Source organism: Salvia splendens, chromosome 13 (assembly GCF_004379255.2).
Source record: "Salvia splendens isolate huo1 chromosome 13, SspV2, whole genome shotgun sequence".
Classification (NCBI taxonomy): Eukaryota; Viridiplantae; Streptophyta; class Magnoliopsida; order Lamiales; family Lamiaceae; genus Salvia; species Salvia splendens.
This window is the reverse complement of record NC_056044.1, coordinates 17,053,237-17,125,325: the sequence shown is the minus strand read 5'-3', so window position 1 is coordinate 17,125,325 and position 72,089 is coordinate 17,053,237. Positions and strand designations below refer to the sequence as shown.

The following is a 72,089-nucleotide window of genomic DNA, read 5'->3' as shown; positions in this document are numbered from 1 at the left end:
CAATGCTTGTGGCCGTGATGCTCCTTGGCAGGAAGGCCCCTCTGAAGAACTGTCTGATTGCTTCCACTACCTCCGGCCCCACAATGTGCCAGCAGGCTTGATAGAAAGTGGCCGAGAAGCCGTCGGGTCCGGGTGCACTATCTCCGGAAATGCAAAAGGTGGCACTCTTGACCTCATCCGCACTTGGGGCGTCTGCGATGCCAACGAACTGCTCGGCTGAGTGGACCTGCTGGATTAGGTCGAGGTCTGGATCTTCAAGTGTCGGATTGTTGGGGGCAAGGAGTTGTTGGTAAAACTCCACTGCGGACTTTTTAATCTCGGCTTCCTCGGTGAGCTCCTGCCCATTAGCACTAATTGAGTGGATGCGGAGACGGACCCTCTTTTGTTTCACCCAGCTTTGATAGAACCGGGTATTTTTATCTCCCTCGGCAAGCCACCTCAAGGCTGCCTTCTGTCGCCAAAAATCTTCTTCCATTCTCAACAAAAGGATGTACTCGGCAATGTGTTTGTTGATTGCTGTCCTGTGATTCGGTGTCGGCCTTGCCTCGAAACTAGCTTGAGCCACAGCAATTTCTTCCTCCTTTTCCTTTAGGTTAGCATGGATGTTCCCAAAAACCTCTTTGTTCCACTCCTTAAGAGCCTTTTTAACTCTGGCCTGCTTGATTTGAATGTTTAGGAGTCCACCCGCCCCCGTGGGCTCCTCCCATGTTTTTTGCACTACGGCCATGAATCCTTCATGCCGGATCCACATGTTCTGGAACCTGAATGCCTTGGCTCCAGCGGATGTGTTCAGCTTCGTGCACCTTGCAAGAACTGGTCCATGGTCCGAGGCAACCCGGGGGAGATTCGTTACCCGGGTAGCCTCGAAGGTCTTAGTCCATTCCTCACTGACAAGCACTCTATCCAACCTTTCAAAAAGGCCATTCTTGGCCCATGTGAATGCCGCTCCATCAAATCCAGGATCAAGCAGCCTACAGTCTTCTGTTGCCTCCGCAAAATCAACCATCTCGGCTTGCCGGTTGGTATCACTTCCGACTCTGTCTTGGTGTGATAGGATGGTGTTGAAATCACCACCGATGATCCAAGGTGTTCCCTCGAGGGGCCCGGCGATCTCCCTCATCTTGTCCCATAAGTGATGTCTTTCGACCCTTGTGCATTTGGCGTACACGGCTGAAATGGCCACCGGTCTAGCAAGGCGGTGGGACTTGAGGCGCCCGTGAAGAATTTGTTCCGAGTCATCCTCAATATCAAAGGTGGACCCCTCTTCCGCAAACAACCAAATCTTCCCGTTCGTGTTCGAACCAATGTAGGGTAGCCCCAAGGCTTTGGAGAATCGGTCCGGGTCCGGGGGAGTGAGCGGTTCCATTATTGCAAGAAATAAAACATTATGACAACTAATAAGTCTTTTTAAAACGTTTTGAGTGGGCGCGTTCGCGATCCCCCTCACGTTCCAAAACATGAAATTGTAAGACATCATTGACAAGAAGGGTGCGTACCCAAAGAGGATGAAGGCCCTCCTTGATAGTCAATGCGGTGTTGCGAAGGGTACCAACAGCCGACAAAAACATCTTAGCCGAGCCACTCCCATACCTCATTCTGTGGTTTATATGGTCGGAAGAAACAGGAGTCGCCACCAAGGCACACATTTAAACCACAAAACGTGGTATGGCAGGTCCACAGTTCATTCGAATGCTATGTCAATGGAAGCTGAAGCCGAACATGGAGGAGTTAAACTTGGAATCAAACATTCCTCAAGCGGCGGCAATCAGGGCGCTACCCCTAGCAATGGCAAATCAAATGGAACCCCCCGACCAGCCGTGATAAAGCTCACACAGATGGCTCCTTACAATGAAGAGAACGGTAGAACAGGGGATGGAGGCGATTATTCGAGACCACTTGGGTTAAGATGCTATCGCCTTCAGCCACACCCATAGTAAGCACACGCGGCGTTAGAGGCGGAGCTGTTGGCCAGGCTCAACGGGCTAAAATTAGCCAAGAACTCGCCTACCAAATCTGGATTGAGTCGATGAAGCACGCAATCAAAGTGGTCAATGGGACCAGGATGGGGCCCGGCACTCGCCCGGCAAGCGGTGGCGCAACTAACCCTTCATAAACGCCAACTCAAATTCCGAGCCACCTTCATACACAGGGAGGGGAACAAAGCGGCGGATTTCCTTGCGAAAATGGGGCTAGTCCAAGACAGTGGTCTACGAATGCACTACAACTCAGCACCGAGAGAACTGTTGGACTTGGTTAGATTGGACGAGATGGGAGTGTCGCACATCCGATACCTCGACGGGAACGGGCATTAAAGTTGATAATGAGACGATGGGAGACAATAGTGACTAGCTTTTTGGTTAATTGTATTTTGGAAAAGAGTATGATGAGGTCCGAACCTTGTGGGATTGGACCGCATTCTACTCTTGATTTGTTACGGCACACCACTTTTGGGTGTGGCCACGCCTTGTAATTACCGCCTTTGGAATTATAGGGATGAGGGACCCACGAACCCTCCACCGTAGAGGTGTTTGATAAAAAAAAAAAAAAAAAAAAAAAAAAAAAAAAAAAAAAAATGTCTCCATCCGCTAGCCACCGGAGAGCCGCTTTCTGTCGCCAGTAGTCTTCCTCCATTTTGAGGAGAAGGATGTAGTTAGCAATGAGCTTGTTCACCAGGACTCTGTTTTCGGCCGAAGGGTTTGATTCAAACTCGCACTGGGCCCCGGCCACCTTGTCTTCCATTTCCTTTAGATTGGCGTGTATATTCATTCCCAAAGACTTCTCTATTCCATTGTTTGAGAGTTCTCTTGGTGCGCGCAAGCTTAATTTGGAGATTGAGCAATCCCTCGGCCTCGGTGGGTTGGGACCAGGTATTGCGCACAAGATCCAAGAAACTTTCATGGCGGATCGACATGTTTTGGAATCTGAAAGCCTTTCCTCCTGGGTGCCGGTTGGGGCCTCTGCATTTAGCCAGCACTGGGCCATGATCCGATGAGACACGTGGGAGATTAGTGACTCTCGTCGCCTCAAACACCTTAGGCCAAGGATCCTACACCAAAATTCTATCGAGCCTCTCCAGGAGTCCATTCTTTGCCCACGTGTAGGCCGAGCCGTCGAACCCCGGGTCAAGTAATCTGCAGTCCTCAATTGTCTCGGCGAAGTCAACCATCTCAGCTTGTCGGTTGGTGTCGCTCCCGACTCTCTCATGTGGGGATAAAATAGTGTTGAAGTCCCCGCCGACGATCCAAGGGGTCCCCTCAGTGAGGGTCGAGATTTCTCTCATCTTATCCCAAAGGTGATATCTATCCGCCCGCGAACACTTAGCGTATATAGCCGAAGTTGAGATGAGATTCTCTAGGGGCGGAGATAGGAGACGGCAGTGTAGCACCTGATCCGAATCATCTTCCACAACAAAGTTTGCACCCTCCTCGACAAAAATCCAGATTTTTCCATTAGCATTTGAGCCTTTGAAAATTAGCCCCATAGCTCTAGAGAATTTCTCCGGGTTGGGGCTTGTAAGCGGCTCCATAATTGCAACAAAGTGCACATTGTAAGACTTAATTGTCAGCTCTAGAGACTTAGTTGTTCCGTGTCACTCTCAATCTCAAAGTTTTTTTTTTACAAGGAGAGCCAAGTTTTTTTGTACTTAATTAATAGAAAAGAATGTAAAAACTCAAAAGGTATATATAAATGAGCTAAATGAGACAAAAGAATATATCTAAATTACTTAAAATACTGGTCACCGAATTATCCAATCGAACTTGAAACTAATAATAGCCAACAAAATTCACTGAACACTTGTTCATGAACTCTTACATGTAACGAAATAGAAGTTTGACATAAACTTAAGAAAAAAAAAAAAGGAGAGAAAATCCAAGATTAAGCATTTCATCAAAAACATTAGCAGCAAAATCACTTTTTTTTTTTTAATCAAACACCTTTACGGTGGAGGGTTCGTGGGTCCCTCATCCCTATATTTCCAAAAGAGATAATTACAAGGCGTGGCCACACCCGAAAGTGGTGTGCCGTAACAAAGCCAAGAGTAGTATGCGGTCCGAGTAGTATGCAGTCCGATCCTTGGCTATGTTCAAACCGTGGAGCATGGCCAAGAGCTCCGCCTCTAACGCCGAGTGTGCTTCGAGGGGCGTGCTGAAGGCGACGAGCATCTTACCCAAGTGGTCTCGAATGATCCCTCCTGCCCCTGCTTTGTCGTTCGCTTCATTAAAGGAACCATCCGTGTTAGGCTTTATCCACGGCTGATCCGGGGGATTCCATTTGATTGCCATGGCTAGGGGTAGCACCCTTATTGCTAGCAGCAAAATCACTTAAGATCTAGGCTTCTCCTTCTTCTCCTTGAAAAGGGCAAGGAGGGAAATGCCAGATACTTTCACCACCTTAAATCTAACGCAGGGAATATCTCCCACAGCATGACCCTTCCGTCCGAATCCGGCAATCAATACTTCGTCCCACATTTTCTTCGATGTAGTTTAAGCAATCATCGTTATGTACGAAGGCAGCAATCTTCTTTCCGTTCTTAATAAGCTGAACTCTAGCACATTTACGAATGGCAAAGTTAGGCTGCTTAGCTTCAATGCCTATCTTCTCCAGCACAATGCCCTTAGCATGAGACGATCCAGAGAAAGGTTTTTTCCATTCGTTTCCAAGGTGAGACTTCTTGTATGACTTGTCAGCCCACCTCTGCGTTCTGCGGTGGGACTTGAGCTTGCGCCCGCCTCCCATTCCACGTGTCTTTCCCATTGTTGCTGATTTTTGAAAACGCAGGAACGGAGGGTAGCACCTGAAACTTTTACTCTCATTCTCAAAGTTGTCTCCCCCTCCGCAAAAATCCAGATTTTCCCATTCATGTTAGAGCCTTTGTATTCCAGCCCAAGAGCCCTTGAGAATCTATCCGGGTTCGGGGTGATAAGTGGCTCCATAATAGCAAGGAAATTGATATTATTAATTTTTATTATTCTCTTTAAAACGTTTTGGGTCGGCCCATTCGTGATTCCCCTAACGTTCCAAAACATGAGGGGACCCCTTGAAATTGGATGATCTGCCTATCATTGCATCTTTGGCTTGGAGCGACCTCCATGTGCCTCCCATGTCCAAGTGCACCCCTTGTGTTGGAGGCGCCCTCGGCTTCGGAACCCGCATTGGCATGTAGATCCATTTTCGTGTCACCTTCTACGGCCATAAGGGAGTAGTATTGATTGGTACTTAGAATGTTTCTCGGTGTACGTCCACTACGCCCCTTTGCCGCGGAAAGGTGCCCCGAGGCTTGTGAGTCGTTTCGTGTAGAGACAAGCGTGCCTCGGTATTCGGAGTGGCTTTCCCTCTCTGCACCGAGGGATGCATCATCTTGGTGCAGAGGTCCGGAGGCCGAACCCTTTGGGTGTTTCTTGCCCTCTCGGGCCGAATGGTTGCGTCGCTCTAGATGGTTTTTTATTTTATTTAAGGCGGACCCACACCTATGCATTACTAGGGACAACTGCAACGGACAACCAAGATCACCGAGCCGCCCAAAAGTGACGACTCGCCAGAACAAAATAGAGTACAATGAGGGCCTCCCTATCAATGTACTCTTCACTATTCTATTACAATTGACATGGTGCAGCCTTCACAACACAAAATCCAAGGGCCGTCACTTAATTGAGGCCCACAATAGGGATTCCCCCGCGATGAACGATCCCTCCCGGATCAAGTTCCTCAATGTAGCCTTCCTTCTCTCGGTTGGGGAGCCCACATGAGACATTCATTGCGCAAGTGCATGTCTCCCTTATGTGCCTTGCCTTTCCTCTTCCTTGATACCAATTGGAATCCGTCCTCGTTGATGCTTGGTTAACTCCCGATGGGCGCCCGAGGAGCCAACGGATTGACGTCCATTGCGCCCTCCTTGTTCTTCTCTTGGTTGCCACTATCTTTTTCCTTGTTTGTGTGATCAATGTTCGGTGAGGTGCCAACCCTAATCGCCGCCTTCGGACGCCATTCTCGACGGATGATCTTGTGGTCGTGGCTAGGATAGAACTTCTTGATTGGTGTTCGGTAATCCTTGCCTCCAACACGGCCCTTCCTTCCCAACGCATGACACTCATCAATGACATGCTGAACATGCTTACAATTCTCGCAAAACAATGGGATACGGTCCCAAGCTACTTTGTGTCTTGATTTTTTGCCTAGGATGTTTAGCATGATCTCCTCCGTCGGGGGGTTGGAGATATCAATCTCAACACATATCCTAGCAAAAGAGAGCCGGGTTTGATTGAATGTGGCATGGTCCGCTTGTAACGGCTTACCTAGTAGCTTGCCAATCGCCATGAGGGCCGATTCCTAAAAAAGGTGAGCCGGTAGTCCCATGATATTGTACCAAACGGCAACGATCGACGATTCGAAGAACGTGTCAAAGTCCGAAGACAACTTGAACACCCTCATCGGGTGAATGTCAATAAGCCACACTGGATTCCCATAAGGGCCGCTTAAGACCTTAGCATAATCAGCCATATCTTGGAATTGAAGTAAAATGTGCTTAGCATTCAAGTATTTCCAAGTAAATGAGCCCACTAGCCCCATACACCCTAAGCTTTTTTGAATTTGGAATGTAGACGAGAGTGAGTGGGAAAACTTCCCAACTATAGCTAGCCCTAGTTTCTCCGAGAGATATTCCGTTTCTAAATCGGTAAAGGAGAGACATGGGGTACCTTCAATGTTTTCGGCTGTCCCCAAAGGTGTGACCTTGCCGGCGTCAAGTGTTATTGGCTCGGCCTTTCCGAATATGAGCGAATTTGGGGTTCCCTCCACGGGTCCCGTTCCTCCATGTGGGAAGAGGTCTTTAGCCTCCTTCCAAGCATTCGCCGTTAGAATCAGGTTTTCCGGCGAGCACTTCGGCACTCCGGCGGCGGGGCCACGGTCTTGCCCATGCAAAGTGTCCTTTGTGTTTTCCTTCTTTCGTGGGTCACATGTATCCACATCCTCCCATGCCAATCCATCCTCAATCCTAGGCTTCACGTGGGGGGATGTACTCACCGGCGGCGACGCCTTTTCCGGCGAGGATTCCGGCGATCGAGCACCGGGAGGTCGGCCCCCTTTGCGTTCACCATTGACGAGAGGAAGGGGGGAGGGTTGTGTTGCACATGGGGCTGAATTTGAATTCAAGTTGTCATTTACCAAGAATGGACCAACATTTCCTTCCCCATGCAAAGTAGGTTTTGGCCTTTCCTTCTTTTGTGAGTCACATGTATCCACCTCCACACTTGTCACCCCATCACCTAGCTTAGAGATCACGTGAGGGCTTGTACCAGCCATGACCGGTTGGTTGACCAACTCCATCTCCATGCGTGGTTCAACATGATCCCGGCCAGCCGCCGCCGGCGAAATTCCAGCCACCTCCTCGCAATCGGGTTCAGCCATTTGTCACTCCGGGGCATTGCCCTTTTTAGCCATTTGAGCTAAAGAGCTCAGCATCTCCCCAACCAATGCTTGCTTGTTTTTCAGCGAACCCTTTCCCTCTCCATGGAGTTCGGCGTGAAGGTTGTCCACCAATTCGAAGACCTGCTCTTCTTGGCCTTACAAACCTCCGAACCACATTCGAGGCCGGCGCGTTTGAGGGCTCGTTGTGCTTTCTCCGGGTGCGGCGTGCCCACCCTCTTTGTTTTTGGCCGTGCAATGGACGAGAAGTTCCATTCCGGTGAGGAGAGGGGCTGCCTTGTTTGTACCAAGGTCGAGCCCTCCCCCCCCGACATCAATCCACCGGATTTCAACATGTTTCGGATGCAACAATCACATTTCACCTCCCTCAAAGGGGAGGGAGGGAGAGAGGGCGAATTCTAGAGAGAAGGGAGAGCTTCTCTCTCTGCTAGTTGCCCCACAGCCTTCGCGTCGCTCGAGATGGTTACCCGATCGGACCCCCTGGTCCTCTAGTAGCTCTCCCATAATATTCGGGCCGGACCAACCATCCTTTTCGACCTCCTTCTCGATGGGGGGTGATCGATGAATGATTAAACGTACTCTTAGCCTTTCCTTGGTATTTACATCCATTGGCGTGTGGGGTTTGTTTCGGTTGACCGTGCTTTCCTTTATCTCCGTGGGCATGTTGGTGAGGTTGTTTTGGAGTTGCGGTGTGGTAGTTTCTTTTCACGAGTCGCTCCCCTTTCCCTACCGCATAACACACTTCACTTGAATCGCCCACGTACTTACATTCCTGGCAATAAGATGGGATTTATCCCACCTCACTTGTTGGACCGTTTCTCGACCACAGATATCCAAAATGATTTCCTCCGGTGGGGGGCTTGTTATGTCGACCTCGATACAAATACGGGCAAAGGATAGTTGTATCTTGTTTGCGGTTGCACGATCGACTTGGATCGGAGTGCCTAGTAGCTTGCCGATTGCATAGAGGGCTGATTGATCAAAGAGATGCATAGGTAGGCCAATTAAATTGCACCAAATGGCCGCGATGGGGATTCGCAATAGGCGTCAAACTCCGGAGACCGTTTGAAGACTCGCATCGGGTGTCGATCAATAAACTACACGGGCGTTCCTTTGGGGCCGCTAAGTAGACGAGTATAGTCCGCAAGATCCTCAAATTGCATGAGTATATGTTTTGCATTAATATATTTCCAAGTGTAACCCTGGGCAAATTTGATATTTTCAAGAGATTTTTGAATTTGATGAGATGCCGGGATGGAATGAGAAAACTTACCGACGATGGCGTGTCCAAGGTTCGTTGCCAATTTCTCAGTCTCCGATCCATTGAAGTAGATAGCCGGGATGCTATTTGAGGAAGAAGCGAATCCAATGTTCCGGATGTTTTCCGGTATGAATACTTGTGGGCCTTCGGGATTAGGCTGGTCCCCTAACCATGTCCGCCATGGTCCTTGGATGACTATTGTGCAATCATACCGAGGTTCTTGGCTGATCATATAACCAGTCGAGGTTTTCCAAGCTCTGGAAGTGGATCAAACCAGATTATCAATCAAGGGAGTCCGCTGCCAAACCTTATACGTGGGGTTCTTGATTTGTTGTTACTTGTGTTATCTTTACAAAAGAGAAAGAGTGGTAAAAGGCTTGAGTGGTGAGATTATTTGAAGGGAGGTAAAAGCCAATGAGTGATATACACGAGTGTTTTGTGAGGTTTATTTTTGTGTGATACACGAGTGAGCTGTGAGGATGAATTCTACTTATGACAATCAAATTGATCCTACGTTGAAAGCCATGCAACAACATTTTAGAAGGGTTGGACGTGTTCTGGAAAGTGTTTCAGAGTTCTTGGAGAGGCTGGAATTTCAAGCAAATGCAAACAATAACGAGGAAGAAGAGAGTAGAGGAGAGGATAATGCTTCGAAATGAAGCATCGAAATGAGAGACAGGGAAACGGTAGAAAAGGGCGTACAAATGAAGTTGATGGTGATTTGAGAAGCATCAAACTGAAGATCCCAACATTCCAAGGAAGGAGTGACCCGAAGCTTATTTGGAGTGGGAGCGAAAGGTGGATCTCATCTTGAATTCACACAGTATGCTATAGTCTGGTGGGATCAATTGACAACCAGTACAAGGCGCGATATGGAGGAAGACCAGTTTCGACTTGGGAAGAAATGAAAGGCATAATGCGTAAGAGATTTGTATATTCTCATTATTTTCGTGAATTGTATCAAAAATTACAATCTATGAAACACGGTACTAAATCTGTTGATGAGTACTATAAAGAGATGGAGATTGCTATGATTATGGCAAATGTTGAAGAAGATAGAGAAGCAACCATGGCTCGATTCTTATGTGGGCTGAATAGGGAGATTGCAAGTATTGCGGAGCTTCAACACTATGTGGAGTTGGAGGACATGGTTCATATGGCCATGAAGGTGGAGGGACAATTGAAAAAGAAGGGAACAATCCAAAAGAATTTTTCAAGAAGTTCTCATTCTTCAAAGACAAAAGAGTGGACTTCATCCAAATCCAATTTTGGGGCAGCTTCTAAACCCCAAAATGAAGCGTCGACATCCAAGTCCAAAGAATTTGAGAAGGGTAAAGGTATTTCTACTTCTACTTCTACTTGAAATAGAGATATCAAATGTTTTATTTGTCAAGGTGTTGGACACATTGCATCTCAATGTCCAAACAAAAGGGTGATGATTTTGAAGCCAAATAGAGAGATAGAATCTGAAAGTAAACGTGAAGATGATGATGAGGAGGAGGAGGATAAACAATTGGAGGAGATTGGACCAGAACATGGAGAACTTTTGGTGGTTCGAAGGGCTCTAAACATGCTAAACAGAAACGATGATCAACAAAGGGATAACATCTTCCACACAAGGTGTTTGGTCCAAGGTAAACTTTGCATAATGATTATTGATGGTGGTAGTTGTTCAAATGTTGCAAGTTCTGAAATGGTGGAAAAGTTGAGCATAACAATGGAAAAACATCCTAATCCGTACAAGCTACAATGGCTTAATGAATGTGGAGGTATTCGAGTGACTAAGCGAGTTCTAATTTCGTTTTCAACTGGCAATTATAAAGATGATGATCTTTGTGATGTTGTGCGTTTGCATGGTGTTCCTAGATCAATTGTGAGTGATCGAGATGCTAAATTTGTTAGTCATTTTTGGCGTGTGTTGTGGAATAAGTTGGGAACTAAACTCTTGTTTTCTACTACTTGTCATCCACAAACTAATGGACAAACTGAAGTAGTTAATACGACTTTGTCTCAATTACTACGAGCTTTAGTTAAAAAGAACTTGAAAAGTTGGGAGGAATGCTTAACTTTTGCTGAATTTGCTTATAGTCGAAGTGTTCATTCTGCTACTAACTTTTCTCCATTTGAAGTTGTGTATGGTTTTAATCCATTGAGTCCACTAGATTTGATTCCAATACCTATTGAAGAACGTGCAAGTCTTGATGGAAAAGCTAAGGTTGAAATGGTGAAAAGATTGCATGAAAGGATTCGAGGACGAATCCTCTTGTAGAAGAAGGGAATGATGGAAACACACCCAAGCTGATCTACAAGGACAAGAAGATGGATCCATTGATCATTCAAAGTGGGCCAATTACAAGAGCTAGAGCTAAGAAGATAAAAGAGTCCATGTTGCTTTTAGTTGCTGAAATAAAAACCCAATTCCAAGACCATTCTACATTGGGTCAAGTGGTGAATATTATTCAAGTTAGTGGGAAGCCCAAGGCATGAAGTTTGGAGGCACTACATATCACATTTTGGAGGCCCAAATTGATGATACATGATGCATTTTCGTCCAAGTTGGAGTAGTCAAAATGAAGGGTCTTTTTTAGTTACATTTTATGTTAAATGACTTTAGATGTCCTAGAGTTACACCAAAGGTTTAGGAGTTACTTTTCTTTTATTATGAGTCATTTTAAGTGTCTAAAGTTGTACTAATGGATCAAATACGAAAATAGACTTTGTCTTGTGAGTTGAATTCTCTTTGTAGAGTTTTTCAGTTGTTTGGAACTTATTAAGATAGTTTGAGCATGTTCTTGTGGCGTTCAATCATACCGAGGTTCTTGGCTGATCATATAACCAGTCGAGGTTTTCCAAGCTCTGGAAGTGGATCAAACCAGATTATCAATCAAGGGAGTCCGCTGCCAAACCTTATACGTGGGGTTCTTGATTTGTTGTTACTTGTGTTATCTTTACAAAAGAGAAAGAGTGGTAAAAGGCTTGAGTGGTGAGATTATTTGAAGGGAGGTAAAAGCCAATGAGTGATATACACGAGTGTTTTGTGAGGTTTATCAGAGCCACGTTTAGTGGCAAGGTATGTACACAAAATGTAATTAGTATATGTTTATAAAGTTTTAAGTTTATAAGTTTGTGTTTTAAGTTCTGTTTTAGATTATTTCTTGTTTATCTTATCTTTTCAAGTCTTCTGCCTCGAAAATTTATCTCTTGAGAAAACGGCTTTGGCCATAAGTCGCGTAGCCTGAATAGCATCTGTTGCCGAGAGGGCGTGGTGGATGTTGGCGTAAAACGTTGACAGTTTATCAAGTTATGAATTCTTTAAGTAGAATACTTTCGAAGAGACCTGATAATATAAGAAGTAATACTTCTAGTTCAAATAATTCTAAAGAAATAATAATTTCTAAAAATTATGAAAAATCAGTTCAAAACTGGAATTTGCCAGTTGAATCTTCCGTTTATAAGCGGAAAGGAATTTTAGATACAAATCGCAGTGATTATGTAATAAAAACTGTTGAAGAATCCCTTAATTTAGGGATGGGTTTCAGTTCATTTAAGCTTCTTTCTAAGTCTTTAATTGAAGAACATAGAAAGAATTACAATTATTTACATATTGGATTAGTTCAAATTGGACTAAAGCCTGCAACAAGAATTGGTTTAAATACCTCTGCTTTAATTGCAGTTAGGGATAAAAGACATCTTAGATTTCATGATTCCCTTTTAGGAATTGTTGAATCTAGTCTTTGTGACGGACCAATTTACTTTAGTTGCTTTCCTAATTACGTTTTGGCTTTAGAAGACGAAACGTTAATTCATGCTTTAAGCCTAGATATTAGAACTGAAGGTTTTAATATGGCTAAGAAAGCAAAGAATGTTATTCTTATTTACAGAATACAATATAAAGTTATGAATACTGCTTTCCCAAGATGTAAGGAAATTCCTTACCAAGAGGAAAATCAAACTACTCTTTTCGTTACTAATTTGGAAAAGAGTAACGTTAGAATTCCTCAAACCATTAAATGGGATCAGGTTAAATTACCTGAAATATGGCTCCTGGATGAGGCTAATGAGCCAGAAAAGCCTGAGCAAAGAGAGCTTGAGGATATCATAGAACATCCAAATGGAGATGTTGTTATTCGGTTTGCCTCAAACAGGATAACTCGCCTTAATTTAGGTGAATCAAGTAGAAATTCTACTTCAAGTGTTCCTATGACTAATTTTGAAAAGTCAAATATACAAGGAACAAGTTTTGCACCTTCAGGGGTAAATTATCCCGAATACAAGGTAGAAATTCCTCCTTCTGAAAAAATCAGAAGAACGTCACCCTCTCCATCTGAAATGGGGTACAGTGATTTCTCTATAAACGTCTTAAGTTTAGATGGAGATAAAGATTTTGATTCTTTTTATTCAAAAGAAAATTCTTTAAAAAGAAAATGGTTTTCTTTAAAGAATGAGAAAAGTCAAAATAAATGGTTTTCTCAATATAAGAGATTTTTGAAGAAAATGGATTATAAGGATACTCTTGGATTTTTCGAGTTCCTTAAAGAAATGTATATTCTTCAGAAAATTGAATTTCCAGATTTTGAAGATAAAAGGTTTATTTCAACCATAGAATCTTCTTATGCAAATTTTAGAACAACCTCTGGAAGATCTGTTAAGAGCATTCACCCACCTGAAATGAATCTTTCAATTGAAACAAAAGACGGTAAAATAACCGCCTCCCATTATAAGGGGAATACAGAAAAGATAGGAGATGTAATTAGTCAGAACAATTACACAAATCTCTATCTTAAATCTCTTGGAGAACAAATGAATAGGATTGAAAGAATATCTCAAAATTCTGAGATACAATCCTTTGAAGGTACAAGAGATAGCAAGGTTTTATTTAAACCTATGCCCTCAGAAAAATTGGACATTAAATTCAGTCCAAATGTTTCTTCAGAAATGATAGAAGAAATAGCAAAAAGGTTAAATAACCTAGATATCAAAGAATGCGCTCCTTTAAATCAAGAAACAGATTCAGAAAGTTCTGATGAATCTGAGAATTCTGAACAAGAAGATCTTATAGATCTAGAAAAAGAATTTACTAACCTCAGGATTAATGACAATTTAAGTCAAGATCCTTTAGAGGTAAATAAATTATCTACTTCTTATCAGAAGAAGATGGTTTATAATGTTCCAGCAAAACCCTATTATCATAGGCCAACTCCTGTTGATCTTCAATTAGAACAACTAGGAGAATACACTCAGTGTTCTTATGATGGACGTTCCATTAATGAATGGAATATAGATGGGTTATCTGAATATCAAATTCAGACTGTCATAAATTACATGACAATGTATGCCTCGGCTCACAGAGTCAAAGGCACTACAGATTCGGTAATAGCCAAATCAATCATTAAAGGATTTACAGGCCAGCTAAAAGGTTGGTGGGATTTTTGCTTCAATGAAGAAGTAAAAAATCAAATCCTTAATTCTGTTAAGACAGAAATTAGGGAAAATGTTCCCATACAAATTCCAGATTGTGTTAATACGCTATTATACACAATAGCTAAACACTTTATTGGAGAAGCATCTTTGCATCTTGATAAAACTCAAGAGCAATTGATGAATTTAAAATGCCACAACTTATCTCAGTATAAGTGGTATAGAGATGTCTTCCTCTCTAAACTTTTCACAAGAGAAGATTGTCATCAACCATTCTGGAAAGACAAGTTCTTATCAGGACTTTCACAATTCTTTGCTGAAAGAGTCCGTAACAGGATCAAGCAAAAGCATAACGGAGAAATTCCGTACCATATATATACATATGGTGACATAAAAGAGTTCGTAAAGAAAAAATCTTAGGAAAAAAGATTGTTGGAGATTTTTGTGAGCAAATAGGCTTACCATCATTTTCTCAGAAAAATTCTGAAAAGAGGGAAAGAAAGAGAAAGGTTTATAAACCCTATTACTCAAAATCCCCATATAAGAAAAAGAAAAGAAAATCTTTTCAAAAATCATCTTTTAAAGATGAAGATAGACCTAAAAGGTCAAAATCAAATAGAAAGCCAGTCTGTTACAAATGCCACAGACCAGGACATTACGCTAATAAGTGTACATTAAAAAAGAAAATCAATAGTTTATCTATTGATGAAGGATTTAAGAAATCCTTAGAAAAGATTCTAATTTCAGAATCCAATTCTGAAGAAGATCTAAAAATCGCAGCTATTTCAGCTAATGATTATAGTTCTTCAGAAGAAACAGAAGACGAGAAGTCAGATTGTGATGGTAGTTGCGACTACGATAAAATTCTATGTAAAGTAAATGGATTATGTGTTTTATCCAAAGAAGAATCTTTTATTCTTGACATTATTGATCAAATTAATGATCAAGACAAGAAAAAAGAAGCTCTCCAAAATTATATGGAGAAATATAGATTTGAAAATACAGATCAAAGGTTTAAAGAACCTGAGCCAGAGGCTTATAGCCTAAAAGAAATTCTTGATAGAGTTAAAAACTCTAGAAGAGAAAAAGAAGTAAGTAAAGTTGATTTAATTTATGAAATCAACATATTGAAAAAAGAGATAATAAATCTCAAGCAAAGAATGTCTTTGCTAGAAATTAATAAAAAAGAAAATTCTGAAGATGAAAGTGAGCAACCTGAAACTTCAGAAAAGGGGGAAAATACCCTAGAATATGTTAATGTGATTAATAAAGTAATCACACATAAATGGTATATTCAAGTTACTATTATTGTTAAAAAAGAATTTTTTGTTAAAGCAAGAGCTATGGTTGATTCAGGTGCAGATCTTAACTGCATTAATGAGGGATTAATTCCATCCCGATACTTTTCCAAAACTTCGGAAATATTAAATACTGCAAATGGAGAAAAACTTTGGGTTAACTATAAACTCGAAGATGCTGCTGTTTGTAATCAAGGAATTTGCCTTGAAATGCCATTTATAATGGTAAAAAATCTTTCTCATGACATTATTTTAGGAAATCCTTTCCTTCATATGTTATACCCTATTAAGAGTATAGATGAAAAAGGAATTTCTAGTGTCATAAATTCTCAGGAAATTATTTTTCATTTCCTAACCCAACCTCGATATCATGAGATAGATCTTATTAAAAGAAAGGTCAAAAGAAAAGAAAATTTCTTAAATTCTCTTGCTCACGAGTTGAGTTTTAAGAAACTCAATGAAGCCTTGAAAGGTCAGACTATCCTAAAAAGGATAGAACAATTTAAAGGTTATATTGAAAAAACATGTTGTTCTGATATTCCGAATGCATTTTGGGATAGAAAAAAGCATGTTGTTCAACTTCCTTATGAGGAAGGGTTTAAAGAAGAATCAATTTCTACTAAAGCTAGGCCTATTGCTATGGGTCCTAGGCATTTAGAAATTTGTAAAAAAGAAATTGATGAACTTATGAATAAGGGACTTATTAGACCCTCATACAGTCCTTGGAGTTGTCCAGCATTTTATGTTGAAAATGCTGCAGAACTTGAAAGAGGAGTTCCTAGGCTTGTTATCAATTATAAACCGCTTAACAAGGCCTTGAGATGGATAAGATATCCAATTCCTAATAAAAGGGATCTTCTTAATAGGCTTTATTCAGCCAAAATCATGTCAAAATTTGACATGAAATCTGGATTCAGGCAAGTCCAGATTGCAGAGAAAGATAGGTATAAGACGGCGTTCACAGTACCTTTTGGGCACTATGAATGGAATGTTATGCCTTTTGGGCTTAAAAATGCTCCTTCTGAATTTCAACATATCATGAATGATATTGTTAAACCTTATACAGAATTTTGTATATGTTATATTGATGATGTGTTGGTCTATTCAAACTCGATTGATCAACATTTTAAACATCTTAAAGCATTTATTAATGCTATCATTTATAATGGTCTTGTTGTTTCTGCTAAGAAAGTTAAACTCTTTCAAACAGAAATAAGATTTCTTGGTCATAACATCAAGGAAGGAACTATCTTTCCAATAGATAGATCTATTTGTTTTGGGGAAAAATTTCCCAATGAAATTAAAAATAAAAATCAACTTCAGAGGTTTTTAGGAAGTCTCAATTATGTTGCTGATTTTTATAAAAATTTAGCCTTAGACGCTAAACCTGTATTTGAAAGGTTAAGAAAAAACCCTCCTGAATGGACTCAAATCCATACAGAAGCAGTTTTAAAAATTAAAGCTAAGATAAAAGAAATTCCTTGTCTAGCTATAGCCAACCCCGATGCTTTTAAAATTATTGAAACTGATGCATCTGAAATAGGGTATGGAGGAATCCTTAAACAAAGGATTAAAAATAAAGAAGTTCTTGTTAGATTTGCCTCTGGTGTTTGGCAAGGAGCAAGAAAAAATTATTCAACTGTGAAGAAAGAAATTCTTTCTTTAGTTCTTTGTATTCAAAAATTTGAAAGTGATTTAGTAAATCAAAAATTTCTTATTAGAATTGATTGCAAATCAGCTAAGGATATTCTTGAAAAAGATGTTAAAAACTTAGCTTCTAAGCAAATTTTTGCTAGATGGCAGGGAATTCTCTCTGTTTTTGATTTTGATATTGAATTTATTAAAGGGAGTAATAATTCTCTACCGGATTTTCTTACTCGTGAATTTTTGCAGGAAAATCATGCACAAGCAGATTGACAAAGGAAAGAAGAAGGCTTATAAGTCTTCTGAAAAAGAGCAACAAATGCAGTCTTATAAGGCAGCATTCGCAAAAACTCAAGAACAACTTAAAGCTGAAACTCTTGAAAAAACTCCCAAAGAAAGGAGACTCAGGGATGATGCTTATTCCCTTGCCGTTAAGTCTAATCAGACTAACGAGTATGTTTATCCTTACGTTCCTCTTTCGACGGAATGGATTTGCCCAGTTGAGGATAAATATTCTCATCTTTCTGCTGGAGAAATCTCTACTTTCTATCTCAGAGAGTATGCAGATCCTTTCCTTTATCCGAAGGCATTTCAGTATTATTTTTCCATACTGAGCTCCACTCATTCAGTGGATTTTGATTCTATTACCAGAACTAGAACAGATTGGGCTTATTCTAAGGCTTTCATTAAAAGGGTTATTACCCCAGCAGAATGGCAAGGTGACTTATATACTCACCGAGAAGTTGCAAAAGAAAAAAGAAGTGGCGATAAGCCATGGTTCAATTACTTTGATTATATCAAAGCCTGGAGAGGAGCTTTCTGTTATGAAAATAGGAAGTATAAACACAGTTGGTTCCTACAATTCAGAGACTGCGAAACCACTAATTTTCCACAGTGGTTTATTTATTGGTTTTCTGAATGGGGATTAAATCCCATTATCCTTCCTGACAATGTTAGGAAGGTTTTTGAAGACTTCTTAGAGACTAATCAGTCTATGAAGCATAAAGAACTTATGTTCTCAGTACTTTATCAAGTACCTTGGATTCTGAAATGGGATGTTATCATTAGAAGTGTTCCTATCAGAAAATTTGAAGTCCTTCAAGAGCATATCCCATATTTGGGAAGGAGAATTCTTATTAAATGGTGGGAGAAATACGAGTTTTTTGAAGATTCAATATTTTCCAAAAAAGGAATTATTAATCTTGAGCGAATTAATAAAAAATTCTCCCAAAAAGGATCTTAAAGATCTTAGAAAACTCCTTCAACAAAAACTTTCTGAGGAAGGAAGTGATGAAGAAGAACCAGAGAAAATCTCTGAAGACGAGTCTGCATCAGCCAGTCATCAAGATGTTGATGATATAATGCAGGATTCGCAGTTTCCATGATTATTATCATGACCTGGTTTGTTTCTCTTTAAATGGTTTTACCCTTTAAAAAAATAATTTTGGGAAGAAAATTTATCTTCTTGAAACAATTTTTAAATTCTGTGAAAAAGAGTTAACTCGTTTAGAGGAAACTCAACTTGAAAACAGAAAACATGGCTTATATCCAGCTGAGATCTACGAAATAGGAACTTATAAAGTTGTTATCTTTGAATGTCAAAAGAGGATTAGACGCCTCCATGCTATTATGATAGCATAATTTCAATTTGGTTTATGGATTTATTTCCTTTTGATAAAAGAAATAAATACGGGGATAAAATTCGTGTCCTAAAAAATACAATTGAAATTTATGAAACTGAGCTTAAAGCTCTTGATGAAGAAAGATACAGGGCTAAATGGAGTCGATCTTCTCTGCTTGAAATTTATGATAGAATTCATCATTTTCATGCTATCATTTGTGATTGCAGGAGAAGAATTAAAATTATAACACTTATTAGTGCTGCTTAAATTTGGGAGCCATGATTAGAAGACCAACCAAACCATGGCAATTCAATTTGGGAGAAAAAGTTCGTAATCTTGAACATACTATTTCCCAGTGGACAGAAGAGCTCAAATTTCATCAAAAGGAAGAAAGTCGTTTATTAATGACAGAAAAAATTCATTTACTTATGTCAGTACGTGAAGACATAAATTTTTGTCAACAAGTTATCAACGATGCCAAGTGGCGTAGAGCTGTGCTCATCCTTATCACTTCAGCATAATTATTGCAGGGATGTCATTTCAAAATTTGTGGCAGACAAAGTACTGTTCAACTTTTGAAAAGGAAGCACTCACCTTTTGACTTTTGAAGCAAAGTTGGTGACTCATCTTTCAGCCTTACGTATGCCATGACGATTTCTACCATTCAATCGAATTGAAGAAATCTTTGAAGTCCGGCAGATGTCTTATATATAGACATCATTTGTTTTTTGGATTCTCACGCTTGATTTCCGCCCTCAAATACATTCTCTCACCTTCACCCCATCTCATGTGTTGAGAATTCACTCTGTAAATTAAATCAGTTTATTAAATATTTATCAGTTGTATCTCCATCCCTCCTTGCTGTAAGATGTTCGAAGGGCTCTAAACACGCTAAACAGAAACGATGATCAACAAAGGGATAACATCTTCCACACAAGGTGTTTGGTCCAAGGTAAACTTTGCATAATGATTATTGATGGTGGTAGTTGTTCAAATGTTGCAAGTTCTGAAATGGTGGAAAAGTTGAGCATAACAATGGAAAAACATCCTAATCCGTACAAGCTACAATGGCTTAATGAATGTGGAGGTATTCGAGTGACTAAGCGAGTTCTAATTTCGTTTTCAACTGGCAATTATAAAGATGATGATCTTTGTGATGTTGTGCGTTTGCATGGTGTTCCTAGATCAATTGTGATTGATCGAGATGCTAAATTTGTTAGTCATTTTTGGCGTGTGTTGTGGAATAAGTTGGGAACTAAACTCTTGTTTTCTACTACTTGTCATCCACAAACTAATGGACAAACTGAAGTAGTTAATACGACTTTGTCTCAATTACTACGAGCTTTAGTTAAAAAGAACTTGAAAAGTTGGGAGGAATGCTTAACTTTTGCTGAATTTGCTTATAGTCGAAGTGTTCATTCTGCTACTAACTTTTCTCCATTTGAAGTAGTGTATGGTTTTAATCCATTGAGTCCACTAGATTTGATTCCAATACCTATTGAAGAACGTGCAAGTCTTGATGGAAAAGCTAAGGTTGAAATGGTGAAAAGATTGCATGAAAGGATTCGAGGACAAATCCTCTTGTAGAAGAAGGGAATGATGGAAACACACCCAAGCTGATCTACAAGGACAAGAAGATGGATCCATTGATCATTCAAAGTGGGCCAATTACAAGAGCTAGAGCTAAGAAGATAAAAGAGTCCATGTTGCTTTTAGTTGCTGAAATAAAAACCCAATTCCAAGACCATTCTACATTGGGTCAAGTGGTGAATATTATTCAAGTTAGTGGGAAGCCCAAGGCATGAAGTTTGGAGGCACTACATATCACATTTTGGAGGCCCAAATTGATGATACATGATGCATTTTCGTCCAAGTTGGAGTAGTCAAAATGAAGGGTCTTTTTTAGTTACATTTTATGTTAAATGACTTTAGATGTCCTAGAGTTACACCAAAGGTTTAGGAGTTACTTTTCTTTTATTATGAGTCATTTTAAGTGTCTAAAGTTGTACTAATGGATCAAATACGAAAATAGACTTTGTCTTGTGAGTTGAATTCTCTTTGTAGAGTTTTTCAGTTGTTTGGAACTTATTAAGATAGTTTGAGCATGTTCTTGTGGCGTTCAATCATACAGAGGTTCTTGGCTGATCATATAACCAGTCGAGGTTTTCCAAGCTCTGGAAGTGGATCAAACCAGATTATCAATCAAGGGAGTCCGCTGCCAAACCTTATACGTGGGGTTCTTGATTTGTTGTTACTTGTGTTATCTTTACAAAAGAGAAAGAGTGGTAAAAGGCTTGAGTGGTGAGATTATTTGAAGGGAGGTAAAAGCCAATGAGTGATATACACGAGTGTTTTGTGAGGTTTATTTTTGTGTGATACACGAGTGAGCTGTGAGGATGAATTCTACTTATGACAATCAAATTGATCCTACGTTGAAAGCCATGCAACAACATTTTAGAAGGGTTGGACGTGTTCTGGAAAGTGTTTCAGAGTTCTTGGAGAGGCTGGAATTTCAAGCAAATGCAAACAATAACGAGGAAGAAGAGAGTAGAGGAGAGGATAATGCTTCGAAATGAAGCATCGAAATGAGAGACAAGGAAATGGTAGAAAAGGGCGTACAAATGAAGTTGATGGTGATTTGAGAAGCATCAAACTGAAGATCCCAACATTCCAAGGAAGGAGTGACCCGAAGCTTATTTGGAGTGGGAGCGAAAGGTGGATCTCATCTTGAATTCACACAGTATGCTATAGTCTGGTGGGATCAATTGACAACCAGTACAAGGCGCGATATGGAGGAAGACCAGTTTCGACTTGGGAAGAAATGAAAGGCATAATGCGTAAGAGATTTGTATATTCTCATTATTTTCGTGAATGTATCACAAATTACAATCTATGAAACACGGTACTAAATCTGTTGATGAGTACTATAAAGAGATGGAGATTGCTATGATTATGGCAAATGTTGAAGAAGATAGAGAAGCAACCATGGCTCGATTCTTATGTGGGCTGAATAGGGAGATTGCAAGTATTGCGGAGCTTCAACACTATGTGGAGTTGGAGGACATGGTTCATATGGCCATGAAGGTGGAGGGACAATTGAAAAAGAAGGGAACAATCCAAAAGAATTTTTCAAGAAGTTCTCATTCTTCAAAGACAAAAGAGTGGACTTCATCCAAATCCAATTTTGGGGCAGCTTCTAAACCCCAAAATGAAGCGTCGACATCCAAGTCCAAAGAATTTGAGAAGGGTAAAGGTATTTCTACTTCTACTTCTACTTGAAATAGAGATATCAAATGTTTTATTTGTCAAGGTGTTGGACACATTGCATCTCAATGTCCAAACAAAAGGGTGATGATTTTGAAGCCAAATAGAGAGATAGAATCTGAAAGTAAACGTGAAGATGATGATGAGGAGGAGGAGGATAAACAATTGGAGGAGATTGGACCAGAACATGGAGAACTTTTGGTGGTTCGAAGGGCTCTAAACATGCTAAACAGAAACGATGATCAACAAAGGGATAACATCTTCCACACAAGGTGTTTGGTCCAAGGTAAACTTTGCATAATGATTATTGATGGTGGTAGTTGTTCAAATGTTGCAAGTTCTGAAATGGTGGAAAAGTTGAGCATAACAATGGAAAAACATCCTAATCCGTACAAGCTACAATGGCTTAATGAATGTGGAGGTATTCGAGTGACTAAGCGAGTTCTAATTTCGTTTTCAACTGGCAATTATAAAGATGATGATCTTTGTGATGTTGTGCGTTTGCATGGTGTTCCTAGATCAATTGTGAGTGATCGAGATGCTAAATTTGTTAGTCATTTTTGGCGTGTGTTGTGGAATAAGTTGGGAACTAAACTCTTGTTTTCTACTACTTGTCATCCACAAACTAATGGACAAACTGAAGTAGTTAATACGACTTTGTCTCAATTACTACGAGCTTTAGTTAAAAAGAACTTGAAAAGTTGGGAGGAATGCTTAACTTTTGCTGAATTTGCTTATAGTCGAAGTGTTCATTCTGCTACTAACTTTTCTCCATTTGAAGTTGTGTATGGTTTTAATCCATTGAGTCCACTAGATTTGATTCCAATACCTATTGAAGAACGTGCAAGTCTTGATGGAAAAGCTAAGGTTGAAATGGTGAAAAGATTGCATGAAAGGATTCGAGGACGAATCCTCTTGTAGAAGAAGGGAATGATGGAAACACACCCAAGCTGATCTACAAGGACAAGAAGATGGATCCATTGATCATTCAAAGTGGGCCAATTACAAGAGCTAGAGCTAAGAAGATAAAAGAGTCCATGTTGCTTTTAGTTGCTGAAATAAAAACCCAATTCCAAGACCATTCTACATTGGGTCAAGTGGTGAATATTATTCAAGTTAGTGGGAAGCCCAAGGCATGAAGTTTGGAGGCACTACATATCACATTTTGGAGGCCCAAATTGATGATACATGTTGCATTTTCGTCCAAGTTGGAGTAGTCAAAATGAAGGGTCTTTTTTAGTTACATTTTATGTTAAATGACTTTAGATGTCCTAGAGTTACACCAAAGGTTTAGGAGTTACTTTTCTTTTATTATGAGTCATTTTAAGTTGTACTAATAATGTGAGACTTTCAAGAGTCCATTCTAGCCTATAAATAGGCTTGTAAGCATGTCATTTGAAGACACCATTGATCAAATATGAAAATAGACTTTGTCTTGTGAGTTGAATTCTCTTTGTAGAGTTTTTCACTTGTTTGGAACTTATCAAGATACTTTGAGCAAGTTCTTGTGGCGTTGAATCATACCGAGATTCTTGGCTGATCATATAGCCAACGGGTCGAGGTTTTCCAAGCTCTGGAAGTGGATCAAACCAGATTATCAATCAAGGGAGTCCGCTGCCAAACCTTATACGTGGGGTTTTTGGATCAATATATCCAACGGGTCCTTCGTCGTATCCCAATCTATATCACAAGTCGTCCTTTTGCTTGAGCTTTCGGGAGTCAAAGGCCTGTGCTACACGTGACTCACCGGAGTGGGAAGGCGTCACCTTACTTTCCACAAGCATATTTGTCTCCGTAGCCATTTCTAGAAACATGACAATCCCATCACTTTTTGGCTGCATTGGAGGGGTTGTGGAACGTACATCACGTGAACCCTCTTTTTGGTAGGGGACAAAGGCACTTTCAAAAGTTGTTTTTGTTCCTTCATCCATTTGGGGAACGTTGACTCTCACAGAAGCCAAGGCATTTTGAACACCACATGGGTCAGCAAGATCCGTTGGGGAAGCGGACAAAGGTGGGTGTTGGTTCTTCCCAACGGCTCTCAAGTAGTCGCCGAAGTCCTGGTCGGCCGGCGGTGCCTCACCGGCGGTGCCACTACCCCTATGTTTGAAAACTCTCTTCTCCTCAACCGCCACTTCGACGGGGCCCTTATGTACAATCTCCTCCAGCCGGACGGTGTCCCATTTCCTGTGATTCGGTGTCGCCGGGAAGATGGAGCCCTTACACTTGGGGCTACCGGGCGAGCTGCCACCTTCCTCCCCGAAATCGATCCATTTTCTAAATTGCTAGTCTTCGGGGAGAGGGGAGGGGACAAATCTCTTCCGTCCATTTCCTTTAGTGGGTGGTGCAGGGGTCCCTCATCCCTATATTTCATACCAAAAAAGGAGAAGACAAGTGAGAGAAGCTCTTCCCTCTCTCTAAAAGTTCCACCCTAGTGTCTCACGGTTTACCATCCTACATCTGCCGACCAACCTCCCCCGCGATCTCCCCGGCGTTTATCCCAACCCTCCGGCCGCGACAACACCTCTTCGGCCATTGTTCACGGCGCGCCTTGCCCCACTTCCGCCTACCAAAGGATATAGACGGAAGAGATTCGGTTTGACATCAGCCTCCAGTTACCAAGGTCTACACTGAATGGGGTCTCTCAAGTTAGAGAGAGACGCTCTCCCTTCTCTCTAGAATTTCCTCCCTTGCCTCAAGTGATTTTCCCCACCGCCGGCCACCTCCACCTCCTCCATGCATCCTCACGGCTCACCCCCGCCGGCGAGCCCTCCACCCGCCTTCCCACCTCCGGCAACCTCCACCCTCGGTCCCTCACTCCGTGCTACCCGCCTCACCCACCGGATCACCCTATCTCGGTGACTCAATACTCTCGGCCATGCCGGATCACCCAGCGGATTCTTCACCGGGGTCCGAGGAACCCCGCAACATCTCGGACCAGCTAATGGTCCTTTGGTCGGTCGAGGACCCTCTCTCGGGCCTGATAATGGCGTTCACGTCGGAGGAAGCTTCCTCCATAAACCCTCCCTCGATGAAACCGATGAGGAAAACCTCAAAAATGAAGGTGAAGGAGCGAAAAAGTACCCCAGCCCCTCTCCCCAAAGGTACTGGTCGGAAAAGGTTTGTACCTTCACCTTTGCCGGAAGACAAACAATTCCGGAAGAAGATTGATTTTGGGGCCGAAGGTAGCTCGCCGGTCGGAAGCCCAAAATGTAAAGGCCCCATCCTCCCGACGATGAATGATGAAGATGACCCTAAGAGCAATAAAGAAATCGCCGCCCAAGAAGAGGGGGAGAAAATGCTCGAAATGGCCCATGGGGATGAAAGCGCAGCCGCCGAGGCATCGCCGGCCGTTCATGGCTCCGGTGGAGGAGTAATGACCGTTGGAGGAGGGAAGGCCAAACCCTCACACGCATCCCCATCGGATCTTGATGACACATGTGAAGCTAAAAGTGCATTGAATTGTGTTAGAGTCAACTTTCCCAAAACGGCTAAAGGAACAAATGTGCTTTGCGAAAGTGCCTTTGTCCCTTACTCTCCCGGGACATCACGTGATGCACAGCACATGGCCCCAACAATGCAGCCAAAAAATTGTACCATCATGCAAGTGGCCACCTTGGACTCAGCGGAAAGGATGGACACATGGGCGGCGCAGCCTCTTCTCGCCGGCAAGCCACCGGAGGACGACTGTTCGACGGTGGAACTCCCCCTCATGATCACGGCGGGAACTGAACCTACCTCGACGGTGCCAATGATCGCCAATGGGCCCTCGTTGGAAGACTTCCCTCCCCTTGAACGTGGCCGGACTAGGAAGATCCAAGCGAATTTCGAGACCGGTGCGCTGCATGCTGGCTCGGCCCTGACCTGGCCGAGAGTTAATCCGAAGGACCAAGGTGGCCGAGACATTTTGAGCCCCGAAGTGCCGACCGCGATGCATACTAGCGACACCGACGTACCGATGGCCCAAGGAGTCCGGAGCGAAGAGGGACCTTGCGCCGACACGGGGGGTGACCAAGCCAAAGCAGCGGAGAGGCCTCCCGAGAACCCGCCGAATGTCTTCCTAAGCCGAGATAATGAGGGGTTCCCGAGGAATGGGTACAAGGCACTAACCATGGCCGACATGGTCCGGGAAGCACCCAACCCCGACGGGCCGAAAGCCTTCGACCCGGAATACATCCAAAACATCGGTTTCGCCTCCACGTCCAACGGTGTCCCTACAGTCTACTACTCCGGGGTGGAAATTTAAAAGCTAGCAACGAATCTTGGTCACGCCATTGTCGGCAAGTTTTCGCACTCTATCCCGGCTTCGCACCAAATTCAAAAAGCCCTTGAAAATATTAAATTCCGCCGAGGTTTCACTTGGAAATATATTAATGCTAAACACATACTTGTGCAATTCGAGGACATTGCGGATTATGCACGGCTCCTTAGTGGCCCGAAAGGCACCCCGGTGTGGTTCGTTGATCGTCACCCGATGAGAGTATTCAAGTGGTCGCCGGATTTTGATGCGTATTGCGAATCACCCATTGCGGCAATTTGGTGCAATCTAATTGGTCTCCCCATCCACCTTTTCGATCAATCAGCCCTTTTTGCAACTGGAAAGTTACTTGGCACGCCAATTCAAGTCGATCGGGCAACGGCCAACAAAGCTCGTCTATCCTTCGCGAGAATTTCAATCGAGATTGATATCACCAAACAGCCTCCCGATGAAATCATCTTGGATATTTGTGATCGAGAGGTGGTGCAGCAAGTGAAATGGGATAAAATTCCACCTTATTGCCGGGAATGCAAGCACGTGGGGCATAGAAGTGAAGTGTGTTATGAGGGCAAGCCATCGGAACGCCCACCAAAACGGAACTACAACACAGTCCCACCGAGACAACCGCAACAAGGGGATCGTGGAGCCAAGCAGAACTACAGAGGAACCGAAACAAAAGAAGGCCGTCACGGAATGGAAACAACAAGGAAAGAACAAAGTCAAGGAAGATCACGCTCGAATGGGTTCAAAGGCAAGTGGAAGCAAGGGATCGGGAGGACCTGGCCCGGACAACATGGGCGGCTTGCATGGAGAACATGGATTGGACACGGTCTCGCATCACAATTGGAAAGACCGAAGTGGGACACAAACTCCCAACCACCCTAGCGCCTTGATCACTAGATCCTCCTCCTTTGATGGGGGACGGGAAAGGGGTCTAAAGGGAAGTTTCACCGGGGGGCAAGATGACCCCGCACCTGCGGCTGACCATGGGAGGCCGAGTGGCTCGTTTCGACGGTTCGACCTTGAGAAGGCCGAAGCGCGAGAGTCGGAAAGCCACATAAGCACCAACCGGTACTTCTCCCTCATGGCCAATGAGGATTTCGTTGAAAACGATAATGGAGACCACGAGGATTGGGAAAAAACCATGGCCCCGCATAATGAAGAGGATGGGGCACATCCCAACCCCATGGAAGCCGAGCCAAGCCAAAGAGAAAACGATCTTCAAATCACGGAATTCCAAGGAGGGCCCCCGGGTACGACCCCCTCTTGTTAATCATGTCAATCAACTTCATGTTTTGGAACGTTAGGGGTATCGCGAATGCGCCAAGCCAAAACGTCCTAAAAATACTAATCAAATCTCACAAAATTAATTTCCTTGCTATTATGGAACCGCTCACGGCGTCGAACCTGGAGAGGTTCTCAAAAGTGTTGGGAATGATCTTCAAGGCCTCGAATTCCAATGAGAAGATTTGGGTTTTCGTGGAGGAGGGGGCTGACTTCGAGATTGTGGATGACACGGATCAGATGCTCCACGGTAGATACTCTTGCCCACGGCTACCATATCCCATCTTGGTCTCGGCCGTGTATGCAAAGTGCACAAGGGGGAGCGAAGCGTGCTATGGGACAGAATGAGAGAAACTTCAATAACCGCTGAAGGGGTGCCTTGGCTTATTGGTGGGGACTTTAATACTATTCTCTCTAATCGAGATAGGGAGGGAAGCAACACTAATCGGCAGGCGGAGATGATTGACTTTGCTGAGGCAATTGAGGACTCCAGACTCCTTGATCCAGGCTACGATGGTTCTGACTTTACATGGGTCAAGAATGGCCTCTTCGAAAGGCTGGATAGGGTGCTGATGAGTGAGCCGTGTACCCGAATGTTTGAAGCGGTAAGGGCAACGAACCTCCCTCGGGTTGCCTCGGACCACGGCCCAGTGCTGCTTAGGTGCAAGATGGCGGGAACCAACTATGGGGGCAGCCCCTTCCGATTTCAAAACATGTGGATCCGGCACCAAGGTTTCCTGGATTTGGTACGAGAAGATTGGGGCATGCCAACGTATGCAGAAAGACTCCTCAACCTCCAAATCAAAATTGCGAGAGTTAAAAAAACCTTGAAGAAATGGAATAAGGAGATCTTTGGAAACATTCACTCCAACCTTAGGGGCATGGAAGAGAAGATAGCGGTGGCCCAGGCGGAATTTGAAGATAGGCCATCACCAGAAAATAGAACGTAAATCAACAAACTCATTGCCGAGTACATTTTCCTACTCAGAATGGAGGAGGATTTTTGGCGCCAAAAAGACACACTTCGGTGGCTCACAGAGGGAGATAAAAATACGAGATATTATCAAAGCTGGGTCAAGCAAAAGAGAATCCGGATGCGGATCCACAAGATCAATAGTGATGACGTGAAATTACGGAAGAAACAGAGATCAAGAACTCGGCGGTGCAATTCTTCCAAAATCTTCTTGCCCCCGAACCCATGGTGCTGGAGGAGTCGGATCTTAGCCTCATCAACTCATCCCCTCCCTCGAACGACATGAACTCCTTGGCTAAGGATCCGAAAGCGGAGGAGGTTAAACGAGCCGTCTTCGGCATCTCGGGCGACAGTGCGCCAGGCCCGGACGGCCTTACGGCCACTTTCTTTCAAGCGTGTTGGGAATTATTGGCCGGGATGTGGTTGCAGCAATCAGCCAATTCTTTCGTGGAGCTTACCTTCCGCGAAGTGTCACGACTACAAGTATTGTCCTCATCCCCAAGAAGACATCGCCGGACTCATGGGGTGACTACCGACCCATCAGCCTATGCAATGTCATCAACAAGGTCATAACAAAGATTCACACGACGAGTTTAGCCCCCCTCCTCTCACGTCTTATCTCGCCAAATCAGAGTGGTTTTGTGAAAGGCCGGCTCCTCAACGACAATGTCCTCCTTGCCCAAGAGATGTTCCATGAGATATCGAAATGTGCCCCAGCCTCTCGAAACGTGTCAATTAAGATCGACATGGCCAAGGCCTACGACCGGGTCCAGTGGCCATTCCTCTTCAAAGTGCTTCGCCATATGGGTTTCCCCACACCTTGGATATCCATGATAGAAAGATTTTTTTTTTTTTTTTTTTTTTTTTTTTTTTTTTTTTTTAATCAAACACCTCTACGGTGGAGGGTTCGTGGGTCCCTCATCCCTATATTTCCACAAGAGATAATTACAAGGCGTGGCCACACCCAAAAGTGGTGTGCCGTAACAGAATCAAGAGTAGTATGCGGTCCGATCCCACAAGGTTCGGGCCTCATCATACTCCTTTCCAAAAAACAATTAACCACAAAGCTAGTCACTATTGTCTCCCGTCGTCTCATGATCAACTTTGATGCCCGTCCCCGTCTAGGTTTCGGATGTGCGACACTCCCATCTCGTCCAATCTAACCAAGTCCAATAGTTCTCTCGGTGCTGAGTTGTAGTGCATTCGTAGGCCACTGTCTTGGACTAGCCCCATTTTCGCAAGGAAGTCCGCCGCTTTGTTCCCCTCCCTGTGTATGAAGGTGGCTCGGAATTTGAGTTGGCGTTTGAGAATGGTTAGTTGCGCCACCGCTTGCCGAGCGAGTGCCGGCCCCCATCCCGTCCCATTGACCAATTTGATTGCTTGCTCTGCATCTGACTCAATCCAGATTGGTAGGCCGTATTCCTTGGCTATATTTAGCCCGTGGATCATGGCCAACAGCTCCGCTTCTAACGCCGAGTGGGCTTCAAGGGGTGTGCTGACGGCGACGAGCATCTTACCCGAGTGGTCTCGAATAATCCCGCCAGCCCCTGTACTGCCGTTCGCTTCATTATAGGAGCCATCCGTGTTGAGCTTTATCCACGGCTGATCCGGGGGGTTCCATTTGATTGCCATGGCTAGGGGTAGCGCCCTGATTGCCGCCGCTTGTTGAGGAATATTGATTCCAAGTTTAACTCCCTTCCAATGTTTCGGCTTCAAGCTTCCATTAGACATAGCATTTCGAATGAACATGTGGACCTGCCATACCACGTTTTGTGGTTTAAACTGTGTGCCTTGGTGGCGGCTCCTGTTTCTCTCCGACCAAATAAACCAAAGGATGAGGTATGGAGTGGCTCGGCTAAGATGTTTCTTGTTCGGCTGTTGGCACCTTCGCGCCCACACTTCGATTCTCGTAGGGATTGTGTCATTGATATGGATGCGTGGGAACGGGCCTGTGAACCAGCCGTCGAACTCACTCCATACTCTGCGAGCTCCATATCCCTGGATGAAGAGGTGTTGGAGTGACTCAGTGTTCGGTCTGTGGGGGCAGCATTGGCACTTAGAAGCTAGCTCAATCTCCCGCCACTGAAGTTTCGTGTCAACCGGCACCCGATTGGAGAGAAGCCTCCAGATAAAGATGGCTATTGAGTTGGTGAGGCCTACCTTCCAAACGTCCCCCAAACCATGGATGATCGGGTTTCGTCCTCGAAGTGTGTCCCATGTCGAAGCCACCGTGAATTCCCCATGCTTAGAGAGGTTCCACCTCGGGATATCCTGTTCGTCATGGAGGATCGGTGTATTAATGATGCCATCGATAACATGCTGAGGGAGGCCGGCCTGATTGTGAAGGAGTTGAAGCTTGGGCACATCCCAACCACCATTTGTAATGAACTCCGAGACCCGGGTGGTTGGTCTTCCCCTATCATCAAGGCTAAGTTCCCTCAGAGGGCTATTGCCAAGCCAAATGTCATCCCAGAAGTAGATGTCCCCTTGTCCCACTAGCCATCTCATGTGCGGTTGCGCGAGGGGCCATGCTCTTGAGAGCCTTCTCCACGTAGGGCTACTCCTGCTCGGCAATCTCAAGGTGAGCGGTGTGGAGTTGGAGCAATATTTTGCCATCATGTATCTTGCCCAAAGGGAGTTTTGCTCCCGAAATCGCCACCACAGTTTGATATTGAAAGCGTGGAGGACCTCCATAGTTTTTCGGATCCCAAGGCCTCCTTCATCAGTGGGCCGGCACATTTGTTCCCATCCAATCCAATGGGTCCGCTTCTTTTCATTCGTAGACCCCCAAAAGAATCGGGCCATTTGTTGATCAAGTTGCTTGAGGGTACCGGCCGTGGGCTCGACGGCTTGAAAGATGTGCAAGGGGATCGCTTCAAGAGTGCTCTTAATCAACGTAAGCCTTCCTCCAAAGGATAGGTGACGGTGTGCCCATCCTGAGATCCTTCTTGCAATCTTTTCCCGTAGAAAGAGGAACATGTCCGTGCGCTTGACACCACGGTAGATAGGGACACCGAGATAGAGAAAAGGAAAGGCCCCTCTAGAGAAGCCTCCTTCCGCCTGGATCGAGTTTGCCCAGTGTTCATGGGCCTCGGCAATATAGAAATTACTCTTGGCGAGGCTGACTTGTTGGCCGGAGACTCTTTCATATTTTTCGAGACAGGCTCTTAGCCGGCGCATAGGATTTGCCGCCGCTTGAGTGAAGATGATAATGTCGTCCGCATAGGCTAGATGGCTGATCTCCATGCATCTCCGGGAGGCTTTGAACGTCATGTCCTTTTGGCCGAGGATGAGCTTATCTAATGCTCGGGACAGGTAGTCCGCCGCGATTACGAACAGAGCAGGGGAGATCGGGTCTCCTTGCCGAAGTCCTCGAGTTGATCTAAAGAAGCCCGAGGGTGCCCCGTTAACAAGGACCGAGAACCAGCAACACCCAATACACCTCTCCATAAGTGAAATCCATGAATCCGGGAAACCCATACGGCGTAAAACTTTGAAGAGGAATGGCCATTGGACCCTATCATAGGCTTTAGCCATGTCAATCTTTACTGCCACATTAGGCGCTGGGGAGCATCTAGCAAGCTCATGGAACATCTCTTGAGCCAGAAGTGCGTTGTCGTTAAGGAGCCGACCTTTGACAAATCCACTTTGGTTTGGGGAGATGACCTGTGGGAGGAAAGGAGAGAGTCGAGAGGTGAGTACCTTGGTAATGATCTTGTTTAAAACATTGCAGAGACTGATGGGTCGGTAGTCGGTCCATGATTCCGGCGAAGCCTTCTTTGGGATAAGGACTATGCTTGTGGCCGTGATGCTCCTCGGCAGGAAGGCCCCTCTGAAGAACTGTCTGATTGCGTCCACTACCTCCGGTCCCACAATAGGCCAGCAGGCTTGATAGAAGGTGGCCGAGAAGCCGTCGGGTCCGGGTGCACTATCTCCGGAAATGCAAAAGGTGGCACTCCTGACCTCGTCCGCACTTGGAGCATCTGCGATGTCAGCGAACTGCTCGGCTGAGTGGACCTGCTGGATTAGGTCGAGGTCTGGATCTTCAAGTGTCGGATTGTTGGGGGCAAGGAGTTGTTGGAAGAACTCCACTGCGGACTTTTTAATCTCGGCTTCCTCGGTGAGCTCCTGCCCATTGACACGTATTGAATGGATGCGGAGACGAACCCTCTTTTGTTTCACCCAGCTTTGGTAGAACCGGGTATTTTTGTCTCCCTCGGCAAGCCACCTCAGAGCTGCCTTCTGTCGCCAAAAATCTTCTTCCATTTTCAGCAAAAGGATGTACTCGGCAATGTGTTTGTTGATCGCTGTCCTGTGATCCGGGGTCGGCCTTGCTTCGAAACAAGATTGGGCCAAAGCAATTTCTTCCTCCTTTTCTTTTAGATTAGCATGAATGTTTCCAAAAACCTCTTTGTTCCACTCCTTAAGGGCCTTTTTAACTCTGGCCTGCTTGATTTGAATGTTTAGGATTCCACCCGCCCCCGTGGGCTCCTCCCATGCTTTTTGCACTACGGCCATGAATCCTTCATGTCGGATCCACATGTTCTGGAACCTGAAAGCCTTGGCTCCAGCGGATGTGTTCATCTTCGTGCACCTGACAAGAATTGGTCCATGGTCCGAGGCAATCCGGGGGAGGTTCGTAACCCGAGTAGCCTCGAAGGTCTTAGTCCAATCCTCGCTGACAAGCACTCTATCCAACCTTTCAAAAAGGCCATTCTTGGCCCAAGTGAATGCCGCTCCATCAAAACCAGGGTCAAGCAGCCTACAATCTTCCGTTGCCTCCGCAAAATCTACCATCTCGGCTTGCCGGTTGGTATCACTTCCAACTCTGTCTTGATGAGATAGCATGGTGTTGAAATCGCCACCGATGATCCAAGGTGTTCCCTCAAGAGGCCCGGCAATCTCTCTCATCTTGTCCCATAGGTGATGTCTTTCAGCCCTTGTACATTTGGCGTACACGGCTGAGATGGCCACCGGCCTAGCAAGGCGGTGGGATTTGAGGTACCCGTGGAGAATTTGTTCCGAGTCAACCTCAATATCAAAAGTGGACCCCTCTTCCGCAAACATCCAAATCTTCTCGTTCATGTTCGAACCAATGAAGGACAGCCCCAAGGCCTTAGAGAAACGGTCCGGGTCCGGTTGTGTGAGCGGTTCCATTATTGCAAGAAATAAAACATTATGACAACCAATTAGTCTTTTCAGAACGTTTTGAGTGGGCGCATTCGCGATCCCCCTCACGTTCCAAAACATGAGATTGTACGACATTATTAACAAGAAGGGTGCGTACCCAAAGAGGTTGAAGGCCCTCCTTGATAGTCAGTACGGTGTTGCTCTTTGTTCGGAGCGACCTCCTCGGCGTCCTCGGCCGAACTGTTGCCTCCTAACTTCTCGGCCCCCACATGCAATTCCATAAGGTCTTCGTCCGCATCCCCACAATTCTCAACATCAAATTCTCCGTTCTCCATGAGAGTATAATATTGGTTAGTGCTCATGTGGTTCTTTGCCGAGAAGAACCCACGCCCCCTTGTCAAAGCATGGCGCGCGCCTCCTCTCGGATTCCCTCGCCGAACTGGTGAGACCAAGCTCCTCGCAATGGGGGAGCCCCACTCCACGTCCATGTTCCCACGTGGTGTTGGTGGTTCGGTGGTGGGATGCAATGGATTCCCCCGGTTCGGTGGGGACTTCCCAATCTCGATCCCGGCAATAAGCCCGGCATTCTGAGTTCCGGAGCTCGGTCCGCTCCCCAAAGTAGAGTCACCCTTGGAGTTCGGTCCCTCCCAGGAAGTATCACCGGAGTCCTCCCCATTTGTTTTGTTATTGTTTGGTCGATCACCGGCCTTGCCTTGCTTCTTCCCCTGATGTTTCCATTCGTTGGAGCTGGAGGCATTCTTCCCCATATCTTGCTTCCCCTTCTCGGTCTGTCTCTCGGGTTGTGGCTGTTTTGGCGGGCCGTTGTGGTAGTTTCTCTTTGGCGGCCGTTCCTTCTTGCCCGTCGCATAGCACACCTCACTTGCATGGCCGACATGTTTGCATTCTCGGCAATATGATGGTATCTTGTCCCATCGGACTCGCTGCACCGTTTCTCGCCCACCAAGATCGAGGATTATCTCTTCGGTAGGTGGTTTTGTGATGTCTATCTCGACGCAGATTCGGGCAAATGAAAGCCGAGTCTTGTTTGCCGTGGCTCGATCAATTTGTATTGGATTGCCGAGAAGCTTGCCGATGGCGAATAAGGCGGATTGGTCGAAAAGGTGAATGGGGAGGCCAATTAGGTTGCACCAGATTGCCGCAATGGGGGACTCGCAGTAAGCATCAAAGTCCGGGGACCATTTGAAGACCCTCATCGGGTGTCGGTCAATGAGCCAAACGGGCGTACCCCTTGGGCCTCCAAGGATTCGGGCATAAATCCACACCGAAGTTTAATATTGTCGAGGGTCTTTTGGATTTGCAGTCCCGTAGGGATAGAGTGAGAAAACTTACCCACAATGGCGTGTCCCATGCTCTCAGCAAGCTTTTGAGTTTCCGCTCCGGAGAAGTAAATGGCCGGGATGCCGTCGGACACTGAAGCAAATCCAATGTTCTGGAGCTTATCCGGTTCAAAGGCTTGGGGGCCGGTAGGGTCAGTCGAGCCTTTGAGCATGTCCGCCATCGTTTTCGGCCGACCGGGGTGGCTTGCGGCGCCTTCACCCCGGCCTTGTAGAGTGTTACTCGCCGAGCCCGACGGGGTACCCCTAAGCAAGTCCGCCATCAATTTCGGCCACGGCGAGGGCCCCAGTGTAGCTTCTACCCCCCCAAGTTGATTAACTACATTCAGCCCTTGTGTTGCGGCATCCGTCGCGGACTTAGGTGTGTTTCCATTTCTCTTCGGATTGTTGAGTTCGGCTTCTCCATTCTCGGTGTGGATCTTCTCGGCACCTACGTTGCCGTTGTGTGCCCTTCTCGGCTTTTCCATTCTCGGCTTTTCGGCTTTTTCTTTCTCGGTGTGGATCTTCTCGACTTTTTCCTTCTCGGTGAGGGTCTGTTCGGCATCATCCATAGGCGTATCGTTGGGTGTTGGTGTGTCTCTTGTCACTGCAACCATCTCGGCACTAGGCGTGGCCTTGTTCATCGTCTCGATAAAAGGCTTTTCTCGGTAGACGTTAGGGTTCGACTTCGGTCGCGGCTGGCCGAACTCCGCACTATAATGTTCCGAACTAGCCTCAAACGTAGCTCGGAGCTTGCTAGTTCGTCCTCGTTCGAGAGGGGGAAAGTCCTCAAGAGAGGGTCCATTTCCATCCCGAGGTGTGTGTGTGACACTTTGCATGCATCCCGAAGGGTTTAGGGGGAACTCCAGTGGATTGTGGCCGGCCTTGACAAGCTTTAAAAGTCATGTCTCCTCGGGGTTCTTCAAATAAACCCGCGGGCTTAGACAAGGCGATCCCATTTCCCCGGCCTTGTTTGTGTTAGCGGCGGAATACTTATCAAGGGCACTCGACAAGCTTATTGTGGGGCAGAGGGACATGACTTTTAAAGCCACCCGACGGTGCATGGAGATTAGTCACCTTGCCTACGCCGACGATGTTATCATTTTTACTCAAGCGGCGATTACCCCCCTTAGGCGGCTCCGAACATGCCTTGACGATTATGAGAAGTTGTCGGGGCAGCAAATCAACCTTAAAAAGAGTAACTTCTACATTGCCGAATACACCTATGTACATCTAGAGTGAGAAGCTCCTCCTTCTCTCTAAAATACTCCACCCTATTGCCCCACCTTTGACCTCCACCGCCAACCTCCCACCACCACCTCGCCACCCGACGATATTAGCCGACCCCCGCCACGCACCACTCCCTCCTCCGATGGTTTTTCACCGTTCATCACCCTCCTTGGTGGTTGTCCCCAATCCCCCGAACCGGCTGATCCTCACAAGAGCTTGCCCCCTTGCATCTACGCCGGTCTTTGCTCCACGGCCGAACATGCCGGACCCCCAACCGGACCCCGAACCTGGTCCCGAGGAAGCGCGCGAACTCACGGACCAGAAAATGGTCATTCGGTCCCCCGAGGAGGAGCTACCCAAACCTCCGACTAAAGCCATGAAAGTGAAGGAGAGCAAGGCGAGGTACAAGGCCCTGAAGAATACTCCGGCTCCTCCTTCGAAGGGAGATGCCGGAAACGCCTCATCCTCTCCCCACTCCCGGAGGATAAACATCTACGATAGAAACTTTCTTTTGGTGACGAAGATGGCGCCTTCGCCGGAAATCTCAAGTGCAAAACGGTCATCTTCCCCGCGAGCTCCGGCCAACCCGCAAGTGATAGCCAACCGCCGGACAAGCCCCCTCCATGCCCCAACGCCGAAAGTGAAAGAATGCGCATCAAGGCCCACGCCGACGCTGATTTGGCCATGGGTGGCTCAGCCGCCGGCCATGAGTCCGACGGTGTTGGGGGGGTCGTCGCTGATGGTGGGGACTCCAGCCTCCACATGATGTGCGAGTGGTGAGAGATGGTCGTAGAATGGGACAAGGAGCTTTGGAGGCCGAGATAGTCAACTTGCCCGAATTGGCCACACCAACACTTCCACCCTTCGAAAGTCAATTGGCGCTTTGCCAAGCTGGGACATCACATGCTGCTGGTCCACAAGGATCCATTGAAGCCTCAAAACAACCAAATATGACATCCTTTTTGCAGCAAGGCAAGTTACCCGATTCAGCTATAGGGACAAAACTAACTTCCGAAAGTGCTTTTATGCCTTTCCGCACCAAAGGTTCACGTGAACCCATCGAAGTTGAGAACCCTAAGCTACCAAAGGAGGCGGAGCTCATCCACCTAGCCGCTTTGGACTCGGCGGAAATGATGGATGCCTTGGCCGCGCAACCACTTCTAACCGCTGGGCCGCCAGAAACCTAACCCATGGCACCGGAGCCATACAATACTCGCCAGCCGAGAATTGAACCAGCAATGCCTTCGAATGCGGCGACACACAACCCATCGTATGAGGATTTTCCCTCCTTGGGAAAGGTAGGACACTCAAAATCCGAGACACCTTTGAAGCCGGAAAGTCACACCCAAGGGACGCTCAACTTGGGGTTCGGACGAAGTGGGGAAACCAACCGCTACAAAGCGCCGGCACAAGTGTTAACCCTCCCTTGGCCGAGGTGAACCTAAGCATGGCTATGGCCAACCATTGTGAAGCCGAGGGGGAGGGCGTGAGTTCGAGAGCATCGACCCAGCCGACGGCAATGGACATCCCAAAATAAACAGCCGCACCATGGGGTCCGAATATCGGCACCCAACAAGGGGGGGGGGGGGGGCGTGCCACCCTCGGGCACCGGCAAGCCGACGTCGATGGCGGACCTCCTTAAAGGATCTAACGACCCAAAGGGCCTTCAAGCCTTCGAGCCGGAAAAGCTTCATAACATTGGCTATGCCTCCGTGTCCAATGGCATCCCGACCATCTACTTCTCCGGGGCCGAAACGCAAAAGCTGGCAGAAAGCATGGGGCACGCCATTGTGGGTAAGTTTTCTCATTCTATCCCAACGGGACTCCAAATTCAAAAAGCCCTAGAAAGTGTTAAATTTCGGCGTGGTTTTAGTTGGAAATACATTAACGCTAAACATATCCTTATTCAATGCGAGGATTTGTCGGATTATGCACGACTTCACGAAGGACCAAAGGGAACACCCGTATGGCTCATTGATCGTCACCCAATGAGGGTTTTCAAATGGTCCCCGGATTTCGATGCATATTGTGAGTCCCCGATTGCAGCAATTTGGTGTAATCTAATCGGGCTCCCAATCCACCTATTTGATCAATCCGCCTTATTCGCCATCTGCAAGCTCCTTGGTACCCTCATACAAGTCGACCGAGCCACGGCTAACAAGTCTAGACTATCCTTCGCTCGAATTTGAGTTGAGATAGACATCACAAAACCGCCTCCCGAAGAAATAATCCTTGATATTTGTGGTCGAGAAATGGTGCAGCAAGTGCGGTGGGACAAGATACCATCTTATTGCCAAGAATGCAAACATGTTGGTCATGCGAGTGATGCGTGCTATGCAACGGGGAAGAGGGAAAGGCCACCGAGAAGGAACTACCTCACCGCCCCACCAAATCAGCCACAACCCGCGGACCAAGGAGGGAAAGGAAAGCAAGGCATGGCGACAAGTGCCCCTAACTCAAATGAATGGAAACGCCAAGGAAGGAAAAAAGGAAAGGCGGGTGATAGATCAAGCAACAACTCACTTGGAGAAGGTGCCGTTGAAACAATTTGGGAGGGACCGGACATAATGGGGGAACCTCACGAGGGGAGTGAAATGCATAGGGAACCAAAGGAAACCACCATATTCGCACTTTGAGACACCGACGCCAATGCATGAAACGTGTGGCTTACCCATCTACACGCGGGAACTCGAGAGGGGGCGCGTGGCATTCCATGACGAGGGGACGTGGTTTCTTCGCGATGAAAAACCATGTGAGCACTAACCAATACTACTCCCTCATGGAGAGTGGAGAATTTGATGTTGACAATTGTGGGGATGCGGAAGGCTCGGTCATGGACGCGCAATTGGGGTGCGAGACGGGGGGAGGCAATCTTCACCTAAGCGATGCCGAGGATCACGCAAAGAACAAAGAGCAACAAATCATCCATTGTCAGGCAGGGCCTACATCCCCTTCGGGTAAGTACCCCATTTCTTAATGATATCTTACAATATCATGTTTTGGAACGTGAGGGGGATCGCAAATGCGTCAACCCAACACGTATTGAAAAGATTGATTAAATGTCATAATGTGTTATATCTTGCAATAATGGAACCGCTTACAACCCATGATCCGGTCCGGTTCTCCAAGGCCGTGGGGCTGCCCTTCATCGGCTCGAACACAAGCGGCAAGATTTGGTTGTTTGCGGAAGAAGGCTCTACTTTTGATATTGATTGTGACTCCGAACAAATCTTTCACGGGAGGCTCAAGTCACATCGCATTGCTAGCCCTCTAACTATCTCGGCCGTGTACGCCAAATGCACAAGATCTGAGAGATACCTTTTGTGGGATAAGATGAGAGAGATCGCTGGAACCCTCGAGGGAATACCGTGGATTATAGGTGGTGACTTCAACACCATTCTATCCCACCGGGACAGAATTGGGAGCGACACCAACCGGCAGGCCGAGATGGTCGATTTTGCGGAGGCAATTGAGGATTGCCGACTCGTGGACCCAGGGTTCGACGGGGCGGAATTTACTTGGGCCAAAAACGGTCTATTTGAACGGCTGGATAGAGTGCTTGTTAATGAGGCTTGGACTAGGGTCTTCGAGGCCACCCGAGTAACGAACCTCCCACGGATCGCCTCGGACCACGGACCAGTCCTAGCACGATGCAAAATGCCGACCATTGCCATCGGGGAAGGCATTCAGGTTCCAGAACATGTGGATCCGACATGAGGGATTTTTGGCTGTAGTTAAGAATGTATGGGAAGAGCCCACAGGGGCGGGCGGCCTTCTAAACATCCAAATTAAACATTCCAGAGTTAAAAGAGCACTAAAGGAGTGGAACAAAGAGGTTTTCGGGAACATCCACGTCAATCTTGCGGACAAGGAGGAAGCCATTGCCGCGGCCCAATCCAACTTCGAGGACTTGCCTACACCCGTGAATAGGGCAGTGATCAACAAGCATATTGCCGAGTACATCCTGTTGTTGAGAATGGAAGAGGATTTCTGGAGGGGGACAAGAACACCCGGTTCTATCAAAGCTGGGTGAAACATAAAAGGGTTTGCCTTCGTATTCACTCAATTCATGTCAACGGACAAGAGCTAACCGAGGAAGCTGACATTAAAAACTCAGCAGTAGAATTCTTCCAACAACTTCTTGCGCCTTGCAACCCGGTCCTGGATGAACCGGACCTCGACCTAATTCACCAGGTTCACTCGGCTGAGCAAGTCGCAGAATTTTCCCAAGTACCGGATGCGGATGAGGTCAAAAGTGCCGCTTTCAGTATCTCTGGAGATAGCGAACCCGGACCCGACGGCTTCTCGGCTAGTTTCTATCAAGCCTGCTGGAGCATTGTGGGGCCGGACGTGGTGGAGGCAATTGGGCAGTTTTTCAGAGGGGCGTTCTTACCTAGAAGCATTACGGCCACAAGCATAGTCCTCATCCCAAAGAAGGCTTCGCCAGAGTCATGGGCTGATTATCGGCCCATCAGCCTTTGCAATGTGCTGAACAAGATCATCACCAAGGAACTCACGACTCGACCAAATTTGGCCCGCTCCATATTTTCCAAGCCATCGAGCCTACGACGGAGGCTCTGAAACTCCTCGACCAACAATTGGCCCGTTTCTTTTGGGGCTCGACAAATGATAAGAAGAAGACGCATTGGATTGGATGGGGCCAAATTTGCTGCCCAACTACCGAGGGGGGGTTAGGAATCCGCAAATTCAAAGAAGTCCTCAGATCTTTCAATATTAAACTGTGGTGGAGATTTCGAGAGCAAAACTCACTTTGGGCGAAGTATATGAAGGCCAAGACCGTCGGAGAGGAACAGCCCGACGTGGAAGAGACTCCTAAGAGCTCAGGCTCATGCCAACCCCCATATCAGATGGGTGGTAGGTCAGGGAGAAATCTACTTTTGGGATGATATATGGCTCGGCGACACGGCCCTTAGGGGGCTTTGCATCGATGACCGAGGGGCCCCGTCTACCTTGGTAGCGGACTTCATTAGAGAAGGATCGTGGGATGAGGCAAAGCTCCAGTTGCTTCAATACCAGGCCGGGATCTCCCAGCCGGTGAACACACTGATCTTGGACACGCCGATCGTTGCAGGGGAATCGGACATTCCGAGATGGTCCCTCTCCCTGTTTGGGGACTTCTCGGTGGCCACGACTTGGGAGACCATCCGTTCGAGAAGGCCGAGAATCCAGGGGCTCGATGACGTTTGGAAGGCCGGGCTTACCAACTCAATAGCAATATTCAATTGGCGACTGTTGTCGAATCGAATCCCGGTCGACTCTAAACTCCAATGGCGGAATATCGAAATGGCGTCAAAATGCCAATGCTGCCCCCATAGGCCGAGTACGGAGTCCCAAGAACCCGTTGGATAGGACGAAGGACCCGTTGGATATATTGATCCAAGAACCCCACGTATAAGGTTTGGCAGCGGACTCCCTTGATTGATAATCTGGTTTGATCCACTTCCAGAGCTTGGAAAACCTCGACCCGTTGGCTATATGATCAGCCAAGAACCTCGGTATGGTTGAACGCCACAAGAACTTGCTCAAAGTATCTTGATAAGTTCCAAACAAGTGAAAACTCTACAAAGAGAATTCAACTCACAAGACAAAGTCTATTTTCGTATTTGATCAATGGTGTCCTCAAATGACATGCTCACAAGAACCCGTTGGTCTTGGAATTGGGCTTTTATTTCATCAACTAAAAGCATCATGGACTCCTTTATCTTCTTAGCTCTAGCTCTTGTAATTGGTCCACTTTGAATGAACAATGGATCCATCTTCTTGTCCTTGTAGATCAGCTTGGGTGTAGCTCCATCATTCCCTTCTTCTTCAAGAGGATTCGTCCTCGAATCTAATTCACCAACATAAGGAGATAAATCAGAAACATTGAAAGTAGCACTTACATTAAACTCACCAGGTAAGTCAAGTTTGTAAGCATTATCATTGACTTTTCCAATCACTTGGAATGGTCCATCTCCTCTTGGCTGCAACTTGGACTTTCTTTTCGAAGGAAATCTCTCCTTTCTCATATGCAACCAAACCCAATCTCCCGGCTCAAAGATGACTTGTTTCCGACCCTTGTTGGCTTGCTTTGCATATTGTTCTGTCCTCTTTTCAATGTTGAGTCTTACCCTTTCATGCAATCTTTTCACCATTTCGGCCTTAGCTTTTCCATCAAGACTTGCACGATCTTCAATAGGTATTGGAATCAAATCTAGTGGGCTCAATGGATTAAAACCATACACAACTTCAAATGGAGAAAAGTTAGTAGCAGTACCCACATCTTGATTCATCCCGCCGCCCCCACGCTTTCACGTCCAGCCGCCATTACTCAATCCACACCGCCCTCAACCTCCCCTCTAACACTCCCAATCGGCGCATTCAACCCTCGGTCACCGTCTCACTCCTCCCTACCCCGGCGAGTTGTCGTGTTGCTCGACATTTTCACCAACACACGGCCTTGGCCGCCGAACCAACCTTGTGCTCCACGTCCGGCCATGCCGGACCCACCTCCAAACCCAGCCGCGGCTCCTCCGGACCCCGAGGAGGCTAGATCTATTCCGGACCAACTCATGGTCTTCCGATCAAGTGAGGACCAAACTCCGAAGATCCCTGCCAAAGAAATGAAAATGACAAGCAAGAAGGGAAAGATAGCGGCTAGGAAGAGCACGCCGGCTCCCATCACCAAAGGCCATGGCCGGAAAAGATTCGTACTCTCCCCTTTCCCAGAGGACAAACAACTCACGAAGAAGCTCGACTTTGGTGCGGTCACCTCCGAGCTAGAGAGCTCCGGATCGGCCTCTGGCCTTGAAAGTCCTAAATGTAAGGTAACACTCTTCTCGCCTCTCTCCATGGATGAAAAAGCAGCACAAGATAGGGAAGCCCATCCCATGAACTTGTCCGATGTGGATGGAACTCATATGGAGATGGTGGTGTATGGAAAAGCTCCGGCTGCCGACGCCGCGCCGTCCGCCCTTGAACCCGGCATGGGTGAGAAGACCGTTGGAGGTGAGGAAGACGGTCCCCTAGGCGTATCCCATGAGGATTCGGACGTCACATGTGTGACAAAAGCACATTGGGGAGTGAGATAGTCAACTTTCCCGAAATGGATATGGGAACAAATTGCCTTTTGGAAAGTGCCTTTGTCCCATACCAAAAATGGGAGTCACATGTGGAGCATCATTCACCACCTCCAATGCAGCAAGTAGAGCCAAAAAGGATGGAGATCCCTCAAATTATTGACTTGACCGTGGCGGAGAGGCTTGACTCGACGGCGGCGCAACCCCTCCTCGCCGGGCCCACGCCGGCCAAGGTCGAATTGCCTAGAGTCAACCTTGTTACAAATGGGAAAGGAAAAGACACGGAGGCATGTAGGCCTTGCTTGGAGATTGAACCATCCTTGGAAGACTTCCCGCCACTAGAAAAGGGAAGAACCCGGCGAATCCTAGCATCTTTCGAATCCGGAGCAACTCTTACGAAGCCGGGTTGGCCGATGACCAAGCCTAACCAAAACGTCCAACGCAACTTGAATACGTCCTCGGCCTCGGGCATGCATGCGACGGACTCGGGAATGCACGAGATGGAGAGGGGAACGCCCCGGCCTCTCGATGTTGCAATGAACGAGAATGACTCGAGCAATGGATCACATAATGGAACAATCCCCGGGGTTAATACTAATGATAACCCGACACACAACCCTTTGGGAGATGACACCGGGCCAAGTGTGAAGAACCCCAACAAGAAGAAATCAATGGCCGACATGGTGAGAGGGGCATCGACTAGTGAGGGTCCACAAGCCTTCGACCCAGAGAACATACAAAATATTGGCTTTGCGTCCACGGCAAACGGAATCCCATCCATCTACTTCTCCGGATCAGAAATCCAAAGGTTGGCATCATCTCTCGGTCATGCCATTGTAGGTAAGTTTTCGCATTCGATACCGGCCTCCTCTCAAATTCAAAAGGCGCTAGACAACATTAAGTTTTGTCGAGGTTACACTTGGAAATATATTAATGCCAAACATATTCTTGTTCAATTCGAGGATATGGCGGATTATGCTCGGCTCCTTAGTGGTCCCAAAGGTACTCCGGTGTGGTTCATTGACCGGCATCCGATGAGAGTCTTCAAATGGTCACCGGATTTTGATGCCTATTGTGAGTCTCCAATTGCGGCAATATGGTGCAACCTAATTGGGCTCCCGATACACCTGTTTGATCAATCGGCCCTCTATGACATTGGGAAACTACTTGGTACACCGATCCAAATTGATAGAGCTACGGCCAACAAGTCGAGACTCTCATTCGCACGGGTGTGCATCGAGATCGACATCACGGAACCGCCACCGACCGAAATCATCCTTGACATTTGTGGACGTGAATTGGTGCAACAAGTTAAGTGGGATAAGATCCCGGCCTATTGTGGGGATTGTAAACACGTGGGCCACAAGAGTGAAGTTTGCTATGCTTCCGGAAAGACGGAGCGATCCCCAAAAAGAAACTACAACGTTGCGCCACCAAAACAGCAACAACATGTTGGGAGTGGAGCTAAGAAGAACAATGATGGCACGAAGATGAACGTTGATGATTCGAGACATACCGACAATAACATGGAATGGAAACAACAAGGAAAACACAAGGGGAAGGAAAACAACAACCGGATGAACCCGAAGGCTAGTGTGCACACGGGGGTGGTGTGGTCGGGACCGGACTTCTTGGGTGATATGCATGGCTCGGGGAGTGAGGTCACGACAATCGCCCATAATGCACGAGTCCCAAACCAAGGTAGACAGGCGCACACTAAGGCCCCTTCATTTGAACATGGACGAAAGACCAAATCGGGAGAGGAGGACTGGCCCCGGCATGAAGGTCAATCGGCTTCGGACGACCTAGTCCAACCAAAAGGCCATTTCAAGCCATTTGCCTTCGAGAAGGCCGAGGATCCGGGGTCATCGAGTCACATGAGCACCAATCGTTATTTCTCCCTCATGGCCCAAGAGAACTTCACGGAGAATGATATGGAGGACGATGAGAATTGGGAGGACTCCTTCTCGCACAAGGAAGACGAAGATGGAGCCAATCCAGCCCTTATGGAGGCCGAGACACCCCATGGAGGGAGCAATCTCCAAATCACTGAATTTCAAGGGGGGGCGTCAATCCCACCGGGTACGATCTCCGCTAGTTAATGATGTCTTTGAACTTTCTATTTTGGAACGTTAGGGGGATCGCAAATGCGTCAACCCAAAACGTCCTAAAGAGAATAATTAAATCTCATAATATTTGTTTTCTTGCAATAATGGAACCACTTGTCGACCCTAACCCGGACAAGTTTTCAAAAGTGTTGGGGCTGCATTATAAGGGATCGAATGCCAATGGGAAGATATGGATTTTTGTGGAGGAAGGGATGGATTTTGAGGTGGTGGATGACTCGGAGCAGCTATTGCATGGGCTGTTCACTTGCCCCCGGACTCCAACACCTATTTTAATCTCGGCCGTGTATGCTAAATGTTCGAGAGGAGAGAGGCTTGCTTTGTGGGAAAAAATGAGGGAGCTGACCCAAGTCTCGGAAGGAATGCCGTGGTTTATGGAGGGGATTTCAACACAATCCTCTCCGCGGGAGACAAAATGGGGAGTGACACAAACCGCCTGGCCGAAATGGTGGACTTTGCAGAGGCTATTGAAGACTGTGGTCTTTTGGATCCAGGGTATGATGGATCAGACTTTACTTGGGCTAAGAATGGCCTTCTGGAAAGGCTAGACAGGGTGCTGATTAATGAGGTGGCGTCTCAACGGTTCGAGGCAATACGAGTCACGAACCTCCCCCGTATTGCATCGGATCATGGCCCTCTCCTTGTCCGATGCAAGATGCCTAATACCCCCGGAGGAGGTAAAGCCTTTCGGCTCCAAAACATGTGGGTACGGCATGAAGGATTTAATGAATTGGTGAGGGAAGATTGGGGGACCCCCACGGAGGCGGCGGGTCTCCTCAACTTGAAGCTCAAGCTAGCAAGGATTAAGAGAACATTAAAACGGTGGAATAGAGAGGTATTTGGGAACATTCACGCCAACCTCAAGTCCTGTGAAGAAAGCATTGCGATAGCCCAAGCGGAGTTCGAAGATGATCCCTCGGCCCGGAATAGAACGGAGGTCAACAAACAAATTGCGGAGTACATTCTTCTTCTTAAGATGGAGGAGGACTTCTGGCGTCAGAAGGCGGCACTACGGTGGCTGGAAGATGGGGATAAAAACACCAGATTCTATCAAAGCTGGGTGAAGCAGAAGAGGGTTCGGCTACGGATACACAAGATCAACGTGAATGGGTGTGAACTCATGGAAGACTCGGCCATCCAAGCATCGGCGGTTGAGTTTTATCAAAACCTTCTTGCTCCATGCAATTCGGTACTCACGGAACCGGACCTAAGCCTCCTACACCGACTTCCCCCTTCGGAGTCTTTGGCGGCCCTCCCCGAACCTCCAGATGCGGATGAAGTGAAAAGAGCGGTCTTCGACATCTCGGCCAATAGTGCTCCTGGACCGGATGGCTATTCGGCTCTCTTTTTCCAAGCCTGCTGGAGCATTGTGGGATTGGATGTGGTGGATGCGGTTAGACAATTTTTCGGTGGGGCCTTTCTTCCCCGAAGCTTCACGGCCACAAGCATTGTACTTATCCCGAAGAAGCCCATTCCAGAGTCATGGGGAGACTACAGGCCCATTAGCTTGTGTAATGTGATCAATAAGGTGATTACTAAGATACTCTCCAAGCGACTGGCCCCTTTACTCCCACGCGTGGTAGCTTCCAACCAAAGTGGTTTTGTCAAAGGGAGACTCCTCAATGATAACGTACTACTTGCTCAGGAGATGTTCCATGAGCTACAACGAAGCACACCGGCCCCTAATGTTGCAATCAAGATAGATATGGCCAAGGCCTATGATCGAGTTCAATGGCCGTTTCTCCTAAAAGTCCTTAAACACATGGGATTCCCCGAGCCGTGGGTGGACCTCATCAAGAGATGCATTGGGTCTTGTTGGTTCTCAATCCTTGTCAATGGGGCGCCGGCGGGTTTTTTCAAATCTACCCGTGGCCTTAGGCAAGGGGACCCCATCTCTCCCGCCCTATTCGTCCTTGCCGCGGATTACCTCTCGAGACTTCTTGATAAACTCATCCTCGGCAACAAAGAAATGACGTTCAAAGCAACCCGGGGAAGTATTGAGATCAGCCACCTCGCCTATGCAGATGACATCATCATCTTCACGCAAGCGGCGGCGAACCCTCTCCGGAGGCTACGAGCATGCCTTGATCATTATGCCGAGGCGTCCGGCCAACAAGTCAACCTTGGGAAAAGCAATTTTTTCATTGCCGAGGCTCATGAAGGGTGGACAAACACAATACAAAGGGAAGGAGGATTCACTCGAGGTACGTTCCCGTTCCTTTACCTTGGAGTCCCTATTTACCGAGGTGTGAAGCGCTCGAGCATGTTCTTGTTCCTCCGTGAGAAAATCGCGGCTAGGATCTCTGGGTGGGCCCATCGACACCTCTCCTTTGGGGGGAGACTTACTTTGATTAAAAGCACACTCGAAGCGATACCACTTCATATCTTCCAAGCTATCGAGCCTACGGGCGGTGCCCTCAAGCAATTGGATCAGCAAATGGCCCGTTTCTTTTGGGGGTCAACTAATGAGAAGAAGAGGACGCACTGGATAAGCTGGGAACAGGCTTGTCTACCAACGGCCGAGGGGGGATTGGGCATCCGGAAGATCAAGGAAGTCTTAAGAGCCTTTAACATCAAGTTATGGTGGCGGTTTAGGGAACAAAATTCCTTGTGGGCTACGTACTTAATGGCTAAATACTGTCAAAAGGTCTCCCCGCTCACAGCTAGACCATTGGGGAGGGGAAGCCCTACGTGGAAGAGGATTCTGAAGGCTCGGCCTCTTGCTCAACCGCACATTCGATGGGTGGTGGGAGAAGGGAAGATGCTATTTTGGGATGACTTATGGCTTGGAGAGACGCCTTTGAGAGAACTTAGCCTTGATGATAGAGGAGGGCCTCTTGCTCGGGTGGCGGACTACATTAAGGATGGTGCATGGGATGAGCCTAAATTGCGGAATCTCCAAGCGCAAGCTGGCCTAGCACAACATATCGTCCAAAAGATCCTCGACACACCCGTCATTTCGGATGGGCCGGATGTACCAAGATGGAGATTATCAACCAATGGAGAGTTCTCACTTGCTACTACATGGGAGACTTTACGAAGTCAAATGCCGATTGTGCAAGGCCTCGACGACATTTGGAGAGCGGGCCTCACGTCCTCTATGGCCATATTTTTATGGCGACTTCTCTCCAACCGCATTCCGGTGGACACAAAGCTGCAATGGAGACGAATGGAATTGGCCTCCAAATGCCATTGCTGCCCACATAGACCAGGGATTGAATCCCTCCAACACCTCTTCATTCAAGGGGACGGGGCTCACGGGATATGGAGGGAATTTGACACATGGTTCGAGGGTCCGTCACCACCCCTCCGGATCAATGACACCATACCGGAATGACTTGTGGTCTGGACGAGAAGAGTTCGGCAACCGGGCAAAAAACACCTAAGCAGGGCCATGCCGTATCTCATTTTATGGTTCATTTGGGCAGAACGGAATAGGAGCCGGCACAAGTCCGTACAATTTAGGCCTTTCAATGTCATTTGGCAAGTTCAAATCTACATCCGGAATAGTATGACGAACGGGATATACAAGAAGAAGCATTGGAAAGGGGTACGTCTTAAAATCAATGTCCCGAGGCATGATGAAATTCGGAGCCCTAGGCCGCTCGCAGTGGCAATCAAGTGGCAACCGCCGGAGGACCCCTAGATCAAGCTCAACACCGATGGTGCATACTTGGAAGAGTCGGATAAAGCCGGGGGAGGTGGTATCATCCGAGATCACACGGGCAAAGTGCTTTCAGCCTTTGCATCTCCACTTGAGGCCCACTCCGCCCTTGAGGCGGAGCTCCTTGCCATCCAACTCGGGTTAGAACTTGCCCTGGAATTCAACCGGCCTATCTGGATTGAGTCGGATGCACAACAAGTGGTCCAGCTCCTTAATAGCATGCGATGGGGGCCGGCACACACGAGCCGGGTGGTGGCGCGGATCTCCCTCCTCAAGCGACAACGAGGTGTGCGTATCACCTTCACCCCCCGGGAAGGGAATAGGGCCGGAGACTTACTTGCAAAGATGGGAATTGACAGTCTCGACTATTGCCGTATGAATGCCCACACAATGCCGAGACACCTCGCTGCAATTACTAGGATGGATGCACTAGGAGTCCCGAACATTCGGGTCCATCATAATGATGAAGAATAGTATAGTGTTTTGGAGGTTGGGAGGGTACCACCGTTGTTTTCTTGATTCTTTGTATTTTGTGTTTTGTAATGGTGTAGGATGAGGTCCGGGTTTATGGCTTGGGACCGCATACTACTCCTAAGTATGTGAGGACACACCACTTTTGGGTGTGGCCACGTATTGTAATCGTCACTTTTTGAAATATAGGGATGAGGGACCCACGAACCCTCCACCATGAAGGTGTTTGGATAAAAAAAAAAAAAAAAAAAAAAGAATGAACACTTCGATTATAAGCAAATTCAGCAAAAGGTAAGCATTCCTCCCAACTTTTCAAGTTCTTTTTAACTAAAGTTCGTAGTAATTGAGATAAAGTCCTATTAACTACTTCAGTTTGTCCAGCAGTTTGTGGATGACAAGTAGTAGAAAACAAGAGTTTAGTTCCTAACTTATTCCACAACACTCGCCAAAAATGACTCACAAATTTAGCATCTCGATCACTCACAATTGATCTAGGAACACCATGCAAACGGACAATTTCTTTAAAGAACAAATCAGCGATATGAGATGCATCATCAGTTTTGTGACAAGGAATAAAATGTGCCATTTTTGAAAACCTATCAACAACCACAAAAACTGAATCTCTACCTCTTTTTGTTCTTGGCAAACCAACAACAAAGTCCATTGAAATATCCTCCCAAGGTGCACTAGGAATTGGTAACGGTTTGTACAAACCATGTGGGTGTGATTTAGACTTGGCTTGCATGCAAGTTATGCATCTTTTACAAATTCTTTCAACATCCACACGCATTTTAGGCCAAAAGAAATGTTCATGCAAAACATCCATTGTCTTATGGACTCCAAAATGCCCCATTAAACCACCACCATGTGCTTCACGCACAAGCAATTCACGCATAGAACCTTTAGGAATGCACAGTTTATTTTCTCTAAACAAATACCCATCATGCCTATAGAACTTGTCAAATGCAGCATGCTCACAAGCTAAATAGATAGAAGAAAAGTCCGGGTCATTATCATACATTTCCTTAATCAACTCAAAACCAAGCAACTTAGAACTCAAATTAGTGATCAAAATGTACCTCCGAGACAATGCATCAGCCACAATGTTTTCTTTTCCCTTTTTGTATTTGATTACATAGGGAAATGATTCAATGAATTCCACCCACTTAACATGTCTCTTGCTAAGCTTACCTTGACCTTTCAAGTACTTGAGAGATTCATGATCCGTATGAATTACAAACTCTCTAGGCCACAAGTAATGCTGCCATGTTTCCAAAGCTCTAACCAACGCATATAACTCCTTGTCATACGTTGGATAGTTCTTTTTTTTTTTTTTTTTTTTTTTTTTTTTAATCAAACACCTTTACGGTGGAGGGTTCGTGGGTCCCTCATCCCTATATTTCAAAATGAGGTAATTACAGAGCGCGGCCACACCCGAAGGTGGTGTGCCAAGACAAAAACCAAGAGTAGTATGCGGTCCGATCCCACAAGGGTCGGACCTCATCATACTCCCGACAAAATTACAAGAAGCAAGTGGAAACAATTCTAGTCCCCGTCCCTTCCTAGGGTACGAACATGTGAAAGGCCCATTTGATCCATGCGGACGAGGTCCGCAAGCTCTCTCGGCACCGAGTCTTGTTGCATTTGTTGGCCTCTATCTCTCCCTAGTCCCATTCTCGCAAGGAAATCCGACGCCTTGTTTCCCTCCCGGTGAATGAAGGTGGCACGGAATTTAAGTTGGCGCTTAAGAAGGATCAGATGCGCCATGGCTTCCCGGGCAAGCGCCGGTCCCCATCCTGCCCCATTAATCAATTTGATAGCTTGTTCAGCGTCTGATTCGATCCAAATAGGGAGGCCAAAATCCTATCGGTTCAGCCCGTGGATCATTGCCAACAATTCCGTCTCCAGAGCCGAATGTGCTTCAAAAGGAATGCAAAAGGCCACAAGCATTTTACCCGAGAAATCGCGAATGACTCCTCCCCCTCCTGCTTTGTTGATCGCTTCATTGAAGGAACCATCCGTATTCACTTTAATCCAAGGGGGGTCCGGTGGCTCCCATTTGATCGCCATGGCGAGAGGCAACGCCCGAATGGCTTCCGCTTGTTGAGGGATGTTAATTCCAAGTTTAACTCCTCGCCAGTGCTTCGGCTTCAGGCACCCGTTTACCATAGAATTCCGGATGTACATGTGGACCTGCCATATTACATTGTGGGGTTTAAATCTTGTATCTTGGTGTCGGCTCCTATTCCTCTCCGACCAGATGAACCATAGGATGAGGTAGGGCATGGCTCGGCTAAGGTGCTTCCTATTCGGCTGATTGCATCTTTGCATCCAAACTTCAATTCTCGTTGGGATTGTGTCATTGATTGAAAGGCGGGGGGATGTACCTTCAAACCATTCATCAAATTCTCTCCATACTCTACGGGCTCCAAATCCCTGAATGAAGAGGTGCTGGAGGGACTCAATGTTCGGTCGAATTGGGCAGCATTGGCACTTAGAGGCTAGCTCAATCTCCCGCCATTGAAGTTTTGTGTCAACCGGCACCCGATTGGAGAGAAGCCTCCAGATAAATATGGCTATTGAGTTGGTGAGTCCCGCCTTCCAAACATCCCCCAAACCTTGGATGATCGGGTTTCGCCCTCGGAGTGTGTCCCATGTCGAAGCCACCGTGAATTCCCCATGCGTAGAGAGATTCCACCTAAGGATATCCTGTTCGTCATGGAGGATCGGTGTATTAATGATGCCATCGATAACATGCTGAGGAAGGCCGGCCTGATTGTGAAGGAGTTGGAGCTTGGGCACATCCCAAACACCATTTGTAATGAACTCCGACACCCGGGTGGTTGGTCTTCCCCTATCATCTAGGCTAATTTCCCTCAGAGGACTATTACCAAACCAAATGTCATCCCAGAAGTAGATGTCCCCTTGTCCCACTAGCCATCTCATGTGCGGTTGCGCGAGGGGCCAGGCTCTTGAGAGCCTTCTCCACGTAGGGCTACTCCTGCTCGGCAGTCTCAAGGTGAGCGGTGTGGAGTTGGTGCAATATTTTGCCATCATGTATCTTGCCCAAAGGGAGTTTTGCTCCCGAAAGCGCCACCAAAGTTTGATATTGAAGGCGCGGAGGACCTCCTTAGTTTTTCGGATCCCAAGGCCTCCTTCTTCAGTGGGGCGGCACATTTGTTCCCATCCAATCCAATGGGTCCGCTTCTTCTCATTCGTAGACCCCCAAAAGAATCGGGCCATTTGTTGATCAAGTTGCTTTAGGGTACCGGCCGTGGGCTCGACAGCTTGGAAGATGTGCAAGGGGATCGCTTCAAGAGTGCTCTTAATCAACGTGAGCCTTCCTCCAAAAGAGAGATGACGGTGTGCCCATCCTGAAATCCTTCTTGCAATCTTTTCCCGTAGGAAGAGGAACATGTCCGTGCGCTTGACTCCACGGTAGATAGGGACACCGAGGTAGAGAAAAGGAAAGGCCCCTCTAGAGAAGCCTCCTTCCGCCTGGATCAAGTTTGCCCAATGCTCATGGTTTTCGGCGATATAGAAATTACTCTTGGCAAGGCTGACTTGTTGGCCGGAGACTCTTTCATACTTCTCGAGACAAGCTCTTAGCCGGCGCATAGGCATTGCCGCTGCTTGAGTGAAGATAATTATGTCGTCCGCATAGGCTAGATGGCTGATCTCCATGCATCTCCGGGAGGCTTTGAACGTCATGTCCTTTTGGCCAAGGATGAGCTTATCTAAGGCTCGGGACAGGTATTCCGCAGCGATCACGAACAGAGCAGGGGAGATCGGGTCTCCTTGTCAAAGTCCTCGAGTTGATCTAAAGAAGCCCGAGGGTGCCCCGTTAACAAGAACCGAGAACCAGCAATAGCCAATACACCTCTCCATAAGTGAAATCCATGGATCCGGGAATCCCATACGGCGTAAAACTTTGAAGAGGAAGGGCCATTGGACCCTATCATAGGCTTTAGCCATGTCAATCTTAACAGCCACATTAGGCGCTGGAGAGCATCTCGCAAGCTCATGGAACATTTCTTGAGCCAGTAGAGCGTTGTCATTAAGGAGCCGGCCTTTGACAAACCCACTTTGGTTTGGGGAGATGACCTGTGGAAGGAAGGGGGAGAGGCGAGAGGTGAGTACCTTGGTAATGATCTTGTTTAAAACATTGCAAAGACTAATGGGTCGGTAGTCGGTCCATGACTCTGGCGAGGCCTTCTTTGGGATAAGGACAATGCTTGTGGCCGTGATGCTCCTTGGCAGGAAGGCCCCTCTGAAGAACTGCCTGATTGCTTCCACTACCTCCGGCCCCACAATGTGCCAGCAGGCTTGATAGAAAGTGGCCGAGAAGCCGTCGGGTCCGGGTGCACTATCTCCGGAAATGCAAAAGGTGGCACTCTTGACCTCGTCCGCACTTGGGGCGTCTGCGATGCCAACGAACTGCTCGGCTGAGTGGGCCTGCTGGATTAGGTCGAGGTCTGGATCTTCAAGTGTCGGATTGATGGGGGCAAGGGGTTGTTGGTAAAACTCCACTGCGGACTTTTTAATCTCGGCTTCCTCGGTGAGCTCCTGCCCATTGGCACGAATTGAGTGGATGCGGAGACGGACCCTCTTTTGTTTCACCCAGCTTTGATAGAACCGGGTATTTTTATCTCCCTCGGCAAGCCACCTCAAGGCTGCCTTCTGTCGCCAAAAATCTTCTTCCATTCTCAACAAAAGGATGTACTCGGCAATGTGTTTGTTGATTGCTGTCCTGTGATTCGGTGTCGGCCTTGCCTCGAAACTAGCTTGAGCCACAGCAATTTCTTCCTCCTTTTCCTTTAGGTTAGCATGGATGTTCCCAAAAACCTCTTTGTTCCACTCCTTAAGAGCCTTTTTAACTCTGGCCTGCTTGATTTGAATGTTTAGGAGTCCACCCGCCCCCGTGGGCTCCTCCCATGTTTTTTGCACTACGGCCATGAATCCTTCATGCCGGATCCACATGTTCTGGAACCTGAATGCCTTGGCTCCAGCGGATGTGTTCAGCTTCGTGCACCTAGCAAGAACTGGTCCATGGTCCGAGGCAACCCGGGGGAGATTCGTTACCCGGGTAGCCTCGAAGGTCTTAGTCCATTCCTCACTGACAAGCACTCTATCCAACCTTTCAAAAAGGCCATTCTTGGCCCATGTGAATGCCGCTCCATCAAAACCAGGATCAAGCAGCCTACAGTCTTCCGTTGCCTCCGCAAAATCAACCATCTCGGCTTGCCGGTTGGTATCACTTCCGACTCTGTCTTGGTGTGATAGGATGGTGTTGAAATCACCACCGATGATCCAAGGTGTTCCCTCGAGAGGCCCGGCGATCTCCCTCATCTTGTCCCATAAGTGATGTCTTTCGACCCTTGTGCATTTGGCGTACACGGCTGAAATGGCCACCGGTCTAGCAAGGCGGTGGGACTTGAGGCGCCCGTGAAGAATTTGTTCCGAGTCATCCTCAATATCAAAGGTGGACCCCTCTTCCGCAAACAACCAAATCTTCCCGTTCGTGTTCGAACCAATGTAGGGTAGCCCCAAAGCTTTGGAGAATCGGTCCGGGTCCGGGGGAGTGAGCGGTTCCATTATTGCAAGAAATAAAACATTATGACAACTAATAAGTCTTTTTAAAACGTTTTGAGTGGGCGCGTTCGCGATCCCCCTCACGTTCCAAAACATGAAATTGTAAGACATCATTGACAGGAAGAGTGCGTACCCAAAGAGGATGAAGGCCCTCCTTGATAGTCAATGCGGTGTTGCTCTTTGTTCGGGGCGGCCTCCTCGGCGTCGTCGGCCGGAATGTTGCCTCCAAACCTCTCGTCCCCCCCGTACAACTCCATGGGGTCTTCGTCCACATCCCCACAATTCTCAACATCAAATTCTCCATTCGCCATGAGAGAGTAATATTGGTTAGTGCTCATGTGGTTCTTTGCCGAGAAGAACCCACGCCCCCTTGTCATAGCATGGCGCGCGCCTCCTCTCGGATTCCTTCGATAATCTGGTGAAACCGAGCGCCTCGCATTGGGGGAGCCCCACTCCACTTCCATGTTCCCACGTGCTGTTGGTGGTTCGGTGGTGGGGTGCGAAAGGTTCCCCCCGTTCGGTGGGGACTTCCCAACCTCGGGCTTGAGCCCCGCATTTTGAGTTCCGGAGCTCGATCTGCTCCCCAAAGTAGAGTCACCCATAATGTCCGGTCCCTCCCAAGAAATATCACCGGTATCCTCCCCAATTGTATTGTTATTGTTTGGTCGATCACCGGCCTTGCCTTGTTTCTTCCCATGACGTTTCCATTCATTGGAGTTGGGGACATTCTTCCCCGTATCTTGTTTCCCCTTCTCGGTTTGTCTCTCGGGTTGTGGCTGTTTTGGCGGGCCGTTGTGGTAATTTCTCTTCGGCGGCCGTTCCTTCTTGCCCGTCGCATAGCACACCTCACTTGAATGGCCGACGTGTTTGCATTCTTGACAATATGATGGTATTTTGTCCCATCGGACTCGCTGCACCGTTTCTCGCCCACCAAGGTCAAGGATTATCTCTTCGGGAGGCGGTTTTGTGATGTCTATCTCGACGCAAATTCGGGCAAATGAAAGTCGAGTCTTGTTTGCCGTGGCTCGATCAATTTGTATTGGAGTGCCGAGAAGCTTGCCGATGGCGAATAAGGCAGATTGGTCGAAAAGATGAATGGGGAGGCCAATTAGGTTGCACCAAATTGCCGCAATGGGGGACTCGCAATATGCATCAAAGTCCGGGGACCATTTGAAGACCCTCATCGGGTGTCGGTCAATGAGCCATATGGGCGTACCCTTTGGGCCTCCAAGGATTCGGGCATAGTCCGCCAAGTCCTCGCATTGAATGAGAATGTGTTTAGCATTAATGTACTTCCAACTAAATCCACACCGAAGTTTAATATTATTAAGGGTCTTTTGGATTTGAAGTCCCGTGGGGATAGAGTGAGAGAACTTACCCACAATGGCGTGGCCCATGCGCTCAGCTAGCTTTTGAGTTTCCGCTCCGGAGAAATAAATGGCCGGGATGCCGTCGGACACAGAGGCAAATCCAATATTTTGGAGCTTATCCGGTTCAAAGGCTTGAGGGCCGATAGGGTCAGTCGAGCTTTTAAGCATGTCCGCCAGAGTTTTCGGCCGGTCGGGGTGGCTTGGGGCGCCTTCGCCCCCGCCTTGTAGAGTGTTACTCGCCGAGCCCAAAGGTGTACCCTTAAACAAGTCCGCCATCGATTTCGGCCACGACGAGGCCCCCGGGGTATCATCTACCCCCCCATGTTGATTAACTTCATTCAGCCCTTGTTTTGCGGCATCCGCCGTGGACATAGGTGTGGCCTTGTTGTGCTCGGCTTTTCCACTTCTCTTCGGGTTGTTGTGCTCGGCTTTTCCATTCTCGGTTAGGGTCTTCTCGGCACCTACGTTGCCGTTGTGTGCCCTTCTCGGCTTTTCCATTCTCGGCTTTTCGGCTTTTCCCTTCTCGGTGTGGATCTTCTCGGCCTTTTCATTCTCGGTGTGGATCTTCTCGGCCTTTTCATTCTCGGTGTGGATCTTCTCGGCCTTTTCATTCTCGGTGTGGATCTTCTCGGCCTTTTCATTCTCGGTGTGGATCTTCTCGGCCTTTTCATTCTCGGTGTGGGTCTTCTCGGCCTTTTCATTCTCGGTGTGGGTCTTCTCGGCATCATCCATAGGCGTATCGTTGGGTGTTGGTGTTTCCCTTGTCACTACAACCATCTCGGCACTAGGCGTGGCCTTGTTCGTCGTCTCGGTAACAAGCTTTTCTCGGTTGGCGTTAGGGTTCGACTTAGGCCGCGGCTGGCCGAGCTCCGCACAATAATGTTTCGAGCTGGCCTCAAACGAAGCTCGGATCTTGCTAGTTCGTCCTCGTTCGAGAGGAGGGAAGTCCTCAAGAGAAGGTCCACTCCCATCCCAAGGAGTGTGTGTGATACTTTGCATGTATCCCGAAGAGTTTTGGGGGAACTCCGGAGGTTTGTAACTGGCCGCCGGTAGGTTTCCGGTACGAAGAGGCTGCGCCGCCGCTGCGTCCAGCATTTCCACCGAGTCCAACGCTGCAAGGTGTAGGATCTCATCTAGTTTTGGGTTCCTTGGTGGAGAACCAAACGATGCAGCTCGTGCCATACAAGAGGGGAAAGGGGAGAAGGCACTTTCAAGGGGAGCTATTGTACTTGCTAACATTTTAGGCAAGTTTGCTTTTGTACCTGATGGCTTAGGTAGGAAAGGTGGATTGGTGCTTTCCAAGTCAACTTTTGTACCTGCCTCAAGATTAGGTAGGTTTGCTTTTCCACTTTCCAATGGGGCAGGGACAACACATGGGGCAGCTTGAACTTCACGTGACCTAGCAAGCTTTGGTTGGGGATTGTGGAGGGGGGGGACTTCGCCGGAAACGGCCATAAGCTCGACGGCGGGAGCAGCAGATTCCGGCGGGCCGCCTCCTTCCGGTACGGTTCTACCGTTGGGGCCATCGAACTCTTCTTCACATTCATTCCAATGCTCCGCTTCCTCTTCCTTCTTATGAGGCAATACCCATCCTGGAAGAGACCCCCAAGTCGAGGGACGGAGTCGCCGGGAACAGGGATCCTTTGCATTTGGGACTACCGGCCGCAGGTCCTTCCTCCTCACCGAAGTCAATCTTCTTCCTTAGTTGCTTGTCCTCGGGCATCGGAGACGGGACAAATCTCTTACGACCATTGCCTTTAGTAGGAGGCGCCGGCGTGCTTTTCCGGCCTTTGAGCTTTGCTTTAGCAGTTTTTAGTTCCATGGATTTGGTAGGACGTTGAAGGGAAGCGGCGTCGCCAGCTCGGAAGACCATTTGCTGATCGGAGAGGACCCGAGCTCCCTCATCCCCGGAACCAATGTCAGGCAAATGGACCGGATTAATGGCCGGAGTGTCTCTCTTTTCATCGGGGTCCGGCGGCTGCCCCATTGTTTCGGCCAGCCGAGAGGGCTTCGGCAAGGTGTGGCCGAGACGTGGAGTAGAGATTGACGGGAGCCGCGAGCCAAGTCCGACGATGAAGTCGCTTTCGTCGGGGATGGGCCGGGGGTGACAAGCGGAGTGGGATTGGGAGGAGGACGGCAGGGTGGTAACCACCAAGGAGGATGAAGAAGGGTGATGAACCGTTGGACGAGGGAGTGGTGGCTGGGGTCGGCGAATGTCGTCGGGTGGCGAGGTGGTGGTGGGAGATTAGCGGCGGAGGTCAAAGGTGGTACAGTAGGGTGGAGTAATTTAGAGAGAAGGAAGAGCGTCTCTCTCTAGATAAGAACGTTCATTCCTCATCGACGTCGGCACGTTCTTAAGTAAGCGATTGGCTTTCCATCCTGCAACAAAACAGCTCCGATGCCTACTCCAGATGCATCACATTCAAGCTCAAACATGTTATCAAAGTTAGGCAAAGAAAGAATTGGTGCAGTTGTAAGTTTTTCTTTCAGGAGATTAAAAGCATGCTCTTGTTTTTCTCCCCAATAAAAACAAACATCCTTTTTCACAATTTCATTCAAAGGTGTAGCAATTGTACTAAAATCCTTGACAAACCTCCTATAAAAATTTGCAAGACCATGAAAACTTCTAACTTGTGCTACATTTTGAGGAGTTGGCCATTCTAAAATAGCTTTCACCTTCTCCTTTTCCATTTCAATCCCATTAGCACTTATAACAAAACCAAGAAAAACAACTTTATCCATGCAAAATGAACACTTCTTGAGATTAGCATACAATGATTCTTTTCTTAAGGTGTCCAAAATAGCATGCACATGGTTAAGATGTTCATCCACATTTTTGCTATAGACAAGAATATCATCAAAATAAACAACCACAAATTTTCCAATGAATTTTCTCAAAACATGGTGCATCAATCTCATGAAAGTGCTTGGTGCATTAGTTAAAACCAAAAGGCATGACTAACCACTCATATAGACCAAATTTTGTTTAAAGGCTGTTTTCCATTCATCTCCTTCTCTAATGCGAATTTGATGATAACCACTTTTCAAATCGATCTTACTAAACACAACAGATCCATGCAATTCATCAAGCATATCATCTAGCCTAGGAATAGGATAGCGATACTTTACAGTGATTTTGTTGATTGCTCGACAGTCGGTGCACATCCTCCATGATCCATCTTTCTTAGAAACAACAATTACCGGCACAACACATGGACTCATGCTCTCACGGATTTTTCCTTTCTCCAACAACTCTTGCACTTGCCTTTGAATTTCCTTAGTCTCTTCGGGATTGGCCCTATAGGCTGGTCGGTTTGGTAGAATTGCACCGGGAACAAAGTCAATTTGATGTTCAATACCTCTTAATGGAGGTAATCCACTTGGTTCATCCTCGGGAAAGACATCCTCGAATTCTTGTAAAAGAGACACAAAAGTACTTGACAAAGAAGTGGTTAATTCGTTAGTGGTAAACAAAGACTCTTTGTACACTAAGATGAAAACACTCTTTTCTTTAACTATTGCACTCTTTATTTCTTTTGCTCTCACATAGAAATTCTTTTTTTCTTTTCCCTCATTCTTACTTTTCTCTCGACTCTTTTCACTCGACTCTTTTTCAATGCCCTCGCTTTTTTTTCTCTCAACCTCACGAGCTCTCCTTGCTTGAGATAATTTCTGTTGATCTTCTTGAACTTGTTGAGGTGTCAAAGAGACAAGCATGATAGACTTGTTGTTGTGCTTGAAGGTGTAGTGGTTGTGAAATCCATCATAAGTCACTCTACGATCAAACTGCCATGGCCTCCCCAAAAGAATGTGACTAGCATGCATTGGCACAACATCACAAAGAACATCATCTTTATAATTGCCAATTGAAAACGAAATTAGAACTCGCTTAGTCACTCGAATTTCTCCACATTCATTAAGCCATTGTAGCTTGTACGGATTAGGATGTTTTTCCGTTGTTAAGCTCAACTTTTCCCCCATTTCAGAACTTGCAACATTTGCACAACTACCACCATCAATAATCATTATGCAAAGTTTACCTTGACCAAACACCTTGTGTGGAAGATGTTCTCCCTTTGTTGATCATCATTTCTGTTTTGCATGTTTAGAGCCCTTCGAACGACCAAAAGTTCTCCATGTTCTGGTCCAATCTCCTCCAATTGTTTATCCTCCTCCTCATCATCATCATCTTCACGTTCACTTTCAGATTCTATCTCTCCATTTGGCTTCAAAATCATCACCCTTTTGTTTGGACATTGAGATGCAATGTGTCCAACACCTTGACAACGAAAACATTTGATATCTCTATTTTGAGTAGAAGTAGAAGTAGAAATACCTTTACCCTTCTCAAATTCTTTGGACTTGGATGTCGTCGCTTCATTTTGGGGTTTAGAACTTGCCCCAAAATTTGATTTGGATGAAGTCCACTCTTTTGTCCTTGAAAAATGAGAACTTGTTGAAAAATTCTTCTGGATTGTTCCCTTCTTCTTCAATTGTCCCTCCACCTTCATGGCCATATGAACCATGTCCTCCAACTCCACATAGTGTTGAAGCTCTACAATGTTTGCAATCTCCCTATTCAGTCCACATAAGAATCGAGCCATAGTTGCTTCTCTATCTTCTTCAACATTTGCCCTAATCATGGCAATCTCCATGTCTTTGTAGTACTCATCAACAGATTTAGTACCTTGTTTCATAGATTGTAATTTTTGATACAATTCACGAAAATAATGAGAAGGTACAAATCTCTTACGCATTATGCTTTTCATTTCTTCCCAAGTCGAAACCGGTCTTCCTCCATATCGCCTTGTACTAGTTGTCAATTGATCCCACCAAACTATAGCATAGTCAGCGAATTCAATAGCAGCAAGTCTAACCTTTTTCTCCTCGGAATAGTTGTGACATTCAAAGATGAGATCCACCTTTCTCTCCCACTCCAAATAAGCTTCGGGGTCACTCCTTCCTTGGAATGTTGGGATCTTCAGTTTGATGCTTCTCAAATCACCATCCACTTCATTTGTACGCCCTCTTCTACCGTTTCCACGTCTCTCATTTCGATGCCTATATGAAGCATCATCTTCTCCTCCACTTTCTTCCTCCTCGTTATTATTTTCATTTGTTGCCTGAACTTCTAGCCTCTCAACCGCCCTGAAACACTTTCCAGAATCCGTGCAAACCTTGCAAATTGTTGTTGCATGGCTTTCAACGTAGGATCAACTCGAATATGATCGTCAGTAGAATCCATCCTCACAGTTCACTCGTGTATCACACAAAAAATAAACCTCACAAAACACTCGTCGTGTATATCACTCGTTGGCTTTTACCTCCCCTCAAATAACCTCACCTCTCAAGCCTTTTACCACTCTTTCTCTTTTGCAAAGAAAACACAAGTATAAAACAAATCAAGAACAAACAAGAACAAATAGCAATCAACCAACTTTAGCCCTTGAATGAAGGATGAAGGAAATGGTCGAGAAAAATGATGTGAAAAATGTATTTGGGTTTTTTTTTTCTGGTTTTTTTTGTTTGCTTCTTTTTGTAAAGCAAAAAAAGATAATGGATAAAAGAAGGTAAAGATGTTTACTATATGTACTTTTTTTTTCTTTTTGCAACAACTAGATAAAATGAAGATAAAGTTGTGCTAGCCTTTCTCACTTTTTTTTTTGATTTTTTTTTGAAACTAAGATATGAATGTAAGGTAAAGCTAAGAATAGATCAATTACCAGATGGCTCGTGATACCAAATGATATGGATTGGGATAGGACGAAGGACCCGTTGGATATATTGATCCAAGAACCCCGCGTATAAGGTTTGGCAGCGAACTCCCTTGATTGATAATCTGGTTTGATCCACTTCCAGAGCTTGGAAAACCTCGACCCGTTGGCTATATGATCAGCCAAGAACCTCGGTTTGGTTGAACGCCACAAGAACTTGCTCAAAGTATCTTGATAAGTTCCAAACAAGTGAAAAACTCTACAAAGAGAATTCAACTCACAAGACAAAGTCTATTTTCGTATTTGATCAATGGTGTCCTCAAATGACATGCTTACAAGCCTATTTATAGGCTAGAATGGACTCTTGAAAGTCTCATATCATTAGTACAACTTAAGACCTTTAGAATGACTCATAATAAGTGAAAAGTAACTCCTAAACTATTGGTGTGACTTTAGCACATCTAAAGTCACTTATTTAACTCAAAAAGTAACTTAAAAATGACTCTTCATTTTGGTTGCTCCAACTTGGACGAAAATGCATCATGTATCTTCAATTTGGGCCTCCAAAATGTGATATATATAGTGACTCAAAACTTCATGCATTGGGCAGCCCACTAACTTGAATAATATTCACCATTTGGCCCAATGTAGATTGGTCTTGGAATTGGGCTTTTATTTCATCAACTAAAAGCATCATGGACTCCTTTATCTTCTTAGCTCTAGCTCTTGTAATTGGTCCACTTTGAATGAACAATGGATCCATCTTCTTGTCCTTGTAGATCAGCTTGGGTGTAGCTCCATCACCAGATATGCTCGCCAAGATGGGACTTGAACAACACTCCCCCCTTCGGATATCGGCCCTTAATGCACCTCGTTTGCACAAAGCCATTGTCCGACTAGAAGAGAGGGGAACCACCAACATCCGGGTTAGATACGACGACCGCGAGTAGCGCATGGGCTGGCCTAATTGTAATTTGAGGTTCGCACATCGGATGACAGGAGTGTATAGTTTTTGGTTTTGTTTTAATTGTAATTTGAGGTTTGGAAGGGAGTAGGATGAGGTTCGGGCCCATGAGACCGGACCGCATACTACTCTTGATTTTGGTGTTGGCATACCACTTTAGGGTGTGGCCATGTTTTGTGTACATCTCCTTTCGAAATATAGGGATGAGGGACCCACGAACCCTCCACCATGAAGGTGTTTGATAAAAAAAAAGGCCTCCAGTTGAAAATTGCTATTGAATTGGTAAGGCCGGCCGTCCAAACATCGTCCAGCCACTGGATTCTCGGCCTCCTCGATCTGATAGTATTGTAACACCCCGACTTTTTCTACCCTTTTTATTTGTTCTCGTAGTGACATCGTTTGTGCACTTGAAATTTTTTGCCTTTGCTTCGTTAGTCGATAGAAGGATATATCATTTTTGGCCTATACCAATTATTCTTATTCTATCTCCAATTTATTTAATTTGTCAAGCCCAATTCATTTTATTTGAAGCTACTTTTTGAAGCCCAAATTTTGGAGAAGATCAAGTCAGTCTTTCTCTCAACACACAAAACTGTTACCGTAAATCACTCCCTACAAAATCTCAACAATTAGAGATTCACCATTTTTTTTAATATACATGTAGGTCTTCCTCAATTCCACGACAACACATAAATGCAATTTCAGAGAAACCGTGATTTCTCCCATGATCTGCAGTTACAAGCGAAACTCTCATTTACACCATGTTCCAAACGGCAGTTTCATAATCCATTCTATACTTCCTAATCTGCTCCATATTTCACAATTGAGAGGAAGCACATAGGTGAAAGCAGAGAGTTCGGCGAGTCGAAATTCAGCAAGGAGGATTCTGTTCGAACTCAATTTCAAACCCAGCATGTTCAGGAATCTGAACTGGCGTTGACCGAGATGATGCGGTGCTGGACGGCGACGCCTCTTTGCCCGATCAGCAGCCTCGCAACCGGCGGCCAGCAACAGCGCACTGATGAAACTTCGAGAGGGCAGCGGCGGCGAACGATTTCGGGAGATGTACAGCAGCAGCGGCTGCTCATGAAACTCCGACGGCAGCGATGACCCCGGCAGCGCTTTGACAGCAGTGGCGCGGAGGAGACGGCATGACGACGAAGGGAAAAGATGGAGAGATGGAAGGTGAAAGCAGTGGCGATGCGACGTCGACTGCACTGTGACAGCAACGACGCTGCGTTCTGATCGACGGAGAGCTGTAGAAGAGTGAGAGAGACGACAGACGGAGGGAGAGATCGAGAAGAAGAAGGGGAATTCAAATCTCATTCTAGGAGTTCACTGTTCACGTAAGTGAGAAAAGTTGAAGTTTTGGGCCCTTTTTCTTATTTAAATGTTTGGCCCATGTGAATTAATTAAGTGTTGGGCCTTTTGTTTTAATTAAGGAGATGGATGGGTGACTTGACAAACGTTTTTCGAGAATAGAATGGAGCACAAGTAAAGACTTTAAACGAACGAGGTGGTCTTTCGAACTAAAGTTTTACTATGGGCTTTCGAACTAAAGTATTTTCAAGAGCTTTCGATTTGATATATTGGATTTAGCATCATTTTATGTGACGAAATGTCTGTGTTTGCGTAAACGGAACAACCAAAGGAAATGGCTAGCACTAACGAGTGGAAGGGTTTAGCAGCCGAGGAAGTGAGAGAAGCTCCTCCTTCTCTCTAAATTTCTCCACCCTACTGTACCACCTTTGACCTCCGCCGCCAATCTCCCACCACCACCTCGCCACCCGACGACACTCGCCGACCCCAGCCACCACTCCCTCGTCTTCGGTTCATCACCTTCTTCATCCTCCTTGGTGGTTACCACCCTGCCGTCCTCCTCCCAATCCCACTCCGCTTGTCACCCCCGGTTCATCCCGACGAAAACCACTTCAACGTCGAACTTGGCTCGCGGCTCCCGTCAACCTCTACTCCACGTCTTGGCTATACCTTGTCGAAGCCCGCCCGGCTGGCCGAAACAATGGGGCAACCGCCGGACCCCGACGAAAAGAGAGACACTCCGGCCCTAAATCCGGATCATTTGCCTGACATTGTTCCCGGGGATGAGGAAGCTCGGGTCCTCTCCGATCAGCAAATGGTCTTCCGAGCTGGTGAGGCCGCTTCCCTTCAACGTCCGACCAAATCCATGGAACTAAAAATGGCTAAAGCAAAGCTCAAAGCCCGGAAAAGTACGCCGGCGCCTCCTACCAAAGGCAATGGTCGTAAGAGATTTGTCCCGTCTCCGATGCCCGAGGACAAGCAACTAAGGAAGAAGATAGACTTCGGTGAGGAGGAAGGACCTTCGGCCGGTAGTCCCAAATGCAAAGGATCCCTGTTCCCGGCGACTCCGTCCCTCGACTTGGGGGTCTCTTTCAGGTTGGAGGACCCCGACTTGCCTCATAAGAAGGAAGAGGAAGTGGAGCATTGGAATGAATGTGAAGAAGAGTTCGATGCACCCAACGGTAGAACCGTGCCGGAAGAAGGCGGCTCGCCGGAAACTGCTGCTCCCGCCGTCGAGCTTATGACCGTTTCCGGTGAAGTCCCCCCCCTCCACAATCCCCAGCCAAGACTTGCTAGGTCACGTGAAGCACAAGCTGCCCCATGTGCTGTCCTTGCCCCATTGGAGAGTGGAAAAGCAAACCTACCTAATCTGGAGGCTGGGAAAAAAGTTGACTTTGAAAGCACTATTCCACCTTTCCTACCTAAGCCATCAGGTACAAAAGCAGACTTGCCTAAAATGATAGCAAGTACAAAAGCCCCCCTTGAAAGTGCCCCCCCCCCTTTCCCCCCTAACATGGCACGAGTTGCATCGTTTGGATCCCCACCAAGGAACCCAAAACTAGATGAGATCCTTCATCTTGCAGCGTTGGACTCGGTGGAAACGCTCGATGCAGCGGTGGCGCAGCCTCTCCGTGCCGGAAACCTACCGACGGCCAGCCACAAACCACCGGAGTTCCCCCAAAACTCTTCGGGATGCATGCAAAATGTCACACACACACCCTGGAATGGGAGTGGGGCATCTCTTGAGGACTTCCCCCCTCTCGAACGAGGACGAACTAGTAAGATCCGAGCTACGTTTGAGGCCAGCCCGGAACATTATTGTGTGGAGCTCGGCCAGCCGCGACCTATGGCGAACCCTAACGCCAACCGAGAAAAGCTTATTATCGAGACAACGAACAAGGCCACGCCTAGTGCCGAGATGGGCGTATTGACAAGAGAAACACCAACACCCAACGATACGCCAATGGAGGATGCCGAGAAGATCCACACCGAGAATGAAGAGGCCGAGAAGGTCCACACCGAGAAAGGAAAAGCCGAACTGCCGAGAATGGAAAAGCCGAGAAGGGTACACAACGACAACGATGGTGCCGAGAAGATCCACACCGAGAATGGAAAAGCCGAACACAACAACCCGAAGAGAAAAGGAAATACACCTAAGCCCTTGGCGAATGCCGCAACACAAGGGCCAAATAAAGTTACTCAACATGGGGGGGTAGAAGCTACCCTGGGGACCTCGGCGTGGCCGAAATCGATGGCGGACTTGCTTAAGGGTACTCCGTCGGGCTCGGCGAGTAACACGCTACATGGCGGGGGTGAAGGCACCTCAAGCCACCCCGGCCGGCCGAAAACGATGGCGGACATGCTTAAAGGCTCGACTGACCCTAACGGCCCTCAAGCCTTTGAGCCGGATAAGCTTCAGAACATTGGATTTGCTTCAGTGTCCGACGGCATCCCGGCCATCTACTTCTCCGGAGCGGAAACTCAAAAGCTTGCTGAGAGCATGGGACACGCCATTGTGGGTAAGTTCTCTCACTCTATCCCTACCGGACTGCAAATCCAAAAGACTCTCGATAATATTAAACTCCGGTGTGGATTCAGTTGGAAGTACATTAATGCTAAACATATTCTCATTCAATGCGAGGACTTGGCGGACTATGCCCGAATCCTTGGAGGCCCAAGGGGTACGCCCGTATGGCTCATTGACCGTCACCCGATGAGGGTCTTCAAATGGTCCCCGGACTTCGATGCATACTGCGAGTCCCCCATTGCGGCAATTTGGTGCAACCTAATTGGCCTCCCCATTCATCTTTTCGACCAATCCGCCTTATTCGCCATCGGCAAGCTTCTCGGCACTCCAATACAGATTGATCGAGCCACGGCAAACAAGACTCGGCTTTCATTTGCCCGAATTTGCGTCGAGATAGATATCACAAAACCGCCTACCGAAGAGATAATCCTTGACCTTGGTGGGCGAGAAACAGTGCAGCGGGTCCGATGGGACAAGATACCATCATATTGTCAAGAATGTAAACACGTCGGCCATGCAAGTGAGGTGTGCTATGCGACGGGCAAGAAGGAACGGCCGCCAAAGAGAAACTACCACAACGGCCCGCCTAAACAGTCACAACCCGAGAGACAAACCGAGAAGGGGAAGCAAGATACGGGGAAGAATGCCCCCAGCTCCAATGAATGGAAACGTTATGGGAAGAAGCAAGGCAAGGCCGGTGATCGACCAAACAATAACAAAACAAATGGGGAGGATATCGGTGGTACTTCCTGGGAGGGACCGAACTCGAAATTGCCGGGCTCAAGGCCGGACTCTAAAATGCCGGACTCAGCTTTGGGGAGCGGACCGAGCTCCGGAACTCAAAATGCCGGGCTCATGGCCGGGACCGAGGTTGGGAAGTCCCCACCGAACTGGGGGAACCCATTGCATCCCACCTCCGAACCACCATCACCACGTGGGAACATGGACGTGGAGTGGGGCTCCCCTAACGCGAGGAGCTCGGTCTCACCAGCTCGTCGAGGGAATCCGAGAGGAGGCGCGCGCCATGCCTTGACAAGGGGGCGTGGGTTCTTCTCGGCAAAGAACCACATGAGTACTAACCAATATTACTCTCTCATGGCGAACGGAGAATTTGATGTTGAGAATTGTGGGGATGCGGACGAAGACCCCATGGAGTTGCACATGGGGGTCGAGAGGTTAGGAGGCAACAGTTCGGCCGACGATGCCGAGGAGGTCGCCCCGAACAAAGAGCAACACCGCACTGACTACCAAGAAGGGCCTTCAGCCTCTTTGGGTACGCACCCTTCCTGTTAATGATGTCGTACAATTTCATGTTTTGGAACGTGAGGGGGATTGCGAATGCGCCCACTCAAAACGTTCTAAAAAGACTTATTGATTGTCATAATGTTTTATTTCTTGCAATAATGGAACCGCTCACACACCCGGACCCGGACCGATTCTCTAAGGCCTTGGGGCTGCCCTTCATTGGTTCGAACACGAACGGGAAGATTTGGATGTTCGCGGAAGAGGGGTCCACTTTTGATATTGAGAATGACTCGGAACAAATCCTTCACGGTTACCTCAAGTCCCACCGCCTTGCTAGGCCGGTGGCCATTTCAGCCGTGTACGCCAAATGTACAAGGGCTGAACGACATCAATTATGGGACAAGATGAGAGAGATTGCCGGGCCTCTCGAGGGAACACCTTGGATCATCGGTGGCGATTTCAACACCATTCTATCACACCAAGACAGAGTCGGAAGTGATACTAACCGGCAAGCCGAGATGGTTGATTTTGCGGAGGCAACGGAAGACTGTAGGCTGCTTGATCCTGGTTTTGATGGAGCGGCATTCACTTGGGCCAAGAATGGCCTCTTTGAAAGGTTGGATAGAGTGCTTGTTAGTGAGGATTGGACTAAGACCTTCGAGGCTACTCGGGTTACGAATCTCCCCCGGGTTGCCTCGGACCATGGACCAATTCTTGTCAGGTGCACGAAGATGAACACATCCGCTGGAGCCAAGGCATTCAGGTTCCAGAACATGTGGATCCGACATGAAGGATTCATGGCCGTAGTGCAAAAAGCATGGGAGGAACCCACGGGGGCGGGTGGAATCCTAAACATTCAAATCAAGCAGGCCAGAGTTAAAAAGGCCCTTAAGGAGTGGAACAAAGAGGTCTTTGGGAACATCCATGCTAATCTAAAGGAAAAGGAGGAAGAAATTGCTCTGGCCCAATCTAATTTCGAGGCAAGGCCGACTCCGGAGCACAGGACAGCGATCAACAAACACATTGCCGAGTACATCCTTTTGCTGAGAATGGAAGAAGATTTTTGGCGACAGAAGGCAGCTTTGAGGTGGCTTGCCTAGGGAGACAAAAATACCCGGTTCTATCAAAGCTGGGTGAAACAAAAGAGGGTCCGTCTCCGCATCCATTCAATTCGTGTCAATGGGCAGGAGCTCACCGAGGAAGCCGAGATTAAAAAGTCCGCAGTGGAGTTCTTCCAACAACTCCTTGCCCCCAACAATCCGACACTTGAAGACCCAGACCTCGACCTAATCCAGCAGGTCCACTCAGCCGAGCAGTTCGTTGACATCGCAGATGCTCCAAGTGCGGACGAGGTCAGGAGTGCCACCTTTTGCATTTCCGGAGATAGTGCACCCGGACCTGATGGCTTCTCGGCCACCTTCTATCAAGCCTGCTGGTCCATTGTGGGGCCGGAGGTAGTGGAAGCAATCAGACAGTTCTTCAGAGGGGCCTTCCTGCCAAGGAGCATCACGGCCACAAGCATTGTCCTTATCCCAAAGAAGGCATCGCCGGAGTCATGGACCGACTACCGACCCATCAGTCTCTGCAATGTTTTAAACAAGATCATTACCAAGGTACTCACCTCTCGACTCTCTCCTTTCCTCCCACAGGTCATCTCCCCAAACCAAAGTGGTTTTGTCAAAGGTCGGCTCCTTAACGACAACGCACTTCTGGCTCAAGAAATGTTCCATGAGCTTGCTAGATGCTCCCCAGCGCCTAATGTGGCAGTTAAGATTGACATGGCTAAAGCCTATGATAGGGTCCAATGGCCCTTCCTCTTCAAAGTTTTACGCCGTATGGGATTCCCGGATTCATGGATTTCACTTATGGAGAGGTGTATTGGGTATTGCTGGTTCTCGGTCCTTGTTAACGGGGCACCCGCGGGCTTTTTTAGATCAACTCGCGGACTTCGGCAAGGAGATCCGATCTCCCCCGCTCTGTTCGTGATCGCTGCGGAATACCTGTCCCGAGCATTAGATAAGCTCATCCTCGGCCAAAAGGACATGACGTACAAAGCCTCCCGGAGATGCATGGAGATCAGCCATCTAGCCTATGCGGACGACATTATCATCTTCACCCAAGCGGCGGCAAATCCTATGCGCCGGCTAAGAGCTTGTCTTGAAAAGTATGAAAGAGTCTCCGGCCAACAAGTCAGCCTTGCTAAGAGTAATTTCTATATTGCCGAGGCCCATGAGCATTGGGCAAACTCGATCCAGGCGGAAGGGGGCTTCACTAGAGGGGTTTTCCCTTTCCTCTACCTCGGAGTTCCTATCTATCGTGGTGTCAAACGCACGGACATGTTCCTCTTTCTACGAGAAAAGATTGCAAGAAGGATCTCAGGATGGGCACACCGTCACCTATCCTTTGGAGGAAGGCTTACGTTGATTAAGAGCACCCTTGAAGCGATCCCCCTACACATCTTCCAAGCCGTCGAGCCCACGGCCGGTACCCTTAAGCAACTTGATCAACAAATGGCCCGATTCTTTTGGGGGTCTACGAATGAGACGAAGCGGACCCATTGGATTGGTTGGGAACAAATGTGTCGGCCCACTGATGAAGGAGGCCTTGGGATCCGGAAAACTATGGAGGTCCTCCGCGCCTTCAACATCAAACTTTGGTGGCGCTTTCGGGAGCAAAACTCCCTTTGGGCAAGGTACATGATGGCAAAATATTGCACCAACTCCACACCGCTCACCTTGAGACTGCCGAGCAGGAGTAGCCCTACGTGGAGAAGGCTTTCAAGAGCATGGCCCCTCGCACAACCGCACATGAGATGGCTAGTGGGACAAGGGGACATCTACTTCTGGGATGACATTTGGCTTGGCAATAGCCCTCTGAGGGAATTTAGCCTTGATGATAGGGGAAGACCAACCACCCGGGTTTCGGAGTTCATTACTAATGGGGGTTGGGATGTGCCCAAGCTTCAGCTTCTTCACAATCAGGCCGGCCTCCCTCAGCATGTTATCGATGGCATCATTAATACACCGATCCTCCATGATGAACAGGATATCCCGAGGTGGAACCTCTCTAAACATGGGGAATTCACGGTGGCTTCGACATGGGACACACTTCGAGGACGAAACCCGATCATCCATGGTTTGGGGGACGTTTGGAAGGCAGGCCTCACCAACTCAATAGCCATCTTTATCTGGAGGCTTCTCTCCAATCGGGTGCCGGTTGACACGAAGCTTCAGTGGCGGGAGATTGAGCTAGCCTCTAAGTGCCAATGCTGCCCCCACCGACCGAATACCGAGTCCCTCCAACACCTCTTCATCCAGGGACATGGAGCTCGCAGAGTATGGAGTGAGTTTGACGGTTGGTTCACAGGCCCGTCCCCCCGCATCCATATCAATGATACAATCCCTACGAGAATCGAAGTGTGGGCGCAAAGGTACCAACAGCCGAATAAGAAACATCTTAGCCGAGCCACTCCATACCTCATTCTGTGGTTTATCTGGTCGGAGAGAAACAGGAGTCGCCACCAAGGCACACAGTTTAAACCACAAAACGTGGTATGGCAGGTCCACATGTTCATTCGGAATGCTATGTCCAATGGAAGCTTGAAGCCGAAACATTGGAAGGGAGTTAAACTTGGAATCAACATTCCTCAAGCGGCGGCAATCAGGGCGCTACCCCTAGCCATGGCAATCAAATGGAACCCCCCGGACCAGCCGTGGATAAAGCTCAACACAGATGGCTCCTACAATGAAGCGAATGGTAGAACAGGGGCTGGAGGGATTATTCGAGACCACTTGGGTAAGATGCTCGTCGCCTTCAGCACACCCCTAGAAGCACACTCGGCGCTAGAGGCGGAGCTGTTGGCCATGCTCCACGGGCTAA

The 72,089-nt window shown here is 47.0% G+C and overlaps 1 protein-coding gene and 2 pseudogenes across 1 annotated transcript; 1 reads left to right on the top strand and 2 right to left on the bottom strand.

The window, feature by feature from the left end:
* Positions 1-4,215: 4,215 nt before the first annotated feature.
* LOC121761462 lies at positions 4,216-4,822 on the bottom strand (annotated as a pseudogene).
* A 22,993-nt stretch (positions 4,823-27,815) lies between these two features.
* LOC121760604 lies at positions 27,816-28,421 on the top strand. Its single transcript, XM_042156245.1, has one exon. The coding sequence runs from the start codon at positions 27,816-27,818 to the stop codon at positions 28,419-28,421; it is 606 nt and encodes a 201-aa protein (XP_042012179.1).
* An 11,531-nt stretch (positions 28,422-39,952) lies between these two features.
* LOC121760603 lies at positions 39,953-61,329 on the bottom strand (annotated as a pseudogene).
* Positions 61,330-72,089: the final 10,760 nt, after the last annotated feature.

What these genes read in the sequence shown, in the direction of transcription:
- LOC121760604 (XM_042156245.1), top strand. Translation starts at nt 27,816, where the DNA reads ATGAGAGAAACTTCAATAACCGCTGAAGGGGTGCCTTGGCTTATTGGT.